The 72089-nt window shown below is 40.2% G+C and overlaps 1 protein-coding gene across 5 annotated transcripts; it reads left to right on the top strand.

The window, feature by feature from the left end:
• The first annotated feature begins 36365 nt into the window (after window positions 1-36365).
• tle3a (TLE family member 3, transcriptional corepressor a) lies at window positions 36366-62706 on the top strand. 5 transcript variants are annotated; one of them, XM_042744090.1, is made up of 22 exons: window positions 36370-36906; window positions 37146-37240; window positions 37370-37528; window positions 38203-38303; window positions 39107-39170; window positions 40644-40688; window positions 46734-46796; window positions 46934-47038; window positions 52885-53086; window positions 53588-53595; window positions 55844-55966; window positions 56059-56109; window positions 56247-56399; window positions 57047-57176; window positions 57465-57628; window positions 58802-58875; window positions 59129-59378; window positions 59553-59800; window positions 59906-60053; window positions 60391-60541; window positions 60776-60852; window positions 61269-62706. In XM_042744090.1, the coding sequence occupies exons 3-22, from the start codon at window positions 37505-37507 to the stop codon at window positions 61374-61376; spliced, it is 2289 nt and encodes a 762-aa protein (XP_042600024.1). In that variant the 5' UTR covers window positions 36370-36906; window positions 37146-37240; window positions 37370-37504; the 3' UTR covers window positions 61377-62706. The 5 variants fall into 5 exon arrangements, with proteins under 5 accessions (XP_042600026.1, XP_042600027.1, XP_042600024.1 ...); XM_042744092.1 differs by lacking the exon at window positions 37146-37240 and having other exon boundaries at window positions 36366-36906; window positions 52888-53086; XM_042744089.1 differs by lacking the exon at window positions 37146-37240.
• Window positions 62707-72089: the final 9383 nt, after the last annotated feature.

Here is a 72089-nt window from a genome sequence, read left to right as displayed (position 1 = left end):
GCAAATGAATGCAGCCTTGATCAGCATAAGATACTTAAAAAACTTAATTATTCCGATCTTTTGAAGAATAGTGTAGTTATTGAGAATTATCAGTAAGGACGCTTGATTTATTGGCCTTTTGTAACATGAAAATAATTATCTGCCTATCATTGGCCAGAATTTTTGTGTTTTGTTGTAAACACACTCACAGTGGGTTTTTCAATAAAGATCCTGAATCATTTACATTTCCTCCCACCAGTCTTGAATATTGGGTTGCATCCTTGCTCATACGTCATTGATTTCTGATAGTTTACGCTAGAGTCAGACACTATAGAGATAATAAAGTCATTTGGAATGATACTGCAAAGGTGAGATTAGTGATATGATGTGTCCTTTGCCATAGTGTGTAATGCCCCTCACCTGGTCCTGTGTGTGGGTCACACCGCTTACCTCCCCATCAGAGGCAGCCTGCTAGCTTTTACAGCCTGCATGCTTTTTCCAGCATGTCGCTCTCTCACTGTCTCTCTCCATTCCTATTGAACGCTTTTACGGTCTCCCCACCGTTTCCTTGTTTGAAACAATATAGCCGGGACTGTTGTTATTGATTCTACCAGGTTGTGCCCTGGGTAAGTGCTCCTTTGAGCCTTGCTGCTAAATTAAGCCATCGTTCCAACAGCGGATGACAGCACTCCTTAGACCCTGGCTGCCTTCTAATGGCTCTGGTATTACTCATATGTTAATTGATTGGGCGGCGGAGGAGGAAGCCGGCAGCAAGGTGGAAATGACTGCTCAGCACAGAAGTCTGATGCAGACCTTTCAGAGAAATAAGTTACCAAGCCGAGTGACAATGAGGTCAATCAACGGCTCAGAGAGAGGGAAAATTACTTTGATGATTAAATTGATCGGAAGTACTGAAGCATCATAATGGACTACCTTCCTCCCGTTACTATTTCAAGATTGGCCCCTCTGTAACATTTACATCTCAGAGCACTGTAGAAAATGATTTTTAGATCAAGTAAGACTGAAAAAGTATTATCGCTTTCTAGTTTACTATTACGAAGCTTTTACTACTCACAGGTACAGAAGACATTCTCATAGCTTTACTATTATGATATACTGTAGTTGTATTATGAACAACTAATTATGTATTATATATTGTATTATGCCAACTAATTATGGTTATTTTATACATGTAGTAACTTATATTTTGTAACATCCATCTGTTCCTCTACTTAAAATCAGTTTACCGATTATTGTCCAATGTTTGTTTAAATGTTGAGATTTAATAGTATTTCTTAAGTAGTATTTATTGTCTCATGAGTGTTTTCTACAGAACAAGACAAAAGACCTTTAGTATTATCATATTTAATTTCTTATAGGAATGAAAACGAGGCTGTGAGGGATTGAAGTACTGTGCGTTCAATAGACCGTACAGTTATTTAACAACATAACGGTCATTCAGTTGACGAGTTGTGAGTTGTAATAATTACGTGATCTTGGATTATCTGCCATTGTAAAAACTAAGTCTATCCTTCAGTCTCGTTTTCATCAATGTTAAATTCAATATGGCATCTAATTAAGATCTAATTAAACCTAATTAAGGTCTGTCAGTACTTTGCTCACCATGATGTGTGCTTTCCTCATAGAAAACACTTAAAAACAGTGATTTTTTAACTTAATCCAGACCTATGTTAATTATTACACTGATGGCATATTTAAAGTCTTGGCAGTATAATTATTTAAAGTTAAAAGTCATGAGTGAATTTCGGGTCAAAAATGTCAACTGAAAAGCCATACAATGGTTGCCTTCATTTTTCTGAACACCTCCTTCCTATCATGTCTTATTTGTCATCACCCTGCAGGTGGGAGAAATGACACAAGGGGGCAATCGACAGGCTTCAGATCGCAGCTCAATGAGCCAAAACAGCCAGAGGAAATGTTTGCAGTTTAGGCGGTTAAATGCCGAAAAAACATCTGGCCTGTCGCTGCATAATCCCAGACATAATCCAATTGGCTGCACTCAGCTGAGGGTGTTTTCAGGGTGTGCGTAGGGAACTGCTAAAGTCAGATATTACTCTTCTGCACATCTGAGAGGCTCGCCAGTGCTACTCCTTGTTAGTAATGTTTTTGCTGCCTTATACATTGGAAGCCGTGCTAAAAAAAATTATAACCCAAGTCACCCGCAGTAAACGCCCTATTTATCCTCCTTCATTCTCCTTGTCTTTCTCTTTTTCTTCCTCCCTCCTTTCCTGCTCTGTCTTAGGCCTCATTTCCTTTCTTGTCCCATGGATGATTAGGAGCAGCCTGCAGCATTTATCATGGGCTGAGAGGAGGAGAATAGGACAGTTTGAGGCTGAAAAGTATAAGAGAATATCATCTTAACCCATCTGATCTCCACACCTACGGATCCGTGATGGATTTTAAGGAATATAGAGAATGTAAAATGAGTATAAAGAAATTGTTCTTTTATATACTTATTTAGAGTAGAATAGAATAGACGGCTTATTTAATATGACATGAAAGAAAATGAGGCTGTGAGGGTCAGAAATACAGCACATTCAAATTTTCTCATCCTATTTAATACAAAAGTTTTTCCTCATATTCTGTTGACATCGACTTTAATGTTTTTCTGTTTTATGTCCCAGAGAACTAACTGATACATGTGCAAAATAATAAGTCAGTTTGGTTAATTAACTCTTATTTTGCCTTAAAATGATTTGAATAGTTCCCCTGAAGTAAATCGAAGCCCAGCAAGCAGATGTCATAATGGACTAAAAATGCCAATATCTCTCTGATTTCTGTTTTTGTCTCTTCGCAAATTATCAACTCTTCTCAGAAATGTGACTGGTTTCCATTTTAGTGACATTGTTTGTGTCTGTGGTCAATTTGACCTGTATCTCTACAGTTTGCATGAAATAATTATTATTATTATTTTTTTTATTCATATCCTGTGTCTACAAAATCCTAAACACTAGCAATGTTATGCTATTTCTTCATTATTGAAAATGTGTAATCAGAGTTTATAATCTCATAGGATTCGGGGGAACTCATGAATTATGAAGCTGATATCAATTTTAAGTGTGTCATTTAGATGTTAAGCCCCTAAACGGAACATTTTTGGTTCTGTCAAATTAAATATGGTATATAGTCTTACCAAAGTCTATTACCTTACTGTTGCTAATGCTGTATTCTCTTTCAGCCAGAGGTGACCATGTGATACTGTGATGGTATTTTGTACATTGAGCTAATTTGCTAATGGAAGGGCCTCTTTTTACTAGTCACTAATGAATATTAATCACTGCTGGTTACACAAGGCATGGTTAATTTGGCTAGCTGTGCAAGGGCACCCTTTTCTGTTTATGTGTCTTTATGTGTGTGTCCAACCTGCTATTCACCAACCTCCACAGACCCCCCCCCCCCCCCCCCACCACCACCACTGGCTCGCTGCCAGGCAGAAGCATTATTATGATCATCAGTCAGAGAGAGGAGCGGCTAAATGTCATTATTGCATGCTGCAAGTGCCTCTCGGGAATCTGAGGCTGCCCGTTTAATTTCTCTAACAGCCTGAGAAAATGTTTCTTTGCATCAGTACTCTGGTCCTTGGCAAAAAAAAAAAACATCTATCAGCCACCACGCAATTAACGACATAGATCATTTACATAGTCACACAGCTAATTTTCATAATGTTCCCTTTATTATCAGAGGAAGAAATTAACCCAGGAATTTATTTACATATCCACTGCAAATGGTAACAGTGCGCTAATTGGCTGTTAGATGATTAATAGGCTTACAGCAGATGCTAATGAATCATGCACTCACTGTTCTGAAGGTGCTCTTGCAGTGTGTTTGTGTTTTTGGCAGCTTAATTAGTCTGATAATTATGTACTTGTTGCGTTTGCTTTCAAGCAAATACAATCAAACATTGAAAAGATTTAAGTGGATTGTATTAGTGAGAGCAAGTGTTAGCTCTAACACTTAACGACCCCGGCTAGACAATCATAGAGTTTTGTTGCTGCTTTAAGTTACTACTTGAAAAACGAGTGATGATTTTTGGACAAGGTAGATTTGTGAACCAAAAATAGACACGCACAAGCTTTCAACGCTTGAATCTAAGGGAATATTGACAAATTGTAGCATGCAACTCAGTTTGACTGACAGATTGAGACTTAATTAGGCAAATGAGACCGTCTGGCATATAATTCAATGAAAACATCTGTTTCCATTTCTTATTCAGTTTCAGGGAATTTATTTGTGCAGAACGGTTTTTAAGAAGATGTTATTTTTTCAATGTCTTGTCAGAATTTTAAGGAATGTTGCTCTATACTTTAAGTGAACTCTAAATGTTTATGCTAGTGTGTGTATATAGTGTGTGTGTATATAGACACAGACACACATACATAAACTCTTTCATTTATCAAAAACAAAGTAGTAATAATGCATATTTTTATCTTTAACAATATGTTGTAATAATCAGTAATGATACTGACCCAGAAGTGTAATAATATCATTGATATAATAGTAGTTTTTATTAATATTTTATATATTAAGTTAGTTTTTTGTTTTTATAAATTCCATTTTAATTTTAGTTTGAACCCTGACTAAGAAGTCGTGTTTGGCTTGATGTCTTTATCAACTTTAAAAAAAATCCATTAAAATATTTTTTACATGTTGAAGTTTTATCTGTCACTCACATTTTAAGTGCACGATCCAAACGTAATTTTTCATAATGCATGGATGAAAACATTTTGTAACATGATATTGATGTACCATTTTCATGATAATGCAACGTCTGATTTTAAAATGGGTTTCAAAGGATGAATTTTGAGATTTTAAGTTTTCAATTGATATATAATTATAATTTCTAATGATTTCTAAAGCGTGGTAGAGAAAAAGACAATGAAGAAGGCTTTTTTTGACAAAGGTCAGAACTCCTGTTATGAGGTAGATTTTTGAGGTGCACTCTTGTCATAAATTAATTTATTACTTTTCCTACATAATTTTTAACAAAAAACATTGGTAAATATCTGTTTAGGAGTCTTAGACCTTTCTAACAATATATAGTTTGTCATGATTAGATTAGGGTTTAATTATAGTGAAGTAAACTTAGGCATCCCACAGAGAGGATGGGTGACAGTTAAGAGGTTTTAAAGTAATGAAAATATTTCTTTGTGCTTCTAACAATAATAACCTTGGATTCATCTCATAAGGGTGACGGCTGGCTGTCGTTCATATGTTTTTTGTTCAATCATTTAAAAGACCTGGCTCATAAGAGTCATTTGTGCGTGAAGCGGACTGCAATGGTTGTGCTGTATGTTTTTGATACACTCATTTGTATGAGAACTGAACTACACACTGACTCAACAGAAAGGTGTTTCTTACCATTTTTCCTGTGACTATGTTTTTGTTTTGTTTTGTTTTGTTTTGATCATATTTTATACAGACTTACAAAATGACTCACCAGTATAAATATATTCTCTAAATGTTATTTTGGTAAAAATTCATAAATAATTTGTTTTTAGATATTGTAACCCAAATGATACAGTTATACTCCTGGTTCAGACATTATTTCAGTGTGATTATACTGTTAATGTTTGGATGAACTCTTCAATTATGTCCATGTAACAGTACCCAACTGCATTCTGCATATTAACAGGCCTTAGATAGAAGCAGATCAAGAGAAACCCCTAGTGAAATCATCTGCAGAGGTGCACTGCCCTGTAATTAAAAGAGTCCAGTAAGTCCATTGCCTCTGCACAATATCCTATAATAAAACCCCAAATCGGCTCTAGCTGGAGAACCATTAGAAAGCATTGCTTATGAATATTTGATGCAAATCCTCCTTTTTGTCTTGGACACAGCTTGAAGCAGGAATCGCATTGATCTGCTGTTATAATCACAGATTAAAAAGAGCTCTCCCCAAACCATTCGCTGATTAAAGGCCTGTTTACATGCCTAGATTGCACAACACTGCTGCCTTTTCATAGGCCTTGAACAGGCCCCCATAGGCTGAACTGTGCAGCTAAAACCGACTGAAACTAATGGGCCCCTCACTGGCTGCTGAGAGCAGGGTGTCTTTTAGATTTGTGTTTCAACTCGTTAGTTTCTAGATTTGGCCGGAGTCTACAAAATGTCCCTTATGAAATATTAAATTCAGCAAATCCTCTAGGAACTCAGCTAAAAAAGGGAGTTATATCACTTTGTCTCTGCAGATCATTTTGTCGCAGTGACTTGTGTGCTCTGACCGCATCATCACCAGAAAATGGTTGTTCGAACCTTAAAGCCTTTATGGAAAATAAGAAACAAGCCGCAGCTATGTGCGGTTTTGTGTGTCTCTAAAGGAGCAAGAGAAACTGGGCTCAGGCACAAGAGTTTCTTAACCTACTTTTCAACAATCATTAAGTATTTCCACTGAAATCTACTTGAATTCATGATGTGTTTTTGACTGCATTAGATGATTCTACCACAAAGACAAACTGGGGAACCTCTTTAGTCTCTGTTCTCTCATTCCCTGGCTTCATGAGAGTGTTTAAAAAAAAATCATAATTTTCATTTCTAACCTTCACTTTGTATTTCAGATACTTTTTGCCAAACATGAAAATTTTAAGTTATCAAATAACATCACATAATGACACAGCAGCTAAACTCATACTTAATCTTTCTGTTGGTAAGCCTGGATTAAGCATTGAATGATTCTTGCTGCCAAAAGCAGTTTCATTCAGGATTGACTCTTGGGTCATTTCTAAATATTAGTTTTTGTGCTGTTATAAATTGATGAATTACACTTTAAATAAATAGTTAATGCATCCCCATGTTGTTTTTTGTTCTGTGGCAAACAAAAGGTGAATTTTCCTGTTTTGTCCTGTTTTCGTTATATTGTGAATGAATGAGGATTGGTACTTTCAATGTCCAAAATAGGGGATTTTACACTGTGCTTAACCCAGATTATTGTCAGTCTAAACCCAACTTTTTTAACCCCGGGGGAGCGTAACGTTTCACACTTATAATGTAGAATCGTAGTTAGCATGAGTTTTACAAAGGGTTATGAAACCCAGCTCCATATTGTTAAATGGATCGTTCATCCAAAAATGAAAATTACCCCATGATTTAATCACCCTCAAGCCACCCTAGGTGTATGTGACTTTCTTCTTTCAGACAAATACAATTGGAGTTGTATCATCTTAACTCTTCCAAGCTTAATAATGGCAGTGAATGGTGGTCGAGATTTTGAAGCCCAAAAATGTGCATCGGCATCCATCCAACATAAAAAGTTCTCCACACAGTTCTGGGGGGTTAATAAAGGCCTTCTGAAGTGAAGTGATGGGTTTGTCCAAGAAAAATATCCATATTTAAAACTGTATAAACCATAATCTCTAGCTTCTTCTAACTGAAACACACGTTCACTAGAGAGTAGTGTTCTAGTGGATGATGTAGGATCATGTAGGTGACGCGTAAGTACAAAATGAGGATTTGTAAAGAAAAATGTCGGAAGATTTCGATATAAGCCAAGAGGACACTGGTTTTCCTTTGCTGTAAACAAAACATGGTTCTCGCGAGACTAGCATATTCACACCAGAGCTTACACTGCGCTTACATCCTTCTGTCATCCACTGGAACGTCACTCTTTCATAAATGTGTATACGACAGTTAGCGGAACTAGAGATTACTGTGTATAAAGTTTTAAATATGGATATTTTTCTTACACAAGCTCATCTCTTCACTTCAGAAGGCCTTTATAAACCACTGGAGCCCTTTTAATGATGGATAGATGCACTTTTTTGGGCTTCAAAATCTTGACCAGTATTCACTGCCATTATAAAGTTTGGAAGAGCCAGGACATTTTTTAATATTACTCTAATTGTACTTGTCTGGAAGAAGAAAGTCACATACAGCTAGGATGGCTTGACGGTGATTATCATTTTGGGTGAACTATCCCTTTAACAGCATTTTTGTCGGATTATCACTGCATTGAGAAATGTGTACCATGTGAAATGATGCGGTGATAAAATGTTATGGCTAGATGCTTGTCAACAGACACCAAATCACATGCTTTGGACAGTCTTGTGCCTAACACATGGAACACACGGTCATGGAAACACCGCATGTTGCCTATAAACAGCAGTTTTTGCATTTGAGTCGGAAAAATGTCAGATGGTTGTTGACAGAAGTTTCATTCCTACCTTTATAGTCCGAAAAGTCGCTTGAAAGTGAAGCTTGATAGCATAGGAGGCAATATATAATATAATGATGCGGAATGCAGTATGTAAACTGGATTCGTCCAATCAATGGCACTGACACTGTAAATATGCAAATAAGAACATTAACCCAGGGTTTAAGAATATACAGTGTGTAATGTTAAAAAATGAATACCCAGGATTAACTGTTAAACCTGAGTAAATTATGAGCAGTGTGAAACATGAAACAAGATAACCCAGGACTTTGTTTAGTCCTTGGTTTAGAATAAGTGTGAAAAGCCCTAATGAGTCACATGAAATATTCAAGTTGTCAATGCATATTTTTCATCAGTGTAGATGTAATTCAGCCATTTGTATTGAAGCTAAAAAGAGAGTGATGTAGATTTATCTGGCTTATCGTTTCACAGTGTTGCTGTCTCCAGAAAGATGGATGGCAGCAGGTTGAGGGGCCCTTAGCAATGTTCAGCATGTCTGCCATCAGATTACAGGCTTCTGGGAGCCCAGTGCTCCCCGTGTTCACGTCAAGAAGGGGCTTGAAGCATAGCAATTATAGAGAAATCACATAACGTATGGTGCGACTCTTACCTTCACTTGTCATCCTGACCGCGTCTCATTTGCACAGCTTCTCGTCTCAAGTGGCAATGAAAAATTGCTATAATATAAAAGATTACATAATAAGCTATTTGCATCTCCCCGGGTGTATTTGTGAGTTTCCCTTAAGCATAGCGTGGTGCAGCCTAGCTCTTGTTCAGCGGAGCTGCTTCATGTCTAGAGCCGAGACAGAATGGGGCTGCAGGTCAGAAGATCAGCAATCAAATCAGTGTAGTGTTGGGTTTTGAAGAGTACTTGAGTGACAGCTGTCACAGGGTGCATCCAAAATCACACATTATAATCTCTTGCCTTCCTGGATGAGCTCTTGTGGTGACGCATGCGATAGTGACCTCAAAATAAGGGCAAGTTGATGAGAGGGTTTGGGACAAGTGAATTAGCATAGCTCAGGATGCGTGTCTGAGGCAGCTCTGTGGAGATTCGTGTACACTTGAGTTGCCTGCTCACACACACTATCCTTCTAACCTTCACTTTGTGGCTATACGATCAGTGCACGTTTAACGCTTGCCTGGGTTTTAAGCCACGCTGAAAGTGCCCGAGAATTAAAGCGCCGCTTTCGTTAGTGCTTGAGCATGTTCTGCCTTTGGGGACGGTCCAGCTTTGTAAGATCTGATTTCCCAGCTTGTCAACATTGCTTATGCACTGTTGTGTTTGAGGAAACACAGTTTTTACCCATTCTTTTTTAAAAGGCTTGTGGGAGCAGATCTGTCTTTGAACCATGAATTCTGAAAGAGTAGGTCAGAACTTGCCTTTCTGATTAATGAATAAATAATGCTAGTAATGAGCTTTTTTCTTAAGCATTTTACTTATTTTAGATTATAGTACTTTAGTTTTTCCTAAAAACTTGAGGAACACAAGTAATGCATCTCAATGCAGCATTTCTACTATAATGCAATATTTTCTGTTGCTGTTATTTTAATCAGGTGAGTCACATTTATGCATTTTTGTGTCTAAATAGGCTTACACTGGAAAAAAGTGGGTTTTTGTTGTTGTGGTTTTGTCCCATTGATCCTCTTCCCAGCATGAATAAGTATTTTTGGATTGTTTGATTGCTGGCTAGTTTTATTTACTCAGTTTTTGTTGATTTTGCTGTCACATTTAGTAACTTGTTGTCTTGTGCTGTCAGGATGAGTTTGCTGATTATTAATCGAGTTGTCATAAATTTACCAAGTATTCAGGTCTGTGTGTAGCAAGTCAAAGGTGTTTAATGTGTTTATTGGTTCATGAGTGTTTTTGCTATGTTGTCATTAGTATAAATGACTAAGCACTTTGCTCACCATGATGATTTCACAAGTACATCATATTGAGCATTGTGAAATGTGAGTATAAAGCGCATTTTAAAAGTGATGCAACATAATGAACAAAAATTGGCAACTGACACAATGAAAGCAAATGGCAAAGTTATGAAAAAACTAATTCCCTCTTCACTTTACTCCTATCTCAGAATACTTAAATTTAATAATTTAATAAATCTGAATGACATTAAATATTAACCTGTTGGTTCTGAAGATGTACAGATGAAAGATGGGAGGCTTGTTGAATAGATAATAATCAGGAGCAGAACCAGCAACAAAAGACTCCTGTTTCTGTATGTTGACAAATGGCTGTGTTGTTTGAGCTGAGAGACCCAGATGATATTTCTTCTTTCTCTTTATATGAAACTGGATGATGAATTGGGTAAGGTATAGTCTTAACTTATCTAGATATATTCTGAAACTTGGTAAGGACAGACAGAATAAGATGAGATTAATCTGATCAATATCAGTAACATCTCCAGGAAGTTTTTAATGGTGTACCCAGAGGGGGATTGTAAAAATCCTGGCCCACGGGATGTCGTGGGGAAGTCGTGGCCTTATGGTTAGAGAGTTTGACTCCTAACCTTAAGGTTGTGGATTCGAGTCTCGGGCCGGCAATACCACGACTGAGGTGCCCTTAAGCAAGGCACCGAACCCCCAACTGCTCCCATAGTGCCGCATCATAAATGACTGCCCACTGCTCCGGGTGTGTGTTCACAGTGTGTGTGTGTGTTCACTGCTGTGTGTGTGCACTTTGGATGGGTTAAATGCAGAGCACGAATTCTGAGTATGGGTCACCATACTTGGTTGTGTCACGTCACTTTAAAACCTAAACTGGGCAGAAGAGGTTATTTCCAGGATCGCTTTGTACCACTTTTGACTCCAAATGCAAGAAACCAGATGTTCCCACATAAAACACATTATTTAGGTTATCTGAGGTTTTTTTTTTTAATGTAACATGAAATGTAAAAATGGTTGAACCCAGTCAAGAGTAAATAGAAAATTATTATTTTTTGATTCAATTAAAAATAAAGCTGATTATGTATGGAACATAGACTTGGCCTAATGACACAAGGAAAAAATGTGTGAAAAAATGCACTCACAATATCTTCACATCTTTAAATAAATGAAATCAAACAATAAACAATAGTTTTCAGTTACAGGTGGCAATGTCAAAATTAGCTATATGCAGTCAGCTGTGATTAATTTATTCTGTGCAGATCCAGAGATATAAATTTCTAAGTCAAATTGGATAAAAGTGATGTGATGTAAATGTACAAATAAAGTAAATATGTAAAAATAAAGACACTTTTAAGGAGGGGGAAAACAGAGTTTGGCTTAAAGGGATAATTCACCTAATAATAATAATAATTCTGTCATCATTTACTCGCACACATGTCATTCCAAATGTGTGTGATTTAATATCTTCTGTGCAACATAAAAATATTTTGAGAAATGTCTCAGTGTTATTTTTATCCAAAAAATTAAAGTCAATTCTTCTTTCAGAAGAATTAAATGCATGTTGGTTTGAAATGTCATGAGGGTCTCAGTGATGACAAAATTTTTAGGTGAATTATACTTTTATAAGCATCCAAACATTTTTGGGGTGATTGTATCCATGTCTTTTGGGATTAAACAAAATAGCCATATACAGTGTAAGATTATAATTGGACGACAGTGATAATGCGTAATGGGTCAGCTTAAACACCTGGATCGAGCTCTGGTGTGATCACAATCATCCTGTTACATTAAGAGTGGTTTCAACACAGGTTGAGGTACCAATCAATGGAGAGAAAGAGAGAGTCAGGGGCCCCTCTTGCACTCTGACTCTGTTGAAAACTGATTGTCTCTCTGTCTGCCCGCCTCTGCCACTGAGCCGTAGAATTGCTCTCTTCTCATTCTCCGGCACTTGTGCCTTCCCTCGCTGACGGACAGCCGATTTATAAGCCGTTCCCACTGAAGAGTAACATTTCTCATTTTGCATCTGATTCCTCCCTAACAAGGCGATTGCACCATTGCATTCAAATGCGGAGATAATGAAAAATGTTATGAATATTTCAACGGCGTGACAAAAGAGAAGTTTGTTCGATGGCTCTGTCCTCTGATCAATCCCCACTGGACCAAACAGGCTTAATATGAGCGAACAAGCGATCCGACTTATCTGTGATGTGAATGTATAATGTTAGGTTTTTTAATAACTGCAGAGTGGCCTTGGGGCCTGTCTGTAAAATGGCTGGTGCACTTTGGTATTTGTGCATTTCATTTCTATTGAATCATTAATGTTTCTCTAGGCTAACAGCTCCTCTGGCAGCAGCAGTGGGATCGAAGACAGGCTGAGCTAAATGCCTGCATTGAGCGGTACTCCATCAAAGGCATCATGCCTTTTTATTTATCACATAAATGCATGTGTTCTATTCTCAGGATGATTTTCTATTTACCTCTTTGTCAAGTCAAGGTCAAGTGAGAGCAGACAGAACAGGCCCGCTGTGACCTTTGACCTCATCCTTGTACTTGTATCCTGTCATAATCGAATAGACAACTCAAGGTTGAGTATTCCAGATGAACAGGCACTTCAATGGATGTGTATAATAAATTCTGTCATGGCCAACAAGATCTGTACTCACTACGATCAAAAATAGTGTTTGTACAAAGGGATTTACTTTACTATAATTAATTTTAAATGGATAATTGGATCAGTGTGCCTGGCAGAGACTGTCAAGGATACTGAGAAAGCTTCTTAATAGCAATCTTTCTTTTACTGTCGAGCTACGCTTTTAAAAGGCAAGGTGCTGGTCTAGAGGTGAAGATAATTAAAGTCCAATTCTCTCTTTCACGTCCAACAATGATAGTAATTAATCTTGCACATCTTCAGACTGAATTGCCAAAGTGGTGTGTAAGAATGCTGAATTACTTTGGTTTTTCAGGTTGCAGTTTAAGATATGGGATAGTTTTTCCAGAAGTGAAAGTGACGAAAGTGACGTGACATTCAGCCAAGTATGGTGACCCATACTCAGAATTCGTGCTCTGCATTTAACACATCCGTAGTGCACACACACAGAGCAGTGAACACACACACACACTGTGAACACACACCCGGAGCAGTGGGCAGCCATTTTATGCTGCGGCGCCCGGGGAGCAGTTGGGGGTTCGATGCCTTGCTCAAGGGCACCTAAGTCATGGTATTGAAGGTGGAGAGAGAACTGTACATGCACTCCCCCCACCCACAATTCCTGCCGGCCCGAGACTCGAACTCACAACTGTCTTTCATGCTGTCATTATTTGTGATCTGAATAAATAAGCTTTCCATAAAGGGATAGTTTTTTCAGAAATGTCTTTCATGCTGTCATTATTTGTGACCCAGGATCTGAATAAATAAGCTTTCCATTGATGTATGGTTAGTTAGGATAGGACAATATTTGGTCGGGATCCACCTATTTGAAAATCTGGAGTCTGAGAGTGCAAAAAAATCTAAATATTGAGAAAATTGCCTTTAAATTTGTCCAAATAAAATTCTTAGCAATGCATATTACTAATCGAAAATTACGTTTTGATATATTTACAGTAGGAAATTTACAAAATATCTTCATGGAACATGATCTTTACTGAATATCAAATGATTTTTGGCATAAAAAAAAAAAAGATAAATTTGACCCATACAATATATTTTTGGCTGTTTTGGAACACAAAAGAAGATATAAAATGTCTAATTTTATTAGTTCCTACGATGAAAGCCAATAGGATCCAATGTTGTTTTGGAGCCAGTTGATTTTCAGTGTGGTTTTGGACCCCATTGACTTTCATTGTATGGGCAAACATTTTTCAAAATATCTTCTTTTGTGTTCTTTTATAAGAAAGAAAACCATGCCCATTTGGAATGAAATGATGACAGAATTTTCATTTTTGGGTGAACTACCACTTTAAGGAATTCAAATCAAGGGCCATTTGTTTGAAAATTGCGGCGAATTCAAGATTATGCATTATTGGCTGTCGAGCACTGCAGGGAGGGCAGTTTATGTGCAAACTATAGAACATTTGAATGTAAACGGCAGTGTACTTTACCCATCTAAAGCCCTGATTTACATTGCATCCTAAGCAGCCTTTGTGAGCCCAGTGAGGTGTGAAGAGATGTAATGAAACAGAGCCTCTGTTTATGAGAGGAACATTCATATTCATTAGCAGTCAGTCATTAGCATACGATGCCTGTGACGAAGCCTGATGCATGTTTTATGAGCACGGTTAATGGTACATTGAAAGCGCAATAAAAACGAAGGGAAAGTGTGTTGAGAGAGAGGTGCTTCCCCTGGAAAGCCACAGGGCGCTGGGCGGGTTATTGATTCTCCCCTGTGTCCTATTGATCTCTGATGTTTTCATCTCACAAAGGCCTGCTAAGCTGCCGTGTATCTGAGAGACACACTGACAGTGCAGCCCATTGACTCTGGCTATCAATAGCCGCGGAGCTGGATATCATTAAATCCTCATCATTGTGTTTTTATCCTCCACACACCACTGACTGCCTCTGGTGACCTCCAAATGAAGCTGCACGTTGCACAGATTGACACCGCCTGGCACAGAGGGCAAGCCGGTGGCACCTCTATTAAAGCAGTCTCTTCTGACATGGTATTCATGGCCGTATGTTTTAGAGCTAAGTTTTCAAGACTTTGCACATAAACTGACTTTTAAATGCTTTAAAAGATTGATTAATCATAATTAATGTTATTATTTATTGTTTATTTTTTTATTATTTGTTTTATTTAAATTTGAATATGTTAGCATTAGCTATTGCATTTTAAGACATAAATTTACCATGAACAATAATATATTTTTATTAATTAAATGCTATAAAAAGTACTGTTCATTTTTAGCTGATAGTACTCAATAACATCACAAATAATTTTTTTTTTACCTTTTATATGAAAGCCTTATAAAATATACTTTGAAATAGTTATTAAAAATACAAATTTTAAAAGTTTTTAGGACAAGCACCAATTTTCTTAAAAGTAGATAAATAAATAAATCTAGCCTTTCTTTACAATAGTGAATATGACAAATGGAAATCTTTTGCTCTTGCTAGCAACATAATTGTTACCATTTTTACTGCAATTTATAAGTCTAGACTGCATGAGTAACTAATAAAGAGTTATTAAAATGCAGAATATTCCATAATTTGAAGTAGATAGGTACATTCCTATTGCATAATGCATGCAGGGAAAGATCAAAGGGAAGTCATGTGTGAGACATGGTGAGATTGTCTCCTGTTGCTAACAGCCCCCGTGTAATGGTTTCTCTCGCTGTTAATGGAGGTTTTGCTCTCCTGCACTCCCCAGACTGAATACCCGGGGGAGGGGGAGAGTTTAGCACCTGATGAGCAAGAAGCCCCTCTTTTTCTCTCTCTCTGGAGACCACGGAGGGACTAGTCATCTTGGAGCAATTCTTACAGGGACAAGAGACATTGCCCCCTCTATCACGCCTCATGGAGAAGGAGGGGTGACAGCAGGGGCAAGGACGGATGTTGCAGGGATCAATAGAGCTGGAGGGGGTGGGAGGAAGTGCTGGGATGGCAAGGACAGGTGTGGGGGGTTGTTCTAATGCCATGCTCCATTAGAGACTGGAGACTCTCGTGGCTCACTAGCAGACAGCCTGATAAACAGCCTGGGCTCTGATAATAGTCTGTCTGATCAATAGCCTGTCCTCCCTCTCTGTTCCCTGGGGGGAGGCATGGGAGAGGGGCAGTTCTGGCTGATGACCCTGGGGTCAGAGGTCGTGGATGCTAAAGGAGTGGAGGTGAGAGGGAGGAGTCAGTCATAAACATCGCTCCAGGCCTGTTTCTCATCACACCGCAGCTCTGATCACATGTTTTCTTAATGTCTCTGCATCTCTCCCATATCCTTTTCCCTCCGCACAATCATCTGTCCTTGTTATTATTGCTTCGCCCCTTTCAGCTTATTGATTATGTGATGAAGAGGAAGAAGAAGAGTCATCGTGGCTCCACTGATCTAATGGTTTTCATTTTGCCGCTGTGGATCTATGGCGCAAGTTATTGATGGATGTTCTCAGCTCCTCAGTCACTCCATCCATTTAGTTTATTTCCAGCACATTTGTTGGTTTGTTGTGTTCTATGGCCATCCACCCGAGCCAAAATTCACAAAGTTTATATATATAATCCACATTAAGACTGCTTTAATTCAGCATGGAGTCCATCCATTAATACAAAGTATTTAATTTTATGCACATTTTTAATCAAATTGTCAGTGGTTTTACTACAAGTAGTTTACTTGTCCTGCAAACATTTTCAGTAGCCCCACCACAAAAGAATAATTGATTTGTATTTAGTAGTGCATTTTGGGATTAAATATTTATAGATTTTATATTAAATGTTGTTTTCTAACGTTTTTGTTTTTTATTTTTATAAATTATTTACCCTAGTGAAAAATAAATATACTAAAATGCATTCAAAATACATTTATTTCATGCTAAGTATACTACAAATACATTTCCTTATATACCTAATAAAAATACCCTGCAATTGTACTTTTAGTATACTAAATTGGTATACTTTATTTGTGCAGAAGTAGTGCTGAGGTCCAACTAAAGAAGTATATTTCAGTATATTTAAAGACCAATATTATTCATAGATCATACAATCCGCATAAAAAGTGACATTAAAACACATTTTAGGCTTACTATTAAGAAATGTGCATTGTGCGCAAGTAGTACTCCCAATAAAGTTTCATTAAAATTTTTATATCAGTAGTCTTGAGTAAGTAAAAATGTTAATAGATTTGAACTATACTAAACAATATGAAATAATATTCTACTGTATAATTATATAGTATATAACTATTTATTTTTATTCTTGACAAAAATAAAATATGCAACAAGAAAATATACAAATAGAATGTAATTCCATAAAGTCATAAATACATTACACAAAAAGGCATACAATGCAAAACATTAAATTTAGTAGTTCGTATTTTTTATTCATTCAGTCTCAAACTGGACCTTATTGTTCAGCACTACACTATGAGTGTTTCAATTAAAGACAAAAGTTTAAAAATGAAATCCTCTGCTTAACATCCATAGATGTGTGAAATTTATTGATTTGTTTACAGAAGTCATGAAGGTCAGATTGTATTTCCTCAAAATAGCCAATTATGTATTCCATGTCAATCTATGTGGGCACTAGTTTCAAAACAAACAAATTCACATAATGCATTGTTTGTTTGTTTTTTAAATAGAGATGTTCTGAACTTTCTGAACTGCTGGTAAACTCCAACAGAGGTTATAATTAGATATTTCTACGTAGGTTTTAGAAAGGTCAGTCTTTGGTGGTTTTCACAATTTAATCAGGCATGCTCAAACACTGTGTACAGTCAAACTAGCAAGCGATTTCAAACCAAAAATATGCACTTTAGTGGTCTTGCTGAGTCTGTGGAAAATTATTTGACTCGTTTAATCGACTTGATGTTTTAGCATGTGTATTCAAAGAGGATGTCATGTGTGGCAGAGCAGTTCTCACCCCGCCGCTTGTTTTACATGGGCCGGATGGAAAAAAGTGAGTCAAAGAAGCCAGCATTTGTATCAAGTCATGTTGCAGTGTGTCAAAGACATGAGTTTATCAGAACTAACGAGGTTAAAAGAACAAGTTCCCTTTCTTGAGGGCAGAGTGTGGGAGGAAGTTAAATCTCCAGAGTGCGAGTTTGAAGCCTTGCACTATAACTCAGAATAGGAGGCGGAAAAAGCGCTAGCTCGCACAAGTACACAAGCTCATGTTGTTGCTGAATGAGTTGCGACCGCGAGACTGTTTTTAAATTCCCCCCCTTTTTCCCTTCAATCGCAATGCGCCACTGTTATCTCTGAATGACAGTTGTGGCTTGAACGGTGGTGATATATCCTGACTGGGAAAGTGAGACACCATATCTTAAGAGAGAGAGAAAAAAACAAGCCCACAGACCATAAACCACATGCGAGCAGCCTCTGTACTGCAGCATGCCTCAACTTCAAACGCTAACAAGTTGGAATAACATTTTGCTTGGGGAGGCTTCTGCTGGCGGTGGTGGCAAACTGATTTGAAAGAAGCCAGATTTATTACATGGCTTGTAGACCTCAGATGCAAGCAAAACCGCATTGCATAAATAGCGGGGGTTGGGGGCGAGGAGAGTCGCTGGTGGAGTTCCTGATTGCTTAACGCAGACCCTCAGTTTTTCACTTCCATTTTCCTGCATCTTTTTTGTTTGCTCTATATTAGGCCGGTCCTCTTGGGAGAAGGTGAACACTTTCATTTCGAGCTGCGTGCAAAAACATAAAGGCGCGCTTTACCAGCGCATCCGACGAGAGAGAAAGAGTTCCAGGCGTGTCTGACTCTTTCTGAATATGCTGACAGGGAGGTAAATTATGCCGAAGGGGGGACTGGATGTGTCAACTCTCTGTGGCTGGGGCGCAACTAGTTCTGTGACAGCATGGGGCAGAGTGCTAGGCTCCTCACTAAATTCCACTTACGCTAACTGGCAGGGCTGTCTGTTGTCATGGCAACAGCCAAAAATGTTCACAACTGACCTCCCAGCATTTCTTGCCAGAGTGTACCGTTTACCACGCTTCACAGATTTCTATCTCTTTATCTCCTTTTATCTATGACTGTCTGTTCCTTAAGCTCACTCTCATTTCTCTCTCTCCACACCTCTTCCACTCGCACGGTTTCTCTGATGTGATAACAGGAAGTCGGAGCCAGTGGGATCCAAACGTCTCCATGCACACACACATCGCAATCGTGCCATTGCACGTAAGAGCTTGCTCTCATCTGCACCCACATAAAAACCGAAGCAGCTAAACAGACAGCAGGGCCTAATGCGATAACTACTCGCACATGTCTGAACAAAGTTGCGGCTTTGCTGGTGGGACATCGACTCATGTGCCATCTGAGATGCCTGCGACGCAGTACGAAGCGAGTGTGAAAAATGTAAGCGAGAACATGCTAGTTTAACCACACCACACTAAAGGAAGTGGCATGGAAAGTATGGTTGAGGGCTCTTGGTTGAGACATATATGCTATTTGTTTTTGTTACAGAATAAGGTCAAGATCTGAGTGTGTTTTCGGTTCCTCTGTAATATGATTCTGATCTATTTATGTTTTTCCATCACACAAGAAAAGAGAGTAATCACACCGCAGAGACGAGTGTAGCTTTACCTTCACCTCGGGCTTTGATAGTAAGGTTAAGACACAGGCTTTCAAAAACACTTCAGTTATTTGGAGATACATCCTTTTAGTGGATTGTGTATGTTACAGTATGTACAATGTGACATTCTTGAGCCTTTGCCAAGTATCTCCGTAGCATATTTAAACTTGAGAACCTGCATGCCAGGGTAGGTCAAAAACGTTATAGACGGCTCTATTTAGATTCTTTTCTAAGGATGAAAAAATAGGTAGTGGCTGGAAAAAGGCAGCGGAGGCAGCTCAGACCACCCACCTTGTAACGGAAGTATAAATCGGGCAGAGTGTGGTCTGGGTGAAATGAAGCCTCTAACCAGATAAGTCTGTGCTTTCATCAACCACATTAGAGGAACCTACATCTGCAGAACATTTCCGCCTTCATACAACTCAACAAAACTCTCCATTTAGACATCACAGAGTTGGAAATTAATGATTTTATTTGATGGTGATAGGAGAATGCTCACATTTAGTTTAATGCCCAAATGAACTCGGCTGATGTTTCCGGGTGTATTCAAGTTTTATGTCAGATAAGCATTTTCATTTATTTCATTTATTCATCTCTACTGAAGATCATGTGGGACATTCTATGAAATACTATGAAACAGTGTATTTTTAAGTTTGGTAAGGTTTGCTACATTTCTGTAAGATTTTAAGTATTCTGTCAGACAAGTAATGGACAAATAACAGAAATAGAGTTTAAAAAAATCTCAAGCTTAAATGACAGCATACAAACAAAACGTTAACTCTGTTATTTCCATATATAAAAACCACAGGGGCAAGAATAGTACAAAAATACATCTTTACGACAACAGTAAGAGAAAAAAAACATGCATACAAATTTATGCTACTGGATTTTTGTTGATTTTCTTTATTAAAGGTAAAGGTTGACATCAGCTATTCACTATTAAAATCAGTTATACGCATATGATAGACACATATTTTCATTTCTGTACTACTAATAACTTTTTTCATGGAGGTTTCCTGAAAGCAGTCTTTCATTGGTTGGACAAACACTGTCTCATGTATATGAGGGACGCATATGGAGAACTTTTTTTGTACAAAAATGCAGGTGCCAACCTAGTTTTGAAATGAACTGTGCAATTTCTGCACCACTAATAACTGTTTCCAAACAGGTTTCCTGAACACCGTCTGCCAGTGTTTGGGCAAACACAAAGTCCCACCCCCCCAAAAAGTTGTTATCGGCCTAGTTGGCATTCTCAAATGATAGCATCAAAAAGCCAAAAAGTTGGGAATGTTTCTGTTGTATTAATACAGGAGAAAAAATTTAAAAGAATTGTTTCCATTTACCCTTTTTTCTTGCTTTCTCGTTTTTGTGAGGACAAAGACTATCTGCTAGGTTTTTCTAAAACTCTCTTGTCATGGGCCATGATTGTAGTGGTTAAGAGCTTCTATGTTGACATGTTGAGAGCTCTCCTATTCTTATTCTTGAGTGGTCACACCACAGTGTTCACTGTATTGCATGAATGGCCAAAGTTCAACCCAAAGTGGGTTGAAGACGGCAGAGAGATGAATTATGGGAGTTTGATGTCTGTGTGGTTTTTATTCTTTTCGTCTTTCATTGATTTACAGCAGCGAGGCAGGCTCATTGTCCCAGCCACTAAAAATAACAGAGAAGGAAAACAACAACAGTGACATGGCAGCGGTATTGATTTTAATGGCCGGCCACAGCCTCCCAGCCGCCCCAGGGTGCTTTTTATCGAGAGCAGTAAAATAACAAAGGAGATGGGCTGGACGTTTTCCATGTATACCAATCAGAGTTTATAAATTGCTCCATTACCTTCATTTCCCTTGGTTACTCTGGGAACATTAGCAATTATTTTCTCGCGGGCTTCGCCCATGAAACTAATAATCTGGTGATTTAGTGCCTTGTGGCATAGTGCACCCTCTCCTGCTTGCCTTAATCCATTCATCTTGCCACCTATCAGTTAGACTTTTGTGGGGACAAATTGCTTTTCTGAGTACATCCAGGAGAAAATAGGTCAATAGGTGTCTTCATGATCAATCTGAAGGTAATTTCACTTATAAAGTAAGCTAGGCCTGGACAGAGGGTGCAGATAGATCATATACGAGCAGAGAGGCTTATACATTGTCTGTTTGTTTGTGTGATTATCTGCGAGCACGCTAGTGTGCAGGGAAGCAGCTTATTTTAGTTCTGTTAGTACAGTAGATGGATAGCAGGCTGCGGGACCGGAGAGGGCAGCTGTGGTGTTGTGGCTGCAGCATGCTGTCCCATTAGCACACCCCTGGGGAGGGACAGACCTAGAGGACAAGGAGACGAGCCTGGATTAGCTCATAAATCACAGCCCGGGGGACCTACGAGAGGCTGTGACATCATCATTTAGAGACAGGTGAATGCTCCCAACAACCCAGCTCACTGCATTATCTATCTATCTATCTATCTATCTATCTATCTATCTATCTATCTATCTATCTATCTATCTATCTATCTATCTATCTATCTATCTATCTATCTATCTGTCTGTATATCTATCTATCTATCTATCTATCTATCTATCTTTCTATCTATCTATCTATCTATCTATCTATCTATCTATCTATCTATCTATCTATCTATCTATCATCTATCCGTCTGTCCATCCATCCGTCTGTTCGTCTGTCCTTTCATTCCATCTATCCATCCTTTCAGTCCATCCATCCATCCTTTCAGTCCATCCATCCAACCATCCTTTCAGTCCATCCATTCATCCATCCATCCTTTCAGTCCATCCATCCATCATTCTTTCAGTCCATAAAGCCTATAAATATCAAGGCATTTCAAGTTACCAAATCGCTGTTCTTGTTTGCTACTTAATTTGAATACAGGAAATTAACTGGAATTTAAAAGGCATACAATTCAATTCTGAATTGCTACACAGTACATACAGAAATCGGTGTAGATTGTAAATATTTATTTTGGAAACTTTGAGGTGGATGTTTCAGTCCATTTTTTTCTTTCTTTGACTAGGGGAGTTTGTCTTTAAAGTTGGTGTGCGGGATGTGTTTGTTTTTATGGAGGCCTCAAATTTGTCCAGTTCTCAGTCTGTAATAAGGCTTGTGGGTCTCCCTCCTTCACACAAACTCACACACATGGATCTGTGGTAAGAAAGCGATCCAGCGTTGGCTGACGGCCCTGACCTCAGCTCTTCCCAGGCTGGGTGGGATGGCGAGTGCTGCCAGGCCGCAGTTTTACCAAAATGGGCCAAGAGCTCAGACACCACAATGTGCGTATGTGTGTGTGTGTCCATAGCACAAGGGGATGTGGTTGTTCCACCAATGACCCTGTTATACCAATGCCACATACCAGGTTAGCCCACCCAGGAGCTCCTGAACACCAGTAACCTAATTACCCGCCCAGCACCTGGCAGCGCCACTGCAGTGGCTTGGTACGTGGCTGTGCATCAAAGGTAAAGGGCTTGAGCAAATGTGGTGCTTTCTGTCCACTGTAATTCATGTCACCTCTGAGGCCTCTGCGCTCACCGTAACAGCAGCACAGTGCTGTGGGATGAAGGCTCTGTGTATAATAGGAGTCGACACCCCGCTCTTATACCCATTGGCTGGAGGGGGGTTTGGGAAGGAAGAGTGTTTCTCTCCTAGGTACCGCAGACCCAGATCTCTCATCGAGCCATCTCAAGGCGCTGGGGGCAGAAACTGTGTGTCACCCAGGCACGACTCGCCACTCTCTCTCTTCCCTCTCCCTACGGGTGCTGCCCTTTGTCCCTGTCATGTTCTGTTGATAGAATCTCTCAGACTAAACTGTACATTTGCACAGGATCTAAGGCTGAGATAAGATTCCTCAAGGGTCTGACTTATCTGGAGGTATCAAAGGGGAAACAGCAGGAGTCAAGCTAACTTATCTTCCCCCTTTGTCCCACCAGGCCTGCTGTTTTGTCTGACCAAAAATGCAGATTTTGTATAAAAACAAGGAAAGAAGAAAAGAAGAGCTTGATATAAATATTAACAGCTGTCACAAGTTTACTGCACTGCACATTCCCACATGTAGGATTGTCTGCGCAGTGTTTTCTGAGTGTTTGCAATGAGTGCAGATGAGAGACAAGAATGTCTGTCTGCCTCTGGGTTTGCAAGAGCTACTTTTTACAGCTTGCTACCATATGAAATATCAAAACAGAGTCTGAGCAGGAATGAAAATAAGACATCAGAGTAAAAGTAGCAACAGCACGCTCATCTGAATATATCCTGTGATCCTGATTCCTGTGGAACCATTATAATAGTCTATGTGTTACAGCCGAATCAATCGCATAGCCATAGACATTACACAACAGACCGCAGGGGCCCAGGCACCACTCAGCACTACCGCAGTCCCAAATACAGGGTAGTCGGCTCCACGCTAAACCCCATGTTAAGCGGCTTCCCGACCTCAGCGCTAGGGGTCAGAAGCAGGGAAAAAACATCACACAAGAGCCACAATTACAGCCCTCAGACATGAAAAGTGTCTCTTTTTATTCCCTGACAGGGCTCCCGTTGTTAATGGCCGGGTCTGCATGCTGCGTAAACAAACAGGCAAGCCGAGGCCCGGCCGCGTCTGTACTGGCTGCCAGCAGCAGCGGCAGTGGTTTCAGCGGTGGGGGCCGATTACAGGATGCAGCATGGGCTGTGGCTGAGATGGCACACAGTTCAGTCCACTTTGGGCTTCCGTCACATTGTAAAATGCTGTCTATCTGTCTCTTTTTTCCTTGACCCTCAGTCTCTCACTTCCCTTTTCTTTATGTCTGTATTTATCAGTGGTTCTTGCTTAGGGAAACATAGCTGCATTTACATGCACCCAAATATTCTGTTTATAATCACACTGATGGCTCAGTCGAACTGAAAAGCCTTCATGTAAATGCCCCAGTCGATCTGATTGAAAGAGGTGGGCTTAAATAATATGATCAACAGGATTTGAAAACGTGATTCTCAATCGAATTCGAAAACGTGCTGACTAAGCATTGTGCATGCACTGAATTTTTGTTGAGAATACATGTAATAAACATCTAAAATGATTGTGTGAATCGGATTGAAATGTTCAGGGCTCATATAAACAGAACTTTCAAAATCTGAAATCATATCAGATTCATTCTGACTGAAAATTAGTGCATGTAAACATGATCACAGTTACTATTGATAATAAAAAAAAAAAACTAAAAAAAAACTATTAAACTTAGTACATTAGTTGTCCTGCAAGGTTTGTGCTTAAGTTATGTTGAGAAGAACTGTGGTATTTTTTTTTTTTAAATAAATGAATTTCAATGAGAAAATCTGGTTGAGGTTTGGATGTTTTTTTTTGTTGTTGTTGTTTGTTTTGTTTTTTTACTTTGAGGCTAGTAAGCATTCACAAAGCAATGCTCTAGCAACCACTCTAAACACTAAAGCATCATAGAGGCAAATTTTGCAAAGCAAACACTACTCATATTTTCTTCAGAAAACTGTTTTTTCTTGATGTTTATCTTTCTCTCCTTGCTGCCATCTAAGTCTATATCATAGTATTTTGGAAGAGCCTTTAGGCTTTCTGCAGATTCAAATCAACTATCTTCTGGTTTAGGAACTGTGCTTTATACATTTGTTATGCAGATATGGTCCCTGAAGGAATAACTGTCGTTAAGCTGATAAAGTTCATGGAGGAATGAATGTGTTACGATCATTTGAAAAATGATACTAATATACAATATCTTTAGTGCCGAGAACATCATACCCAAGAGTTGGGAATTATCCTGCTGAACTTATCTTATCCTTTACATATTCAGCACAAACTAAGCCTTCAAAGCAAGAATATTATTTTATATGAAAGTTTACAAGGTACAAGCGTCCAAAGTCCATGTTGTTGTTTGGTGTTCCTTGTAAAGCTAAACGTTAGTCAACTCTTAAATACTTAAAGAGCCTGCATAATGAATCAAAAATACATTAAAGGAGTAATATTATAACAATTTCAAATAACTGTTTATTATTTTAATACATTTTACAATTTAATTTATTCTTGTGATGGCAGAATTTTTATCAGCTGAATCTTTAGTTATGCTGAAAATAGTTGTGCTGCCTGATATTTTCAAGATTCTTTGAAGAATAGTAAGTTCAGAAAAACAGCATTCACTTGAAATATACTTTTTTTATAACCTTTACTGTCACTTTGGAACAATTTAATGCATACTTGCTGAATGAAAGCATTAAAATCTAACTGACCCCAAAATTGATATAAATATATAATAAATAATATTAGTTCAGAGCCTGTTTATGGTTATAATCCAGTGTACAAATAAAGAATGTGTCCTTTTAACTTTTTAGTACTTTTATGACTTTTATGGCTTAATGACAGCTTAAATAGGCCTCCTCACAGCACTTTTGTAAATGTTTGATGTTAGTTTAGAGTAGACAAAAATGAAAATGAAAACACAGGACAAATTGAATGAAGAAAAAAATACAGCCCTTCCATTAGAAAAGCACACACAAACATCCGTACACTTACACACACACCATTCCCCCAGCGGCCTCTGAAATAAAGAGAGAAGTGCAGCTGGTGCACCTGCCTGTGTTTGTCTCCTCTCCCCTCCTAAGCTCTGCTAATGAGGGGGATTTTAATTACTGATAGCGTGTCCCTATCCCTCCGCTAACTGTACTCGGCTTCATTAACCGCCATCAACAGGAGAGTGCTGAACATAAACACAGCTCATTAATGCTGCCTATCCTCCCGCTCATCTCGCCTCATTTTTCTCTTTCTCTCTCTCACACATTCACCCTCCCTTTCTCTCGCTTTCCTCTCGTTCTCCACAGTGGCATTCCTGTGGGATGTGAGGTCACAGTCCAGGTCAGCCCTCACTTAGATTAAGATGCAGAGTGCTGAGAAAGTGATGTTTTGTGTTTGTGCAAGGACTATTTGAGGGAGTTCTTGGGGTAGGTCAATATTTGTCCCCATAGAGGTCACATGACTGTATAATCTCCACAGGAGGGATTCACCTTGATATAGAAATGCTGGCTGTTGTTGTTGCTGAATTATCTTATGAAATGTCACAGAGCAGTTTGAGAAGCAAGTGAGCAGAGAGCACCCAGCAAGTCCCCGTGGCACGTCAGATAATATGGATTAATCTGCCTTTCACACTCCAGATACAGCAACAGCATGAGTAGGCCCGGTCCCGCTCCCCCTCTCTCCTCGCTCTGGACTGTTCATTGGACCTGAAAATGTATTTTCACATCTCAGCCATACAGAGAGGAAAGGAGAGAGGGAGGGAGAGTGATTGGGCAGACCTCTCGGATACAAGAAGTACACAAGAACTGTGTTTTACTTTCTCCCATCTTCCACTTTATCTGTGTACACACTCACACACAATGCCTTTACACTTTACCAGTCTGACAGATACCCCACACTGAGTGGGTAGCTGCTAAACATCACAATTTCTTTTGTATTCTCACCCAGCAAGTTAGTTTTAGAACTGTGTGACAATGACAGTAACAACAAAATACTAATGACTTATATATGACATACAAAGAAAAAATTACACAACATATACACACACACTATTTAAATGATATGTATATATACTGTATATACACACATATGTGTGTGTATACTATTACATATTACTACTATTTATTATGTATATAAGTACATAGTATATAATATTTACATAGTCATAATATATAACGTATATGTATGTGTTAACTGTGTGAAAATAACAACTTATTAATGACATTTGTGCATGACATAAATTTTCAATAGTGGTTGCTAGTCTTCCTGGGGTCCACAGAACAATAAAAAAACAAAGTAGCACAAATATATGAAGATATGCAAATATGTAATAAATAAATAAATATAATGCTGTTCTATGAAGGTAGCTACACATTTGGTCAAAATTAAAGTATTTTAGATTATGATCTGCCATTTCTAACATGGGTTCACATGAATTATGCTCACATTCAGAGACAGTTCTATCAGGTCAGTTAAACCATGCTTTACTCCTTTGAAGTATGCTTTTACCTTGCTAGTCTTTTTTACTATTTGTATGTGGAATGTGTATTGCGTTGTAATGCATAACAATGTATAAGATTGGGGGGAAAATGAAAACATTTGGCTTGCATAACATAACGCTTGTATTGACTATCTTGGCATCTTTCATGGTCCAAATTTGTAGGTAAACTGATTTAAGGTCAGCAAAGAAATCTCAGTGATAAGCCTTATGGGATATATGGCCTTGCGTGATAGCAGCGCTCCAGTAAAACCAGTTTTGGCTCTGTGATCAATGATTAATGTGGCTACAAAGAGGGAATGCTTATGACATCATTTTCCCCTTTGGAACATGAAATGTGTCAGATGTAAATGCAATCATTTGCCATTCTAATTACTCTCTAACCAATCTCCTTCTCCATCTCACTGGCAGAGTGATACATTGCACCAGCGTTCGCACGGCGGCACAGTCATTAGGCAAAAGTGGCGGTAATATCACAGGCCTGGAATGTCGGCCCACGTTTTTGGAGCTGCATGAAAATGTTTTGGACCACGGCTCCGAATCTTGCCCGCCACACGTCATCAAAGCCTTTAATGTTGGCTGGCTTAGGCGTGCACACTGTAGCAGGTACACTGTGCTCTTTGTTTACCCTCTTCTCTTACCAATCTGGTGCACAGATGGCTAACAATTATTTCTCTGTGTGCTCATTGCTGCTGGCAAACTACCAGCGTGCTCTGAGATTGGTGTAATCTTTTATTATTTATGATTGTCTTAGATTTCTGGATCAGTATTTGAGCACAATCTGTTGAATAGCTGAGAGGCGCGAGTGAACGGGGGAGGCGGAGGAGTAAAATTGAGTGTAAACAGAGCCGAGAGAAGTGGAGGAGCTACCGTAATGAAGCTGTGATATTGGGGCCGTTTAAACGTGAGACACACTCCTGAATTCAGCTGAATTTAATCCCATTACCACATGCTAAATATACAATTTGTTTTAAGCTTGCCGTCGGTTGTGTGTATGTTAATAAGCGGCATGCTGCAGGCACTTTCAGGGAGACTTTTGGAGGGCACAGGCTAATAATTAGATTTCAAAAAGGAAGTCAATTTAAATCCTCATTTGAAGGAAAAATAAGAGGCTTAGTTTTACACTGTAGCACCACATTAATTTGCATGGCTTCTGTTCGCTCTTAAAAGATTCCTAGTGCCGTATGATATCGAAAATTTTAAATTAGCAAACGTAATGACCTCATTCCAGAGATATCAACTCTGCTATGATGAATCATTCTTTATCACATGGCTGTTTTTGTTTGTTAAATGGCAGCCTGGCAAGGGGAGCCATTGCATGAACGTGTTGGTCTCAGACCAGTGATCAGTGTCATTTCCAGCTGATTGTTTTGCAGGCCCACCGGTGAGATCAGAAGTGCTCCGCTTCACGGATCTTCTCGTCCCGGTGAGCGATCTCTCTCACATAGACCAGAGTTCCAGCTAGAGGCTAGCTCTTAACACCAGGCCTCTCCTGTCAGAAATCCCACTCTATCCATCAATCTGTTGTTCCACGTAAAAGACATCTCTCTCCCTTACCCTGCCTTTTTTCCTCACTCTCTCGCTTCTCTATTATTCTTTGACTCTAGTCGTCCTTCTCGTTTTTCTCCTTCTCTCTCACCGTATCACTCTATTACATTCCCTCCCTATCTTTCTCTCTCATTTTCAACTTAATAATGGAATGGAGTCCCCCTCGGAGGCGGCACGGCACCGCAGATGGAGGAGTAATTTTTTTAGGGAGCATGTGTCAGTCAGCAGCTATAGGAGTGCTTGTGCACAGGCAATTTTGCCTGGAGGAGCAGGGCTTTATTGCTTTTGTGGCAGGAAATAAGAAAAGAGACTCTCCATGGTGTGGAAGTCATGAAATTACAGTATCTCGGAAGAAAATGAATAGGGGCCGTGTGAAGTAAGCACCAGCCTTTGTTCTATAAAGCAGCATGCACTGGCTGTCTGAGCCTGTCCGAACGTCACCGTTTTCCTTCCTATCAAACCAAGTACATGGCCACCCCTGATGGAGATCAGGTGTGGGATAGGAACAAATGCTGAATTCAGATTTTACACTGAAAGAGTGGATTTTTTTAAATCAATTTTTTTAATAAAAAAGGATTTGTGTGATTATGAGATGCAAATGTTACTTCCTCTTTTAGTTTTGACTATATATTGATATTATAGCACAGCTTCTTGTCTTATTGATTAATTACAACATTTGTGAGATCTAGGGTTGGAAACCAAGAACCAGATTATAAAAAGAATCAGAACCGAATTATTTTTGATGTATGACCTCAGTAACAGTTTTGGCATGACGGTTCTTCCTCCAGCGCTGCACTAAAATACTCTGTTTCCTTCATTATTATTCAGCAAGAAACACAAAGAGCGACCAGTGAAGTCTGTTTCTCAAATGAATCATGAACGTACAGCACAACCAGCCTGATTCTTCAACAAATGACTCTAACGAGAAAGTTCTTTTTAGTCCAACCAGTGAAGTCTGATTCCCGAACTGATGACACTCATGAGCCAGTTCTTCTTAGTGATTCAAATACATATAACACATCCACTGAAGTCACTGAAGATTTCTAATTACTCATTTCCAAGCGAAAGACTCTTATGACCTTTTGGAGCAGTGTCTTAATTAATCACTCATTCACTGAACTGCAGTTTTGTACTTATCTTGGGACCCCAAAGTCAGTTAACAATGTGTAGTGTTAGTATTTTATATAAATATAGGAATCATTGAAATATTTTACATTTTGTCTTTGTTGTTTACATTTATTATGAAGTGATCTCAGTATTTTACAACAGAATTGCATTTCTGATATCTAATATTTTCCTTCTTAAATTCTAAAGAACTGCCAATAGATTTGTTAAAAAACCAAAGTCGTTAAATTCCTTAGTTCCCACCCCAAGATCCTTCATAACGTTCTTCTGTTCCTTGCGCAAGTGTGGTTTGGCAGATCCTCTACACAGAGGTCCTCTGGTCTCTGGAGCATGGGGTGCAATTTTTATTACTGTCATATCTGCATTCTGTGCTTGTAATACATCTCTATAATCACACAACACCACTGTTGGCCAGATAAGTGATAACTTAATATGCCTTCTTATGCTTCTCAAAGCATTCACTTACGCAGAAAGCCTTTTTTTTTTTTAAATGACCGAATTCCTAAATATTACTTTAATGCTTTACTTTGGATAATTGGTTTTGATGTGTAGTTATCTGTCTGCAGTTGCTGGAAACTTGTTGCATCCAGGGTCAGGTTGACTGGACAGCCATCTTTTCATTTCATTACATGTCAATTGGAAGAATGAACTGCCAGACTGCTTGTCTAGAAATAGCGACCGCATTTTGTAAAATATGAGTCATCGTTTATCATACCAGCGTGCATTGTTGTGTTTCTTTTGCCGTGGATTGCACTTTTCATACTTGTTCCCATGGCAACTATGTACTGCACCTTTACAAAGAGATTATATTTTGACTAAAGCATTTCTAATTCCAGCTTTGAAAATGAATGTAATTTGTTTTTATTAAGTCTTTATGCACAGATGAAATCATAATCGATTTTGATTGAACAGTAGCATCTCAGTGTGAGTGCGCAAGCACAGCGGCGTTCAGTGCATATGACATTCTGGAAGTGAGTAACAAGCACGTAGGAGATAACAACTTGGCATGTAGACAGCGCTCAAAACCTGCTGTGAGTCTCCTGGCATGGAAAAGCATCCAGCAGCAGAGCGGTTATGAGAGCAGACAGCACGCTAAAGCTGTTTGTTGCATGGGGGGAGCAAACAAGCTGCGCCTGCATCTTCGTTCAGCATTAGAAAGCATTTGACGGACACAGGGTCTACAGCCTTCATGCCGCCCCCTAAAGTCTTGAGTCCACCAGGCTGGCACGAGAATATAACAGCCCCGCTGTTCCATGCTTACATATCGAAGCTCCCTGCTATGGTTTCTGGCATATTGATGACATGATGACCCAGTCAACCACCTGCGGCGCGCCTCGAGGGTGGCGTTCTCAGCTGCAGACAGACGACTCCCCCCTTCTATCTGCTCAGACAAGTCTCCCCGTGATTGACCCACAATCCACTGGGCTTTCAGTTCCCATGGCAACAGATCTCCATGCAGTCTTGAAGTGATCTACAAAATAATGCACATCAACGTTCCTGTAATATGCTTCGCTGTCTCTCTTTTCAGCAGCTCGGCGCTCACAGACGTGCACGCATACACTGGAAATCTGTCAGACAATTAGTTTTGCTTAGATTCATCACAGAACTGTCAGGCACGAAGCTTACATCAATCACACTCCATTGATTTTATCTAACTGCTACCGCAAGAAACGTGACCTTCGCAGATGTACAACAGATAGTGTTGATTTGTGTGAAAATACAGGAGAGGCAGAATCTAATTAGAATCGGATTAATCTTTTAGGGGGGTTTATCCCCCCCACCCTCGCATGAGTATAAACTGACAATGATGTTTCCAACTTAACAGGGGAAGTATGTGAAAAACAGCTTTCGCTATCTTTAAGATGCTGATGGCATCATCTTGCAAGGTGTGGTGGGTTTACACCTTGATTATGGCCCATTGTGCTCTTCATCCTTTGGGGACAATTTGAGCTAGGCTTTATGACCTCGTAGAAAAATAGCGAGAATCTGTGGTGGGGTGGTTTTGGGCGTGGACAATGGCGAGCGAGAGGGCCTTGTTGATCAGTGTGGAATAATAATGACACAATACCCCATTAAAATCTCCCTCCCAGTGACTAATCCCTCTCCGCTTTAATGAGAGCGAACGAATCCAGCAGAGACACGGAGCGGTTTGTGCTCTGGGAGTTCAAAGGAAAGGCTCTGGGAACTTTAGCGGCTCATTGTGAAATTGATGTAAATGCCGAAGTAAATGTCGCTAGCAATTATCTAACGGCATTGCTCCGGCCTGGAGTGAGATGTGACTGGAGCGCAGATAACAGAGAGCCCTTTTGCCGTTTCAGCCACGGGTTTTACACTTACAAGAGAGTGGAGGGGGTCGCGCCATGTTTACAACAACAGCTAAATCCCTCCGTAGCAGAAAAAAAATGCATTCTCAAGTGTCATCATCTCGCTGCTTTGCGGTTAACCTAAAGCTACGTGATGCTGTGTATTAATGGATTGCTAATCAACAATGGCACAAGAGAGGCTTTCAGTAGCTTTTTGTAGCTAAGAATGCCTGACAGGAGGTCAGACTTCAAGGGTTTGATATCACACAGTCTGCCAGCCTGAGCGGAATAAATGATGGCCGTTACCATTATGGAGGAGGAGAGGCTTTGTAAATGGGAGCATACAAGCCTCTTGACAGATGAGTCAGTCGCTGTGCACAATAGTCATTAATGCGGCTGTGTTCTCAAAACGGGACTCATTGTAGCATTTTATCGTCACAGGCTGAATAGCATTAACCCTTGCTCTGAGGATATGAATATACTCTCAACTGATCCTCCAAATGAGGAAAAAATGACCATCTGACTAGTAGTGAAATATTAGCAGGCCGGAGGGAGTGTGTGCGTGAGGCGTTTCTGTGGCCGTTAGACCTCTTCTAAAGCCAGTGTAGACAGGGCTATTGATTTTTACGACAACACAGTGAGAAGGTCATTGTGGTTGAGAGGTTTTGGGGGGATCTTTACTGTTCATTCTGCTAGCGTTTTAGCCTTGGCAGTTCCAGAAAATAGCCGAGGCAGCTGTACCTTTCAGACACTAGTGTGTAACGAGATATTGGCTTGAAGTGATATCAAAACACTGAGGAATGAGATGGATTGCATTTATTAGTGACAATTGGATGATGATGATACAAAAATAAGATTACGACTATAGTATAAAATAATTTGAAATCATTTTATATTATTATTTTAAGTATAAATAATCTGAATGCAAGGTGTGGTCATGTTTGCCTTTGCTCAAGCAAAATCCAGACGTTTCAGTAGGAATCTGCGTGATCGTGAGTTTGGCGTGAAGGCGAAATCCTGTGTGGTTTGAAAGTGACTTGTGTGAGAGGTGTTTCATATATCTCTACACTACTGACAGTGTATAAATGGCTTTTTGCAAACAAAATTTAGCGGAAATTTTGCTAAGGTGACCGTACTGTAAGATTGTGTCATTCTCATTTGTGTACAGCGCAATACAGAGACAATGCATTTCCGTTTGCTTGCAGCGCATAGTGTTAATGCCTGTACTTGAGGCTTTAAGATATCAATGAGTGGCTGTTGATGTCAGAGAATTAGAATTTCAGAGTAGTAATTGGCTCTGTTTCCCCACTGCTGGCTGCATTCAGCCTGGACTGGAGCCTCTGCCAACGGCTCCATCTCTTTTTGTTTGGCGACACTGTTCATGTCTGCATTTGTCCTTTTTGATAAGGCCTTTCATCCTGTTTGCATTGATTACAGCCTGACGAGTCACCCTGATACACTGTGGGCTATTCAGTTCCCTTCACCACACACTGGGCCCATTGTGGGCTTGGAATGCTTGTGTATGTGTGTGTGTGTGTGTGTGTGTGTGTGTGATTGCATTCTCTGTTCTCCTGGCTTTTTAGGTACCAGAGCACAAGCATGTCAGTGCCCTGGAGACAGCCCTGCAGCACAATACTCACTCATCACGGAAATAAGCCCCCCATTTTATGCTCCATGAGCGGGAAGCCTCAGATTGAATATGGTGGAGAGTGTGGCACATTACTCATTTATGGGCTGAGAGTTTACATTTCACCCTTGCTTTTTATGTGCATCACATTAATGACCACATACTGAGCAATCTGCATAAGGCACCAATCGGATGGTGATGGATGCTGGTGCAGTTTCAACAATTTATCTGTGCCTCGTTTTCAGCGTACAAACATTAATGGGGCTCACAAGATGTATAGCCTCCTTATGAACTGGTATTATACTGTATGTTTAACAATGGCTGAGCCAGAACAGGAAAGAGCCATCTATAATGGCAAGAAGGAGAAACATCAAAACACACAAGATGACCTGAATAACTGGAATCTGTGCACACATTGTTACTCAAACGTCTGAGTGCGGCAGGCTTGTTTTCAGTCATGTGTTTAGGTTGTGTGTGTACGTGTGGGAACCGGGCAGCAGTTCAGGTTGAGAGCAGGGCAGGCGATCCTTGTTCTGTGAAGAATTAAAAGCACCTCTGCAAATAGTGGCATGTGTAAATTCTGGGGGGTGGGAGTTTCACAGTGGCTGGGGTTTCCATGTAAATAAACAGTGAGGAGGTCTGCGTGGGTGGAGGGGCCCTGGCCTTCTCCCTGGGGTTACTCCTAGTCTTTTGTTGCTCTAAATCCAAGCACTTTCTATTGAGCGGAATGGGGGTTGCCTGGGAGAGATTAGTTTGCCAGTTCTGACACCCACACATATACATTTTGCTTCTTTTTTAGCCAAAAGAACAGCCTTGATAAGCACCTCCTGATTCTTTTTTTTCTTTTTATCAAAAGGATGGACAGAATCAAGAGTATCAGTCACAGGCCAACCACAGAACATGACGTGTGTCTCTATGCATGACACCCCCAAATCAAAACCAAAACCACAGTCCATAAATACTAAAGACTTCACATCACTGAGCTGTAAGTAGTCCCAGACCTGGAATAAACATTAAGAAAATTCATGGTGCATTGCAAATTTTTTTTTCTTTGAAAAAAATCCTAAAAAGACCACCCTGGTCTTTATATGTTGTAGATTGTGGTGTTTTGGTATGCATATTAAAAATCATATAATATGTAAATCCAGGAACAAGTAAACATAAAAAATTTGATTGTTTTTACATATTTATTTAAAAAAAATGATAAATAACTGTATTAACATACAGTATTAAATGTCCTAATCATAAACTAGTAATTACTGTCTGAATACTTACAAGCTTGTTTGTAAACAAACATGTTCAGAAAACATTTTACTTTTTCTTGCTTTATTCCTTTTTTTAAGAAATACAATTTATTCTGTTATTATGATGCTATATTGTCTGGAAGATGCTTTTAAAAGCTATATGTTTGCGTCAGAAATAGATGCACGTTTAATAATTATTAAGATCTCTTAGTTTTAGATGGCATTAATATGACTTTATTGGTATGTGGGTAACATGTAATTATGAGTGAAGGGATTTTTTTTAATGTTATTAAGTGTTTGCATGCTCCTTTGCTCCTTTGTTTTATGTAAGGCTCTCATTACCACGTGGTAGTAACAGATTGTTTGAACTGGAAAGAAAAGCCATTCGAAGCTAATTAAGCAGCCATTCCAGGCACTATTCACGGGCAGAAGAGCGAAAAGCACAGGCATTTGTCAGCGCTTGACCCCGCGTGGTATTGATTGACAACAAACCTTCTTGAATGACAGCCTTAACCTTTACTGTCCAATTGCAGTCGAGAGAATATGAATGCTGCTCTCTGATTGGCTGAGAAGCTGTAAAGCCGCAAAGGGATCCCACGTGGGTGCAACAGAAGAAGTTGCACAGGATTGGGCGCTTCTTCTGAGTTCAGACATGGCCGTTGTTCACGGAGATCAAACCTGAACAATCATCGTATTCCCAACGCTAGCTATCTGTCCATCTTGATGATAGGTCATATTCGTATAGATGTACACGATGGGGTGCAAAATTATGTTATGAACGGGACAATAAGCTTGAGAAAACAGAAAAAAAGTCATTTTTATAATACCGATTTAACCCGCGTTATTTAAATAGGAAAATAATGCAGTTTTACGACTAATTCCAAAATAGATCAAGGGAAATTATGACGTGTTATATATGCCAACTTTAAATTGTTATTTAAAAAAAAAATACAGAAATTACATTAGGAGTAAAGGGTTAGATTTAACGCGTGTGTATGTAGTCGTATCGTCATCATTTCATAGACTGTTGTCTTTTAAAAAAAACTTGAGGCAGAATGCTAACCTTCTTTTTTGTAAACATTTAATGTTTTAACCGACATAAATAATCTTTATTTTTATACAATATGTCGTTTTTCTGCTCAGAACGACGTCTGTGTCTATATTGTGATTGCATTAGATCTCCAAACAAAGACATTCACTGTGACATCGGACCACTTTGTTCAAAAATACCTAGAAATGTTCAATAGCTGCATTACGAGCTACCTGTTCTGATCTAAAATGGCGAGTATGATGTCATGTATCAGGATGCAGTCCCCACGTGGGGACACGGCCCTGCGATTGGCCAGCAGGCCGAAACTGTCGGTTCTCTCATCTGATTGGCTAGCAGAAGGCGCTCTCTCAGTGGCTCAACCCTTGTGTCAGTAGACTGTCTGTGTGTGGCACAGGGTTGCGTTGCTGGACGAAGGGGAAATGCTCGAGAGGCGAAGAAGTACAACGTTACACTTTTAACCGTACCAAACCTCTTCAAAATCGGAAGTACATTTTTGCCAGTGTTTTCCGTGGATTACACGAACATTTTTTTCGCGCCGTGGAGTTTGGCGTCTTTTAATTTCTTTCCCTGGGAGAAGCTGATTCTCACCGAGTCGCTTCTTGTGATAGAGCGAGCGAGCGAGCGCACGAGAGATGTTCGCCACTGTTCGCGTACACCAGGAATGATATCTTTCCCTCAGATATTGAAGTGGTGATTAACATTTTAGAAGTTACTGGAATAGTGGAAGTGATTCGGCGGTTCGGACGCACAAAAGACAGGTACAGTGGGCTAGCAGGTTAGCTACCGACAATAGCTTGTTATCCAACCAAGACTTGAAACGCTTCTCACACTCACACATTGACTGAGCTCCTCACTAATCACTTTGTCGACTCTTTACGGTCTTCTTATTTGGGTTCTTTCAAGTAATGTGAAGTGCTAGATGAGCTCCTGTCAAAGTATCAGTTGCCAAACAAAGAAAAACGCCAAATTACCTCATTTTCGTGTTTTCCTTTTATAGTAACGTTATAGAAGCTGTCGTCTCGCTCGAGCGCTCCGCATGTAGTTTTTTTTTCCTCCCTGACACAATGAACCGAGTTGTTTTTAAAAGTGCAGGTGAAAATGCGTTATTAACGCTTTTATAGAGTTCTTCTCAACCGCAAGTTTAAATTTCCAACCGTCAGTTTGAATGTAACGGTCTCCTCCTCGTCTGTGTTTGTTTATTTTTCATTGTTTGGTTTCCAGCGGCAGAGATCTGAGAGGATTTTTGCCCCCAGCGAGCAGTGGGCTTCGTGTCCGGCTGATTTTTACAGTACAGTGGCGTGCCAGTGGACACCCCCCACCAAATAGACCTCCAATAAATAAAGGATACATTTCAAGATGTATCCACAGGGCCGGCATCCGGTAAGTGCATCTTGAACTGATATGGAACATAATTGCTACATCTGCATTAGTTTAGCTGGAGAGCAAGGGCAGAGCCGCCCGTCCATGACGAACGATATCCTGATGTGCACCTTCATTTGATTTGCTAAGCCCTGGTGCCTGTGATAATGCTTTGAAGTGAAAGAACAAGGCAGTTGGAAGCACAATCAAGTGGGGTAAAAAAAAAAAAAACCCTAACGCCTCTTGTCAATAAAGTATTACACCTAAAATTAAAAAAAAAGCCTTCTTTCTTCTTTTACACTTTCTCGTTTTTCACAAGAACACCTTTTTATAGAGAGAGAGCCAGAAAAAAAACAAAACAGCATTTTTTACAGGCGCAGTTTGGCACGCTCAGACCCATCCAAGCGAGGCGACCCCATTTTTCCCGCCGGTGTTTATGTGAGGCACTAAAACGGCGAACCCAGAACTGAAAAGATTCCCCCCGCCTCTTTTGTCAGAATGCTACTGGTGCTCCAGCTATCTCCCAGATGTCACTGTAGCGTGGATGTCACCCCAGCCCTCATTCAGGCTGAAATATTAGAGCTGCTCTCCCAGGGCCCAGAATGCATTAGAGCCTCGCTCTGCAGTTGGTGGAAAACAAATTTGGTTCTCTGAGGATGTAATTGAGTTTGATTGATGTGATGGCTGTCTTTCAGGCGCCCCACCAGCCTGGTCAGCCAGGCTTCAAATTCACAGTGGCAGAGTCCTGTGACAGGATCAAAGATGAATTTCAGTTCCTGCAAGCCCAGTATCACAGGTAATAATTTAGAGTTATATGCCCGTGAAGTAGCTTGTACAATTACCGCTTCACCTAATTGTGTTTCGCAGGCGAAGGGAGGAGAACTAAACCTAATTCATGTTTAAAAAAATGTGTGTGGGGTAAAAAAAAATAGTTTCGATCATATGAGGTAGGGATGCATGATGTATCGTCACCATATTGGTAATGCCATGGATATTTAATTGTAGATGGTTTTTCTGCTTGTTTTTACATTATTTTAGCAACCACCTAATGTTAATTTTAAATTGATAGTGCTCGATTCCAGTAAATATTTAACCTTTAAAACTACTATTTTTGTTTTCCTGTTACAACAAAGTTTGAGTTTTTATTTGATTCAGGTGTTTTTCCTTTAGTAAATTTCAGTGAAGGCTGCCTCTTATTATGCCTGAATTCACTTTTGCATTACAAAATTTGAATGTTTAGTAATTTGACATTTCACTTAATTGTTATTTAATGTGTATATGATTAATTAAAATTATTGCTTTAGAAAACATAGTTATATTTTTAATATCAGCCATGAAAATGATAGTATTGACTCAAGTATGAAAACAGTAATTGTATTTGATAATATGAAAATAATTAATTTTATCGTCCAGAATTTTAATATTGGTGCACCCCTAATGTAAAGCATTAAGATTGATTTTACTATTTATAACAACCCCCTGTAAAATGTGAATGTATTTGTTTAGCTTCATGTTTGCAGTGTGAATTATTTTTGTGTGTGTGTAAGCAGTGAAAACACATGTCTGTTCAGTAACTGATGTGTTTTGTTTTCCTCCCAGTCTTAAAGTGGAGTACGACAAACTGGCCAATGAGAAAACAGAGATGCAGCGCCATTATGTCATGGTAAGATTAGCCAATATGTAAGCTGCCATTAGCTAGTAGCTGGGGTAAATGTAGATGCCTTGTTGCGTGTTTCTCTGTATGTGTGTGTTTTAGAATGTGTTTGTGAAACCCCCTCTGGTGCTTTTAGTTCAGCCTCCTGCTTTATTAAAGGGCCCTGACTGACTGCTCTTAGCCTCGGGCCCTTTAATACACCAACCCTTAACCGTAGGGGTCAATGACCACAGCATTGTCCCCTCTTCTCTCTCCCCCTTTGTTCTCCCCTTCTCTCTACCTCCCTCTGTGTGTGGATCTGATTATTCTCCAAGGAGACGCTGCTCTCAGACAAATGCATGTCCGTAAATTGGGTGAGGGGTGATGGAGGAGTGCCAGAGTTGTCTGAAGGGAAAATACTCGATCGCAGCAGAAATCCAAAGACTTTGCAGCATTCTGTCTTTGATGACTAGATTTTGCGCACAAACAAACAGCTATATAAATGCATTGTTAATCTCAATCACAGGCTTAATCATTTACACAACACCAAAGCCCTAAATTCAAGAGATCAAAACAGCCTCATGTTAGGATTCATGATGGGGAGAGGAAAAACAAAGCTTTTCGTGGTGTAACTAAACAAGGTTAAACTGTGGAAGTGTATTCTCTTATCTTGCGTAAACACGCAAGCAATGACTTAAACCAATACCCAGGGACGCTAGTTAAACATTCCATTCACAGGAAAAAGCATGTCAGTCAGAAAGGAGGAGGAGAGGTTAGGTAAACACCATGTACAATCCCTACGCTGACTGTTTGAGTTGATAGTGTCAGAATCTAGACTTGCAGGACTGCACTGAGATCATGGTGTTTTAAATCTTCTTTTTTATTCTCATTACAATTGTTAAAAAATGTATTAAGCATGAATATATATATATATATATATATATATATATGTATATGTATGTATATGTATGGGTTAAGCTTTGATTATGCAAACAGGATTCCCAGAGTCATGGAATTTTTTAGCCTTTTAGTCCTGGAAAAAGTCATGGAATTTGATAAAATGTTTGTGGAAAACTTTTCTCTTTTACTTTTCTTACACTTCTGTTTCTCCGTATGTTTTTTTATTTTTCTGGATGCATAATTTTTTGGCTAGAAATAGCTCTTTTTCATAAATCATCATCATTATTATTATTTTAAACGACTAAGATTTATCAAATTTTAATGGTCAAAACGTGTGGGATCTCTGACCTACAATCCAAGTGGGATTTCCATTGTGTGCTTTCATCGGTATCATACAAAGAAGGAGAAGCTGTGCAGATATGAGACACTGTTATGGGACATGATTTTGAAGTGCGCATCAAAAGCCTGTTCTCCTCTTTTCCCCTCATGTTTCACTAGAATCTGACTTTCTTTTCCCTACTCTGTGATGTGAGGTGAAAATGTTTGATGTGGCTCAGATTGAATGAAAAAAACCTGAGTATTTTTCATTTCTCTTTCTTTCAGTACTATGAGATGTCCTATGGGCTGAACATTGAAATGCACAAACAGGTATGTAGCCCTTTGATCCCTGTTCACACAATCTCTGAGTCACAGAGGATCCGTGCGCAGTGTGTGTAGATGTCAGTCAATGCAGTCACACTGGTGTGTTAGGAGACAAGTGAAGTGCACTCTGTAGAGATGATGAGAGACTGTGGACTGTGTTGTTTTGAGCAGCAGTTAGAATCAGCCTAGAAGTCAGGACATTACAAGTACACACACACACAAGTCTCTTTACCTGCTTGTGCTGAGTAGAGTGTGGTCAGACAGCTTAGATAAGATTAAAGTCAGGACTTTGGCAGGAGGGGCCGTGTGATTTAATAACTAAAGGGAGCAGAGTCTGAGGAGTCCCTATTATGTCAGCACATTTAAGACAGCCTTTATAAATTAACACTAAGGGACAAATAGACCGCTATAAATAAATCCCTTCCAATCAATTTTTACCCTACATTTTCTCTAGGGCTGCACCTAACATACATTTTTGATAATCAATTAATTGGTTGTTTATCACTTTGATTTAATTGGATATTCCATGTCTTTTCCAGTAAGTGCCTAAAGTCAGCAACATTGCCACATGAAACTATTTGACCTATTATGACCTTCTTTGAAGCACTGGGCAAATTGCGTTGTGACCTTTTTTCCACCTCTGCAATTTTGCGGTTTTCCCCCTCAGGAATATTTTTTTTCTTCTACTACTTGAAAGTGACATCACTGTTAAATATCTGTTAGTGTAAGAACTGACTAATTGACTATTTTTATATTATTATCTACTAATACACTACTCTGCATCGTAGTTGCTGAGAAAAATCCAATATTTGTTTTTTTACTAATTTCGGAGTGCTGATTACAAAAATAGTTCTGCTGTTTTACTTTAGCACGTCACATTCTCACAAAATATGGTGTGCATTTCAAAATGTTTGATTTTTGGCAGCCATTGTAAGGTGAAGAAGTCTTTTATTATCCCTTAAGCACAGAAAAACCGCCACAAAGTCATGATTCGGTCTTCTGGGATGGAACCATTTGTTTAATTCTCAGCCCATTTTTTCATGTATAAATGACTCTGAAGATGTTGTTTTATGCTTAATCTTGAATCCAAGGTTAGAAATATGGTCAGCGACAGAAGAAAATGCAAACATGACATGACAATGTTTTCTTCTACATCTGTGGATGTTACAAAATCAAAAAATTACATATTTTACAGATTGTCTATTTATAAACTAAGGTTTCTATAACTTTCTTGAACATTAAATTAAAGAGTATTTAAAACATATTTTTCCAAATTTTTTCAGATTATAAGTTCAATTATACATTTAAATACTTCAACTTATTTGACTTTATTTGCTAAGTGCATTGAAAAACTTATTTGTGAAAAAATACATGATGGAAAGTTTTTATCGGTATTTTTTTAAATTAGCTTAAGGTAAAATTAGGCAAATAGTATCTTGTAAATAAGCTTTTTTTTTACGCTGGAATGCGTTACTGATTTTATTGATTTTTTTTTTTCATTCTAATTTTTGTCCACCTTATGTTTTTGTAATTGTCCTTAAAATTTAGGGTTCTCTTCCACCGTATTTACAAACACTAATCCAATATATCCTGACAATATTGTGACGCATCGCATATTTCCTGTCCCCCAGATAATAATGAGATTGCTCTGTGCACCAGATGTAGTTAGGCAACCTCAGAGACAACCCAGCTCCCTCAGCCTGGTCCCCTTCTCCACCTTATGAAGGTTAATGGCATCAGGGAGGAGCTGGTGGGTGGCGATCCATCAGTGTCCACAGTGTAAGCCTCTGCACTCCCCTGTCTGTCAGGCCCCTTGCCCCTGCGATGCCTCCTGTTAACCACTTATCTCCCAACTGGCAGGTGAGGGACAGAGGAGTTAGAGAATAGGAGTAAAAGGGTAGAGGGTGGGAGGGCTGACCTTGTGTAAACAGGGTAATCGACTGATCCATTTTAGCGCCTTGACTTTTATCAGGAACCGCCACAGAGCCCGTGGATGCACTGTTGAATAATTCATCCGACGTTGCCTCTAACCTGTTAAAGAGGAGGGAGGTAATGTTGTTCGTAAGCAGACGCACAGATCCCACCCTTTTATCCAGGTCTGTTGATCCGGGTTAAACTGAACCCAGGAGCGGATGCCAGGTGGGGAGTGGTTGACCAACCAAGTTAGTGAAGATTGCCGGATCCGCACCCCATTATTCTCAGCGCTGAGGGTTTAATTCCAACTGTCAGGCAATCCGTTTCTTCTTCCATTCGGTTGTCACTGGGTGCTCTGTATTTTAAACAGTTGTAGCGTAATGCGGATTTCAGGATGCACGCTTGCATCTGATGCCTGCAGACAGCCATCGCAAAGGGGAGGAAATGCAGCTGTAATGGCAGCTGCTCCGCATCAATGAGCCGCTGTGATGACTGAGGCGCACTCGCGGCGTGGCTTATTTTGTGAGTTTTTCTCACCTGTTGTGAGACTCCGAGGGAATCTCCTCCCCTCTCCTCACTGTCAGACCCAGATTGAGCCAGTCAGGCCCGGCTAGACACAGGGTTGCTGATAAATGATTTATAAGGGGTGCCCTAGGAAGTGCTTGCTAACTGCTGGATTGCCCTTCTCTATGTGAGCCAAAGCAAACTGACTGGCTCAGTGAGGTGAGTACACAAAGCCTCTGTTAAAGAGGAGGGAGGATTGGGAAACACAGGCTCGCTCCCGTCACACTGTTTATGGTGGTTAGGTCATGAAACCAGGTGAACCTGTACAATGACACTCCAAACATATGCATAATAAAGCAGGGCTTTTGTAACAGGGCTATTTGGAGAGACTGAGTATATGAGAGACGAAAAAACAACAATAGAAAACAGAGGCTAGCCACCCGTGCAGCTCTACTAATGCCGATCAATTCAGGTAAATTTTAATGCCAGTTCTCAACAGTGCTGCAAGTTAACAACCCTGTTAAGCTTGTGCGCTCACCTCCGGCATGCACATATATAGACCTTATTTTACCTTTACTACAGAGCGCGAGGCTGTCAGAGAGCATTACCACCCTTTCACCCCAGCGGAATACAGGGGCCATCAACCCGGCTAGGTCAAGTATTGTTTGTGATGGAGACACATGCCTGGAAGGGCCAGTTGTTTTCCTCTATATTCAATGCTCATCAGCGTCTCACTCCATTCCACTGGCACTGATGGCAACAGACAAATAGCTTTCAGCATGCCATTGACAAGCCTGGCCCTGGAGTGCTCTTGAAATGGTGCTAGACAGGTCCGAGTACCTGTAATTGTGTACCAGAGCGTGAAGCTCACCACTTAAGAGGCAGGCTTTCATCTGCTTAAAGTGACATCCTATTTTTAATCCGCAGTTGTAGCTAAAAGCTCTGCTTGTCCAGCTCAATGCACAGCACAGCTTTCATCATAGATTCATACATTACGTGCAGCGTATGCTGGCTTTTTGCGTACGTCACCGCCGTCGGACATGTTTTCCCCCGACAGCGGGATTGTTTTTGCAAGATAAAGCATGAAGCTTTAGAGTGAGTGTCAGATAAGGCAACCCTTGACCTCACTCGGCCAGCTGTCAACGTCGCGTTAAGCCCTTAAGGAATGTGTTCGATGCTCTCCAGGCCTCTCAGCAAATCCTGTCAAATGTTAGGCTGCTATTGATGCGGTTTATCTTGGCAAATAAGGATTATACACTGAGCTGGCTTTTCAACCAGCATTTTTGTTGATGCATTCTTCTAGTAGTTTTTTCCGGAGTGTAGTTGGGTGTGTGAAAGCTAAACTGGTACCCGGCTTTGATCCCGTTGCTTTGGTGAAACCCAGTAACCCATTCTTGTCACAACAAGTTTGACTATAGCTTTCAAGAATGTGTAATGATGATTTGGGATGCAATGCTATAGATAGATTCTTTTTTTTTTTTTTTTTTTTTTTTTTATTACAATGACTTTTTTCATTATTAATTTTCATACATTTTATTCATATTTGGTATAGGGAACATTTCTCACTATTAACTAGTTGCCTATTAACATGCCTATTATTAACATATTGGCAGTTTATTAGTAAAGCACGTGCTCTGCATGACCATATTCTACATCCCTACTCCTACCCAATACCTAAACTTAACAACATCATTGCTAACTATTAATAAGCAGCAAATTAGGAGTTTATTGAGGTAAAAGTCATAGTTAATAGCTTGTTAATAGCGAGAATTAAAATAAAGTGTGACCTCATATTTTTGTTTTATTTATTGTTATTGTTATATGGTCCGCTATAGCATTTTATGGTCTGCCAGGCTTTACTCAACTATAGCTTGACCCGGCACACGTCTGTATTCCTTTGATGGGAAGGAGCGAAACTTTCTCGGGTGTTACAGCGTATCTTGTAAAAAAAATATTGTGTCTGGCTCCTGCAACCGCTTGGCATTTTCGGCAATATGTTATAAATAATTTCCTGGTCGGTGCAGCGCTACGTGTTTGCCATTGAAATGAAAAATAGAGCCGAAATCCCTGTGATGTGTTTGTGCTCCGTTCTGGCCCTGTGTTGAACTGAGCCTCATAAATTCTATAGATGATGTATCTGTAGCAGAGTTATTTTTCAGAGGCTTTCCTCCCCCCTCTCCTTTGGTCTCAGTCAAAGCCAGTGCCAGACCTGTGATGTGAGCTCCTTTCATCACTGGAAGAGTCTGTGATGTCGGCCGTGCTGTGTTCCTGCTGGCGTCTGATGATGGAAAGGAAGAGGGATGGAGTACATCCTACTGTAGCTGCGTGTAGCCTTTGGGTGGAGAGCCCTGGCTTTGCCCCCAACCCTCCTTTTACTGTCATGTGTTCTCACAAGGACCCCACATCATCCTGCTATTGCTCGCCTTTTTATCCACCGTTCGTGTGCGGTACTCATCTGATCGACAGGCCGAAAATTCAATTTAATGACCTGCCTGTGTGCACGTAATATGATTTTACAGGCTGTTACGGTCAAGCTGAGGTACCATTTGCATAATGATCGGCGCGCGATAGGAGATGGGGCCTGTTCGGCTACAGTTGCCATGGCAACGGTCAGGCGGGTGGAGAGAGAATGAAGGTCGGGTCCCTGTGGTGGGCTAGATGAAGGGGGGACTTGGGGGTGGGTTGCTGAGAAAATGAAAAAGGTGGGGTCTGGAGAAGGCAAAATAGGCCTCCTCGGCTTCTGGACGTAATCCACCTTTGTTCATTAGTCAGAAGTGACACATTTTTGTGATGTGAACATTATCTGTGCCGTTGTACAGGCTTGTCGGAGTTAAGGTGTCATTATTCCTACAGACATCTGTGCCCAATTTTTAAATAATTTGTGCATTGTTTAACTTTAATTTCATTTGATGTGATTAAATGTGTTTTTTTCCTCTACCCTTTTTTAAATTATTATAAAAGCACTAAAGCTCAAAGATGCTGAATATCCTTTGGCTCTGACTGTTATTTAGAACATGTGTGTACAATTTTTGGATGGTGGAAATTCATAAATTTGGGATTTATAAAACAGCTTTTTTGTGGTCAATCCTAAAGTCTTTTATCACATTTGTCTGCTTCCAACATGTCCTCAGGGATTGTCTGCATTATTTAACATTTGCTAAACAACAGGAGTTGGCAGTCATTTTGTTGTAGAGACATGTGAAAAAATCTACTTCTGCAGCTTTTTCTTTTTACTGCAATTACATATCAGCGGCGATAATGGTTGAGGTGTTAATGTGAAGTTGAGAGTGCAAAAGAAAGTCTTGTGTGCTTGTAGACTGTACCTGTGGGCTGATGGCAGCTGAAGTGCAGCACTGCTCTTAACACAGCTCCAGTGTATCTGGCTAGTTCTTCGTGTGGTTTGGAGTATACACTCATCGCAGCTGTGCTCTCTCTCTCCCCTGGGCTTTCATAATGTTTTAAATATTTCACATGTCAATATCACGCAGTTTGGAGTGTGCCGAGTCAAGCGGTTCTGATTGCTGTGGTAATTGGCTTAATCGTTGGGAAACGCTAAAAAAGGCTTAGTGGTGCACTTTAACAGAAATAAATTAACCCTTTTTTAACATTTACCTCTTTCTTTTCCTCTTCCAGACCGAGATTGCCAAAAGGCTCAATGCGATCCTAGCCCAGATTATGCCTTTTCTGTCACAAGAGGTAAGCTTTATGTGAATTTTCAAAGCTTCATTTTAGTTTTAGATGCAGTACTGTTTATTATTATCATTTAAGAACTTTTAGGTTTTTGAATTTGCATTGACTCTGAAATTTAACCACATTTTCTGTCCCTGTTGCAGCACCAACAGCAAGTAGCACAAGCTGTTGAACGTGCAAAGCAAGTGACAATGACTGAACTGAATGCTATCATCGGGGTACGTGGACTTCCCAGTCTGCCTCTCACCGTGTGTATACCCCTTTAATTACTTTATTTGACCCTAATAACGGGGCAAACCGGCATTGTTGTAGATGCAAAATAACCCTATTAACTGATTTAACAATTAATTTTAAAATGAGTAGCTTATTTCAATCATGTGCAGGTTTGCCCCTACAGTGAATGCCTTTTTAAATGTTGTAATGCTTTGTGCATGTATCATGTGTGCTTAGTAAATGTATTTGTGGCTTGAGTGAGGAAGTGTATGTGTTTATAGTGGTTTTAAGGTCAGACGTGCCGTTGACCGCAAACGTTGTCATTTAACAAATTTGCAGTATTTCACAAACCAATTCAAAAAGAGAATGGCTAACAACCTATTCCATTAAAGTGATGGATAATGATTATTTGTGAAAGAGTCTCTTAGTATTTCATTGCTTTCGTTTACCTCTTGGCCCATAGCCACATTATTGTTTATCTAATATGCAGGCAGATGCTGTTGACCAAGCTTTATTTAGTCTCTTCTATATGTGGCATGAGTGTGCTTAGCATCCTCAGTCCCCTGAGTCTGCATCTAGAAGCTGCTCAGTGCTCTCTTTAGAGCCTGGATACCTTTAATTAGATCAGGTTTTACAGGAGAGGCTCATTCCTCTTTGCTGACCTGGATTGCGCTGGGAATTAAAGACAAATAGGATCTTGCACACACACCCCTGAGCTACTACAGCTATTCCTTTCCTAAAAATAACCACATCTCCCTTCTAACAGTCACTTATTGATCAGGGGCAAATGACCTGGATCCTTATCAATATGTAGGGAAAAACAAATCTGCGTTTGGGCATCCAGTAGTAAGGTTAGCTCTGATCTGATTACAGACACTGAGCCTGCTTTGATTCATCTTAAGAATTGCTCCACAGCTAAAGAATCTGATAATGGTGAGGTGAAGGTTCAAGGGTTGGTTTGAGTTGTCTGATATCGAAATTCAATTAGATCCTAAGCTTTGACACTCACTCAGAGATAATTCCTGGAATCAGGTCTGAATGGGGCAGTCATGCGGTCGCTCTTAAATGCCACGTTATCTTCAGGAAGGATCACCGTCTGATAGGTCTGATGTTATGTTACAGCAGACCAACTTTAATGACTCTTATTCTTTTAGGAGCCATTTGCAAGTTGAAAGGCAGAAAAGATACTTGCTTGTCTGAGAGTTTTTCTTTTTCTTTCTTCGAGTAGGTGGACATTTGTAATTCACACAGTAGGCAGTGTGTGCACTCACGCAGGTGCCAGAGTCCTCATAAATAGTATAAGGCATAGGTGAGATGTGAGCTACACAGACACACACACACTCTTAGAGCAGAAACCACCAGCATCTCTTATTGATGAACCTCAGGGCCAGTAATAGGATGCATCTAGGGCAGCAGCTTTTTCTTTTCTGCTGTGCTATGACTTTGATCAGAGGTCTTAAGATGGCCTCCTCCAGCAGCTTAGAATTTCTGCCCTCAACAGTTTGTTTATCAACCCTAGCCCTATTTATTTTAGAAAAGCATAAGCATTTCTATCCACATTTTATACTGTTTTCAGTTCTTTCTCCACATACTGTTCTGGTTATCACAAGTTTATAGGCTGTGTTTGGGTTTGAAGCTTTTAGTGGTGTTGAATATTTATTTGCTGGCTCTATCCACCTTTTTCCTCAATGCGGAAGTAAGCCTATGGGTGAGACTTCTGTTTCATTAGCCGCTATAGGTAAATAACGAGGAGAATAACAACGTGCAGTAAACGGTAAAACTGTTTGCAGTACAAACCAGTGTTCTTAATTAAGATAACAGATTAAAATAATGTGATAGGACACATCAATTGTCAATATCAAGCAGTAAAACGAACTGTTTTGTACATCTAAAAATAGCTGGATGCAAATGAGACCGGAAGCTAGACCCATAGAATTTACGAATCTCAGGAAAAAGGTGAATAAATCTAAGCCTCAGTGAATATCTTTTTGATTTTAATGTGCGTTTTATTTCTTCATTAAGTTTCCTGTAGAGCATGTCATTGGACTAATTTGTGATCCCTCCTTGTCTTGTGACTTTTAATGGCGTCTTTGATTGACTGTTTAATATATATGGCATTAGCATTGGTGGTAAATTTGATTTTACTTACAATATATTGTATTTGTTCAGAACAGAAATATACAAATATATACACGTGTGTGTATATATATATATACACACACAAATTAGGGGCTGCCAATCGATTAATAAATTTTTTTTTTAATTAATTACATGGTGTTTTGATTAATCTAATTAATCGCAATGTAGTTTGACTGTGAAAATACCCACAAAAGATCATTTAAAGCTATTTTTGTGATAAATGAGAAAGTATCAATTCGACATTGCAAATTGTAGCTTTAGAAAGAGATCTTTTTTTTATTTAACAAAATTTACTACATTGAGCTTTTAGCAATGTAAACTATGGAACATAAAAGAAGATAATTTGAGAAACATCTGAGTATTTTTTTTGTTTATACAATGAAAGTCATTGGTATTCAAAACAGCTTTGTTACCAACAGTCTTCAAAATACCTTCTTTTATGTTCCACAAAAGAAAGGTTCTAAACAACGTGAGTAAATAATGACAGCATTTTGGGTGAACTGTCACTTTAATATTTTTATTTTTATTATCTTTTTTTTTATGAAATGATACTCTAAATAAGAAACTAAATCTGCCAGCAGGTGGCAGTAAATGGTTTGAGTCATTCATTCATTAACTTGATTCAAACAGCTGATTCACTCAGGAATTAAGTAAATTCTCTCTTTATGAATGGATCTTTGAATCAGTAATTCACACGATTCGTTCAGAACATGGATTCATTCTGAAACTAAACACTGCTGTGTTGCTCAGAGATGTGCAACAGTTCTGCAGCTATGGCTTTAAAGGTAATGTGTTCTCTGCAAAATTGTGCAAAACAATATTGTGGTTAAAGTATAACACAATATCAACTTCTTATTTACTGAACTGTTGTGTAAAATCACATTTGCACTCGTGGTATTCGGGACAAAATCAGCATTCGTGTGATATAACCTAGCTCTCGCTGCTCGTGTGATATCACTTATCATTTAATAGAAATATGAGACAAAAACACATTCAGGGGAATTTTTCGCACAAATATCTTGAATTTTAGGGCATAACTGCATTTATCGAGTTGTTGTGCTGCATCGTATTTGTCAAGAGTTAACTGTATGAAATGTAAGATGACGTACAGGTCTGGGGGTGGGGCCAGTGCATTAACTGTGTTAAATATTTTAATCGCGTTATTTTTCATAATTAAGTTAACCGGTTATACTGACAGCCCTAATATATATATATATACATGTTTTTGTTATTTTTTGCCTGTGGGCAAAATTTTATTTATTTATATATATATATAAATAAATAAAATTTTGCCCACAGGCAAAAAATAACAAAAACATGTAGATATAATTGTTTTATATTGCCAAGCCTTTTGCAGTGGGCAGCTTGTTTTACTGTAAGTCATCTGCAGTGGATGTATTGATAGATCTCTATTAAGACTGCCCCTGCTTGTGCTGTGGGCCCAATTAAGTGTGTTTGTGGCTAAGAGGGCGAATCATGGGGCTTTATGTTTTTGAAATCCCTCAGGCCTGCATGTTGCATGGTTACAGCACTAAACTCAGGATGGGGTTGCTTAACATACACACCTGAGACTAGAAGCAGGAACTTGTCTGATTGAGCCACTTATCTTTTTTTTATATGTCCATTGTTAATTTTGCACACAAGACCTACGTTCACTATTTTGCTGTAAGAGGGAGAGATTAGCACCAGTTGAGACGGTCTTTATGCAGGAATATTAAATTACTGGAGACATTTTATTTCTTTATTTTCTTGTCTTCATGGCCAGGTCTCTAATGAGGGTTCTCTTATTGTCCATGCATATTACACATCAGTGGCTCATTAGCTGGAATGAGCAGGGAGGTTTCTCCCCCATGAATCAACGGCTTCTTTAATTTCCCATGTGGTCAGTCGTCATCTCTGAAACCACACACACTAACCCCCTCTTCTCTCTCTCCCTTTTTTTTTTTTAACTAGCGGTTCATTTCACTTCCTGACACATCCACATGAACACCCTAGCACCAACACTGTTTCTGTGTTACAATCACTCACTTCCACTCTTGTCTCACTATCTCTCTCCTTTTCTCTTGCCCTTTCACTCTCTCTTCAAGAACATGCGCCCACCACCCACGCTCAGTGCCTCAGTACACACACACACCTCACTCACACACTCCCTTATCACATCTCCTCACAGATCCACACTCTGAGGCACAGCTCATAATTGGCTTGGCAGCTCTGTTGTGTTGGGGAGGGTAAGGTTGTAGGTTCAAATCCCAAGCGGAGCTCTTCTATATACCATTCACTCTCCTGCCAATCTCAAAAGCCCGGAGTCTCAATATACAGCCAGCTGTGCAAATAATCTGCAAAGCTGTTAGCAATTATACTCACCCCAAATAAGGGCCTGTGATGGACATCTTAATTATGATTTACCCACTGGAAAGGGCAAGCTTTTGGAGCATTCCAGACTTATAAATAAGCCTTTAGTATTGATATTTACTTATGGCATGGCATTGATGACCTGCTGATAATTCTGAAAGGTTGTACCACCGTGATCACCGCACATAGCCAATAACACCTACCCTTTCCACGTCAAGCGTGAAGAAAACATGACATGATTCTGGAAGAATGATCGTAAAGGGTCATTGATCGACTGGTGAGCTCTGTGAAAAGTTAGGCAGTGTGTGCTCTAACAGCAATTTGAATAATTCATTCTTCCTGTGAACACTAATAAATTGTGGAGGCTTTACTGGTTCTTTACTGGTCAGGGCTCACAAAATCGCTAGCACCGACTAAAACGGACCAAAGTTTATCCCATTCACGCTACAAAAATGTATCAGTGATATAAAATTCCTTCCTTGATTTGCATTGTTCACTAGCTTGTAGGGGTAAAACAGATCATAGTTGATCGTTTGCACGTGTTTCTAAGTTTTGCTGATTTAAACAAATTTAAGTGTTTCAAACCATTCACGTGCATTTGGGCTACCAGCGATTTTGAAATTTTGCGAGCCCTGATGGTGGCTCTGCTAAGTATTATTTAACCTTGCTTTAAGCTGCTTGTTTCCCATGCTGAGTGGTTTTTAACTCTCATCAGTTTCCTCCAAGCTTTTCAAATATTGATGGAGGTATTGGAGGCTTGAACGCATGCCAAAACAGGACCCCTTGCTTTTGGCCGCCGCCGCAGCTCTACAAGCTCGCGCACACACAAAAGCTGAGCCCAGCTGCTGTTGGAGTGGTGTTTAAAGTTTGGTTTTCTCGAGTGACTCATACTTTGTGTAATAACCAGACCCAAATGTGAGGGGAGTAAATATAGCTGTCCAGAGTTTTGATGGGGCTAAGGAGCAGGTGGTGTTAAGCCTATGAGCTGACAGCATTCCAGCGCCTGCTGTCTTTTAACTGTATCTTAAATACGGCTTGACGACTCTCTTTTGGAGAGTGTGTGAGTTTTATTACGTAATGAGTGAATTTACATGCTTTTTGTATGATATTCCACAGAGTTTGTTACAGTTGAGCAGGAAACCTGAAATGTAAACTGACCAGATCTACAACACTCCAAGATTTTATATTTTCAGGTTAAGATCCAAGCAACATAAAGACTGTTTCATTTGCAGGATCCTCAAATAAGACTTGCATGTGCGTTAGGATATAAATATCCCCTTGCCCCCACCTGTGCTTCTGAATTGGATGCCCAGAAGCCGCATGTTTAGTTTGTGGCATGGATTTCTCTACTTTTTTCCCTCTGGCCCACTTGCTGTATGTCTCTCCACAGCAGCAGCAGCTCCAGGCCCAGCACCTCTCTCACGCTGCCCATGGCCCCGTGGCTTTACCTCCCCACCCTTCTGGCCTTCAGCCACCAGGAATCCCGCCGGTCACCGGCTCTGGCTCGGGCCTGCTGGCTCTGGGAGCACTGGGAAGTCAGCCACACTTGCCAATGAAGGATGAAAAAAACCACCATGACCTAGAGCACCGAGGTAAGGAGCAGACACACACACTGCTCTCATTTAAAGCCAAGAGAGTGGAACATTAGTCGCTCAGCCATATAGACCTCTTGTGTGAATCAAACACTTGTTTCTTAACACCCAAAGCCCCCCACCCTCTTCATTATTATTACAGCTCTCATAGACTGATGACATTATTGACCTTCATAGGTTTGCATTATAAGCGTATGCTACTCTCGTGGCTTGCCATTTAAGGATATAGCCTATTTTCAGAAAAGAACTGAGAGTGTATAAAGTAATTGAACATAGACATGACGCCCTCTGTGGCTTGCATAAATTGGCAAGGTTAATAAAGGACACGTGCTAATGGTTTGCTAGCTGTATTGTGTACATTACAGACATATTCTACCTGCTGATGAAATCTACTTTTAACGCTGATTGTCAGTCGGTCAGGGTAACTGACTTTTGTTTATCTCTGTTTTGTCTTGCCGTTCTGCCTGTCTTTCAACACCAACCTGGGTCTGCTGACTACAGAGAGCACTGTGAGTATCAGGTTTCCTGTTGTCTCGGTTTTCCTCTTCCTCTTAATAGTTCAGTTCCAAAACCTAGTTAGCTGCCTACATAGACAGCAACTCTGCATAGGAGATTTGATTCCGTTGTTTGGTGTAAGCATGTTGCTAAACATTGGTTAATGTAATGATAATACTTTTCTGCATTGAATAAGATATGACTGTACATTTAATACATGTTTTCTCAGTCTGTCCACCATTTTGGTTTTATTTAGTATTTGGCTTAAAATGAAATGTCTAAGGAAGCGACGTAATTAAGTTGCATAGTGTTTTGAACAGCCTTCATTTCAGGAGCGCACCTTAAATGATGCCTTAATGTTGCCTCTGTAGGCAGCTCACTAGGTTTTGAAACGGCACAAATATGTCTTAGTTTTACTGGGTGAAAAGCACCTCTTGGCCCATTTCATGCCTAAGAAAATTTCCATTAATGTAAATGTCAAGTAAGATCCTTCATCCTGAAGCACACGCAACTCGTGCACGAAAAGGTAATCTGCGTTCATTAAAATGACTAATAGAGAAACAAGCTTTTTATGAAATAAGCACTCACATCTCTCCGCAGATGGGAAATGACTCGTATTACAGTGTGCAGATTAGCGCGGCTCTATAATTTCATCACAATTAAAGACGACGTCGACTGCCTCCCTCCTTTGTGGGATTTATTTTATCCCTCTCTCGTCCTACCCACCCCTCCGCTATCTCCACTTGTTTACCGCCCCTCTCTGCTCCCTTTTGCTAGTGCGATAAATATGTATGAGCACAGGCGCTGGAATTGTTTTCCTCCCTCTCATCTCCGTGCCCTTGTAAGAGGCATTTATTCGACGGGGCTTAAATCTCTCTGATGGCTGATTGTGGTTGTGAGATTGGGTTTCTGCTGGCCTGGCGAGGCCTGAATGGGTGCAGTCATGTCTGAAGGAAGGGGAGCTCCTCTGGTGGTTAGCAGTCCAGGCGCTGTTGTGTATTCGCTGCTGCCATTGTCTAAGGTCATCTGATAGCACGCTGGTGACTCTCCTTAATGAGTCACACTAAGCATCTCTTTAGAAGGTCAGACATCATGCCACGGGAGCGAGAGAGACAGAGACTATTGGGCGTTCGGCCCAGTCTGCTACTTCATCTTCTCAGCTTAGTTTCCTTTTAAGCTTCCAGTGATCTGGCCGCATTTTCCCTCTGTGAATCTTGTTGCTTCACACTGAGTGAAGGCTCTTGGGACGTGATGAGTAAAGCTCTAGGAGCAGGATTGTTTTGAGAGAGTGCCCAGAGAGCACTCAAAGTCCTGTTGCATATGGAGCATGCTTGCTAAATACTATGAATTCATCAAATATTCTTACAAAGTGTTATTGTGAGTATGGACAGTGGCCACAAACAGAGTCGCCCACCATTTCCTGTGGATATAAGTCCCTTTTTCCATTCGTCTGCCCTGTAGTCATCGTCTGGGGACCGCAGACCCGCAGAGTGTTGAGGGAAGGGGACTGGGTGATGTCCAAACATGCTACATGAATCAATGACTATTACATGCTCCCACACACACAGCCCGAGTTGGACTTCTCACAGATAATGGGCGGTTGTTTGACACTAAAGTGCTGCTCATGTCTTCCTGAAGCTGTTTGTTGTCTTTTTTAGAAGATGAAGGGAATGATTTGGGGGAATGAAGGGAGAGTGGTGGGGCAGTGAAAACAAGCCCCTCTTTGGTCTGGTTAACTGTGTGTACTCTGTAGTGCAGCCAGCACATTTTTCTGTGTTTAGTCTACTGTGGGTTGTTAGATACGGCTTGGCGAGTCTCACTGTATTATGTTAGGCCTGTTTTGGGTTTTCGAGTCGGATAGCTAGAATGGATAAATCGCTTTTGGCTTTTTAAGTGTGTGGTTTTGGAGTGATAAGAGGTACTCTGTCCTTTTTTTTTTCTCCTTGCTGTTGACTTCTCAGCTTGGCTCTCCTTCAGATCCGACAGCTGTGAAGTACCTGTCATTGTAATGGTAATTGTTTTTGACTCTGAACTCAAATAATTCATTTGTCACCAGAAATAAACTGGAATCAGGTTTGGATATAAATATCTTGTGCTGAAAGGAGTTGGAGCCTACAGGATATTTTCAGAGCAATTTGGAGGTCTTGTGAAACAAAACACAGTTAAAACCACCCATCGATCTGCTTGTAAAGATGAATGAGTTGGGTTAAAGTCTGCAGTCTGTTGGCACACTTTAATATTTCCCTTCTTTCTCCTCCTCAGAACAACTCTATTTCTCCATCAGACAGTCTGCGTACAACCAGCGAGAAACACCGCGGCTCCTCTGATTATAGCTTGGACTCCAAGAAACGCAAAGTGGAAGACAAGGACAGCATGAGCCGATATGTGAGTAATGTGACATGAACTTGTGATGTAAGATTCCTCTGTAACAAAATCCCAAAATGGGATACTAACTAGTAGGCTTGTTGCGTTTTCAGGACAGTGATGGAGACAAAAGTGATGATCTGGTGGTTGATGTTTCCAACGAGGTGAGAAACACATTTTATGTTGCATCTAAATCACTAGAAATTGTGCTTTTATTAATTCAACTGTAATGTTATCAGTTATAGCTTACATATTTTATTTTTGACATTTAACTCATTCCTATTATATTTTTGTGATCTAGGACCCTGCCACGCCCAGAGGCAGCCCTGCCCACTCCCCTCCTGAGAATGGCATAGATAAACCTCGCCCAGCAAAGAAGGATACGCCCAACAGCCCCGCCTCTGTGGCCTCCTCCGGCAGCACCCCCTCCTCTAAAAACAAGGAGCACGGCCATGTACGGCTCTCTCTCACTCTCTCACACACACTGGCTACATTTAATACAGAATTTACGTGTATTAGCTCTATTTATCTGGATTTTACTACTGTAATAACTCGGAAGCACTGCATATAAGATTTGATGGAATCTGGGTCTGTGCCATTGAAGCAGAATTATAGGATATGTTTGAGGAAAAGGTTTTGATGGGAGGGGGCAGCTAGGGAAGCTTGAACGCCCTGTGATCTTCCACTCTCTCTAATGGCTCAGGAGTGAATGTCTGTTTCCCAGCCTCGGCTTTAAATACATCTGTAAATGTCAGGGATAATGCATTCCCATAGCTGGATCAGTCATGTCTTCCCTGCTAATAACTCAATGCGTTTAACCATTCTAGGCCTCTGCATCAAAAAAAAAAAAAAAAGATTAGAGGGAGAAGCGAGGGAAGGATAAAACGAGCCTCATCTCCATTGTAGCAGTAATGGGTTTGGGGATAAATAGCAGGGTTTATAGTTTCGTAGGAGTAGTGAGTTTGTCAGAATTGGATTGGATTAGGTTCTGCCGGCACTTAAATCTTCTGCCTGGATGCTGCCTCGTTTGGGGGGATTTTAACTCTGTTTTCTCTATCTCTCTTTCTCTCTTCTCCTCCTCCTCTTCTGTTCCATCTACAGAATGACAAATCCTCCACGCCTGGCCTCAAGTCCAACACCCCCACGCCTCGTAATGATGCCCCCACCCCGGGTACCAGCACCACCCCTGGGCTGCGGCCCATCCTAGGCAAGCCTCCAATGGAAGCTCTTGGTGAGTTCATAATCAGCGTCCACAGAGATCACCTCCTGCAAGCATATAGCGCAAATATTGTAAGCAAAAGAGAGCTCTTTGCATATGGAAATTATCCAAAGCTTCTGCAAATTTTAAGGCTTGCCTTTTTTTACGGAGCTTAAAGCAGCTTTCATAAAATTCATCTTTGAAGCAGCGCAGTGTAGGCAGGTCTTTGATTGAGATTTATCTCCCTGCTCCCGAGTTCAGCTCCTTTCCCCGTGGTTGACTGATGCTGATTTATGATTGGCTGTGTGTCTCTGTCTGCAGCCGCCCCTGCTCTGCGCACCCCCCTCTCTTACCCAAGTCCCTTTGCCATGATGAGCCACCATGAGATGAATGGTTCTCTGACCAGCCCTGGAGTCTATGCCGGCCTTCACATCTCTCCTCAGATGAGTGCGGCTGCTGTTGCTGCCTACGGACGCTCGCCCATGGTGAGTATTTGTGTTTATGTATGTAAAAAGCACCTTCAATGTAGGGGTGCAGAAAAAAACATTTACAGATGCATCATGATCCTGGATTTTTCTAGAAGCATTCACAGTTGGATTTTTGAATTGATTGTCTTTAATTTTAAAAGTCTTTAAAAACATTTCTGATTGCTTTAATATGGAATTAATGCACAAAACACAAGCTGAACTAGTTATTGTATCTGTTTATTTTGCTCGATTGGCGAGTCAGAGCACTCATATTTTTTTATACGTGATTTTTGGCAATGGGTCACCTTAACTCCCCAAAGATTTATGCCTCTGTGCTGCAGTTGAAAAATTGAGATGTATTGAGAATTTTTTGGAATCAGATTGTGACTCCCTGAAGCAAAATTGAATCAAATACTGAGGTGCCTAAAGATTCCTAACCTCTACTACAAAGTAGGCCCCACCTTACCTTTCTCTCCAAATTTCTTCCTCTCTTTTCTTTTTATTTTCGTGCTTGATTTCAATCTGTCTCTTTCACCCAAAGCTCCCAACCTGAGAGTGGAGGGAGAGTGTGGGGTGATGTAGTGTGTGTGACTGGGTGTGAAATGAGCGTTACATTGACTGGGCTCTCAGGCTTCCTGACTACCTGCCGTCTGATTGCTTCATCCTTTCGGCTAAATGAAGGAACAGGGCACGAATCATTCCTCTGTGGCTGAATGTTCGGTTTTGCAGTATACATTGATCTAGTCAAGTTAAAGGAATAGTTCACCCTACAAAAATCTAAATAGTCATTTACTTAACCGTATGATGTTCCGAACCTGTGAAAGGCCAAGGTAAAAAAAAGTTTTGGATGTTTTGTTTTTTCTGTTTATGAACAATGAGTGCGCAATGAGGCTTTCAAGCTTCAAAAAATGCAACAGTTAATAAAAAAATGATCAAAAAGGCACATTCGGCTTCTGAAGCCAGATATAGCACTTTGAACTAGATTCAAAAGTGCATCACACTCACTGGCCCTGTAAACCTAATCAAATTAATTGAAAAACAATAAATTTTTCCACACACAGCTATTGTATGGTTTACATAGGGTTAATCAATGCACAGGTTATAATGTGTAATTTATGCTCGTGGTGTTTGTAATGTGTGTTTTAATACAGATCATTGCTCTATGCTGCATGTTTTGTTTTGTTTCTGTAGGCGGGTTTTGAGCATCCTCATATGAGAGCTCCCGGCCTCCCTGCCAGCCTCAACCCAATCTCTGGAGGAAAACCGTAAGTGTCCAACAAAGATTAAATGATCATGACTAACTCATAGCCGCACTAGACCGGTCTCTTTCCCCACACTATTTATGTAACAGTTCCGTGAGAGTGCTTAAGAGCACAACCTTTTCCACCTCTTAATACCTCATTTCAGACTACTTACTCATATTGCTGTAATTGATTTAATTAACCCACTTCAATCAGTGCGCTGTTGACTACTAGATTACTAAAGAGGTCTCTCTCTCTCTATCTGTTGCTCTCTCAGAGCCTACTCTTTTCACGTCAGCGCTGATGGACAGATGCAGCCGGTGCCCTTCCCTCCAGACGCGCTCATTGGTCCGGGGATCCCACGCCATGCCCGTCAGATTAACACACTCAGTCATGGAGAGGTGGTGTGTGCTGTGACTATAAGCAATCCCACTCGCCATGTATACACTGGTGGCAAGGGCTGTGTTAAGATCTGGGACATCAGTCAGCCTGGAAGCAAGAGTCCAGTGTCTCAGCTAGACTGCCTGGTAAGGGCCAAAGACATACTTAATATAACTATTGTGTTTATTATAGTAATAATACTCTACATACTACTAGCCCCTTTTAAGTTGCTTCTGAAAAGTAACAATTTGTTAGAATAATGTTGGAAGTCCAGATGTTTGGAATATCTTCTCACATGTTTTTTTTGTTTCAATCTACAGAACAGGGACAACTATATTCGGTCTTGTAAGCTGTTGCCTGATGGCCGCACTCTTATCGTTGGAGGGGAGGCTAGCACTCTGACCATTTGGGATCTTGCCTCCCAGACACCCCGCATCAAAGCCGAGCTGACCTCCTCCGCACCAGCCTGCTATGCGCTAGCCATCAGCCCTGACGCCAAGGTGTGCTTCTCCTGCTGTAGCGATGGAAACATCGCCGTTTGGGACCTCCACAACCAGACCCTTGTCAGGTGGACCTTTTTCAAGATTTTCTCTTATGAACTGCATTTTCTTGTGTATCTTTAAGATTTAAAACAGGGCCATTGTCTAAACCCTTAATTTTTTGTGATTTGCAGGCAATTCCAAGGCCACACAGATGGTGCAAGCTGCATTGACATCTCCCATGATGGCACCAAGCTCTGGACAGGTGGCCTTGACAACACAGTCCGCTCCTGGGACCTGAGAGAGGGACGGCAACTCCAACAGCATGACTTCACATCTCAGGTTAGGCCACAGCACAAGGACTTTCCATGATGGAGCTTTAGGCAGTGGAAGTAGCGACTGATCTCTTCTTCTTCTGAGTTATCAGATTATTAAATAAAAAATGTAGGGGCTTGGTTAGGTGCATGCTTGGTTGACTGGAGTTTAAGATTTGGCCATTGCATTCCAAAATGGAGCACCATAGATCAATATATCAGTTTCACAACTTATATACATGGATGAATTGTTCACAATAAGATATGTAAACATGCATTAAGAAAACAAATGGTGAATTTTCATTTCATACTGACTTGAGTGCAAAGCAGTAGTGCTTAACTTGTGTCTGTTCCCCCAAACGCAGATCTTCTCTCTGGGCTACTGTCCTACAGGCGAGTGGCTGGCTGTCGGCATGGAAAGCAGCAATGTGGAGGTGCTCCACCACACCAAACCTGACAAGTACCAGCTGCACCTTCACGAGAGTTGCGTTCTCTCTCTCAAGTTTGCCTACTGTGGTAAGTGACTGATTCAGGCTTCACGCATTTAATGTAGGCACTCTATACATATCTCCACTAGAGCTTTTGCACTCTCTTGAAGTTAAACGCCGACACTTCTATACAGAACAATGAACACAACATCTGACAGAACCTTGACTGTCCTTTTCTGCTAGGCTGTCTTGTATTTGGCTTTCTGTGCATATCTCCTGTACTCTAAACGGAGCTCTAATTACATTTGATTTCCCTTGACAGGTAAATGGTTCGTGAGCACTGGGAAGGACAATCTGTTGAATGCATGGAGGACTCCCTACGGCGCCAGCATATTCCAGGTACAGAGATCAATACAGACTGTCTGCAGGAAATGTGTGGGCTGCCTGAGTCAGTAGAAAGGGCACAGTGACCGCTGGCTGACAGGCCATGCCTCGATCAGCGGAAATGGGCTGGAGTATGTCATTAACGCTGGGTCTTGACCACTTAGTGCGGATGTGGGTCCGCGCGTGTAGCTTGCATCTACCAGCTTAAGAGTAAATAATGATAACCCTTCAAGTGTTTATGGCTGAAGGGGCTCGGCATGGACGCTAATGCATCGTTTGGTGGGGGGGGGGGGGGTGCTTATGTATACAGCTGTCAGCATTTTCTTTGAGTAATAGACGATGTTGGAAGAGTTTTATGCAGGCCCTTTTGAAGTTAAAATTCAAATCTTATATTTCGCCAGATTTGTTGACTTTTTTTTTTCTCCTTGCAGTCAAAGGAATCATCCTCAGTCCTGAGCTGTGACATATCAGCTGATGACAAGTACATTGTTACAGGCTCTGGTGACAAGAAGGCCACGGTGTATGAAGTGATCTACTAGAATGAGAGGTAACAGACTGGAGCAGCTCAGGCCTCTGGAGGAGGAAGGGGGGACACACAACTTCTCACTCCAGTGACTCTCCTAGTCAAACAGACAGGAACAGCCCTTGTCTGTCTGTCTGACTGTCTGTCTCACACTCACTGACTTTTAACTGACTGACCACAGATGTGGAAGAGTGGACGCTGGGGTGACCTGGACTAGGACACAAATGTGCAACCCTACAGACCCCACACACTCGGCCCAGTTCATATGGCACTAGAGAACACTCAATGTTTCCTTCCTTGTTGTTTTAATTTTTTCTTCAAATCTTTCTTTGTTGGATTTTGGTTCTATTTTTTTCCTCACTATGCAGTGAGAGCGTTCCATAATGCATCGTGAAGCCGCGCTTCGTTCTGAAACTTCATCTGTGTGGAGGGTATGTGAAAAGTGTACATAATGGAGTATTAAAATGCCTTTTATAGATTTATATTTTGGTGTCCTGTTACACTTGTGATGGTTCTCTTTCTCTCTCTCGCTCTCATTCTCTCCTTGATGCCTCGTTTCCCCTTCGAGGTTTGGAAATTAGATTAAGTTTTTTTTTTTCTGTGAGGATATTCTATTGTTCCCCCCCTGAGAAGTTCATTTTCCAAGCTGACCTTTTATGGAAATCTAATTTACTTTTTTTTTTTTTTTTTTTTCTTCTCCCTCCTGAAAAACAATTTTGAGCTAAATCGCATTACAGAGGCGTTTTTGTAAAATGTCCTGTGGATTTTTTTTGAGTGGCTTATACCCCATGCAAGGCACCTGAGACTGCATTCGAGGCTTCGCGGGGAAGGGCGGATCAGTTCCAAAACAAACTCTCTGACTGGCCGCTCCACCTTCCTGCGAGAACAGAGACCTCAATGGGGCACACAGACCTGGATTTTGATATTTACCGATTAGTAGAGGACTACTCTTGAACCTGTGACTTAATAGTGCTGTTGTATGACCAGGACATGACATCTCGTCTTGTAGTGGAAGAATTGGAATTTGGATCAATTGGTTACCCCCCCGTCCTGAGTCCCAAGTGACATACACTGTGTTTTGTGTGCATAGTGTTCCATATACAGCACAGAGTAAAATGTCTGCCGGACTGTAACACTCTAGCCTAACACACAGGCATTTACTTACTGTCCAGTTTGTTTATAGCATCACACTGTTAGTATTTTCCTTCCCAAAAATAATGAGAAAAGCGCTGCAAGAAATGGACACGTCTCAAAAACACACACCAAAGTATGTAGCAAACTGTGTTGTCACTGAAGATATGTACAGTTGTTGATAATTCAATAAACTGTTTTTGTAAAAAATGAAATATAAGAATGTCTCAGTGTTGTATACTAGTCTCTGACATTGGCCTGTTCAGTGGGTATTGTAATGGTGCATCAATGGAGAGCTGAACTTCAAGGCACTTGAAGGGAAGCATGACGCAAACCCTGCTCTTCGGCCTCTCTCTGAATGTTCTGTTGGTAGTGGAGCACTCTTATTAGGCGGTCAGCTGAGATGAATGCCCTCTCCAGCCCTTATTTTCTGTCTGTTTCTCTGTATAGCGAGGGGCTCTCTTTGAGAACTCCATCCCCTCGCCTCTTTAGTGATGTTTTTGTAAGACTATAAAAGCGGAGACGGATGGTTTTGGCTCTGAAACGCTCTCTCTCCACTTTCCTCTGTTCTGTTCCCTCTGTAATGCCCCCCCACATAGGCACAAGTGTTCATTTCCTGAGTGCATCTATATAGCAACCCCCGTGCTCTTCTGGAACTTTCTTCCTCTCAATCAAGAGGTTGAGGGACCGTACAGGGATGAAAGCTTTTGCTCCCTCTGAGTGCCTGACACTGGACGAGTGGATGGGCTGTCAGTCGTTTCCGTCCCTTTTCATGTTTTCAACAGATCTGCTGGAGATGGAGACGGCTTTTCATTTACATCTTGTATTTCTTATTGACAACGAAATCAGGTAAGGCTTCAGAGATCTGTGATCTTGGTTTCAGGAGAGGCTTGATCTTTGTAGCAGCGGCTTTCATCTGATTGGTGCATGAGAGAGAACATCCGTTTTCAATACTTTGCCCCTGTTTAAATCAAGTTCTGTTTCGAAAACAAGTAAGCTGCTTCTGTAGGCAGAGTTTCAAGGTGAATGGTCAGTTTATATCTGTTTAACTATTTAAAATTTGTGTCCTATAGTTTATATTTATATAGTGGTCAAAAAAACATTTAATGATAACTGCTGCTTCATATATTTGTGGGAACTATAAGGTTTTTTTTTTTTTTTTATGGTCACTTTTGATCAATTTAATGCATTTTACTGTATAAAATTATTCATAGCTTTAAAAAAAATAATAATAATAATTCTTACTGACCCAAAACTTTTAAATGGTAGAGTGTTTCCAATCAGTCACTTCAGGTTCCACTCTAGTTAAGATGCTGCCGATGTAGTCAGCAAGCCACCTCGCCTGGTTATTAGACAAAGTTTCAGTTTCTAATTGACAAAACTCTTATTTGGGAATTAATCTCGTTTTGAATGAAGTAGGCTTCTTCTTTTCTAGCCTCACTAGTAACATGATTGCCAATGCCTAACTGGTTTTGTCATTTTGAAGCCTTTGCTCCTCATACCTTGTTTTTGAGCTTATCGTTTCAGCATTTATGGATATGGATCGTCTGCAACGTACTTCTGCTGGCGTGAAGTTACCTTCTCTTGTAGCCATTGGAGACGGACGATGTTTCGACTGGCAAGGTTCTGGCATTGGGCTGAAAGACTGTAATAATGGCCTAATCACCTGAGCATTGCCAGGCTTTGGCTTTATCGGGCGTGGATGCGAAAGCCCCCTCGGTGCTGTGATTACAGCTTTTGATCTGGGTAATAATGTCTTTGCTGTGGCCCTGCGGGCACTGCTCTGCACTAATCCACGCAGTGCATTCTAGTGGAATCATGTTACACAAAGACCACCAGAGTTCTCTGCAGTGAGTGGGAAAAAGGGTGGGGGGGACGATGAATGTGGTTGCCATGGAGACAGATCCCTTTTCTCTGCTTTTCAATCTCCCCTCCTCCTTTTCTCTCCCCTTTGCCACCTCTTCGCTCTTTCCCCCCCCTCCATCCCTCTCTCTCTTTCCCGGGACAGATAAGCATGAGGACAGGTTTCTGTGTTTACTCGACACAGTAGGGTCCTCCAATCCCCAAGCAGGGCTGACCCTGATAACACTGCCTGTTACAGCAGCAAACCACTGACAGTTGATAAGCTGTGGTGCAGGCATCTCCCTTCCCTTTTCTCCGTGCCCGGGATAACCACAGCTACGCACGCTGTGTTCATTTGGATTAGTGTGGATTCAATTGGATTATTCCTCCTGTGTTCAGAATGTTGATGTCCGAAAGCACAGCACTGTTGCTTCCTCTTTTGGAAAGCTGGAAGGATGAGCTAAATGTCATAGTCGAGAATCTGCGGTAAAGTTATCGGCCGACTTTTCCTCGTTCCTTTTCCTGGATCGTGTGGTCTAGAAAAGACATTCCACAGACACCTTGATGTTCTCATGAATAGCCTGCATTCCTGAATGTTTATCTTTTTAACTGCTGGCCTGTGACTGTAGTCATATGACAGTCCTTTCTGTCCTTTTGACATGGGGCTAATATGCCTTGATCAGAGTCACACAGTGTGGCTGTAATACATGAGGTATTGTGAGGCTGGGCTGTCAGACTCCGGCTTTGTATTCCTTCCAAGTAAGCATTAAATTACAGGCAGTAATTAGATGTTGTCTGTAATGAGATTTGTGTGATACGTTTGCTGTGAGAAGGTACTGGCACTCACTCACTTTGATGTTGAGATTAAGACTTTTATGGTGCATATTAAGCCTACATGGTAATTACATTCTCACACAAATGTTGATGTTTTAGGCCCAGCTGGGGGTTTAAAAAAGAACATGCTTAATTATTGAAGCGTGAAACAGATTATTTCATGAAACAAATGCTCTGTTTATATATATATATATATATATATATATATATATATATATATATATATATATATATATATATATATATATATATATATATATATATATAAACACCTAGCTTTCTGGTGTATGAGTAGACTGATTTGATTTGTGAAATAATTGCTTGTATTTATCTAGATGAGTGTACAAATGAAATGTGGAACTCTACTGTCTTTGCAATTCTTTGCATTTACATGCTTTTGAGGATACCTTAATATTATTCAATGTTTTTCTTTTTTTTTCTTTTTTGTAAAAATGTTCTGCCTTATTTGTTCTTAAGTGAATTTTTATTTTCATCTTAAGGTGGTAAATTGTCAGACATTATAAAATGGCACTGATGGTACCCATAAATAGTTTAAACATTAGAATTCTTTCAAAATTGTAAAACAGATTCCAGATTGTTTGTTTAAGCTCATTCCATTTTAAGCACAAAGTTCATGGACTCTGAACTACCAGCAATATGGAAATACTTAGGGGAACAGAAAATGTTCAGTTCAGGTCATAATTATCTCTAATGAGATTCTAAGAGAGGTCAATCCAAGCTGCACACTGGCTAATTTCAAGTAATTATAGATACGCTCATACTAACCCCCCCTTTTGCATTCTTTGTGCTTTAACATCAGGTGACATTATTATTGCCATGAAGTTTTAGAGATCAGGATGGCAGTCCAAAACCACTTGGATTTGAGAGGCAAATTTTGGCCACCATTCGGTGTTCATTTTTTATAAGCAGGCAAACGTTCTATAACGGGTAAATAGTAACTTCCCTCTGCATCTGGACATTGTTACATAAGAAGTTCTGGTCAGATTTGATTATTCTGTATGAATTATGAGATTCATGCTGAGTTATGCAAATGTACAGTGGCAAAACAGCAATTTGACTTCTCAAAGATAGCTATAGTCAATGAACCATCCAGACACACAACTTACATTCAAAGACAAATGCATTTAGTCAGAAATATGTATATATTGGTGAAAGGAATGCAAGGTTAAATGCGAAGGGTCTTATATATTTATTGATATTGGATTTTTGCCTAACAAGCAGAAGCTGGCCTTGGTTTAAGTCAAGGTTTTAATTTGCATCATACAGGGAATTATAGGGCCTCATTTGAGCTGGTATAACAAGTTTTTTTTTTTTTTTTTTTTTTTTTTGGTGTGTGAGCTAATGCAAAATTGCAAAAGTCTCTTTTAGAGTGGCTGGAATTTATTTTAGGTCCAAATACTAGAATATTTGTTTTGAATGCTCCACTATTATTTAAATGCCAGCTTTTCTTTGCTAATGGTATCTGTACCCTGAGGCTATTTCCCAGAAACTAATGCATTTATTCTTCTAATTGAGCCATAGTGCATTTAGGTATTCCCTATCAGTGGTTTGGCAATTAAACTGTGGTGTCAACACCTTAATGCAACTGCTTTTTGTTTTGTGTCCTCTTGCCAGGATTGCAATTACAGCCGCTGGTAATGGACACATACTCTTTGCCTATGGGTCAGTAAAATGACTCCATAGACTTAAATGCTCAAATCCAAGTTGGTGTTTATGATTAATGTCTTTGGGCTATTTTAATGTTTAACAGTTTAATGGATGAACCCTGTATGGACAGTTGCTTTAATAGGCAACGGGTTCTTTAGCATTAGCCATGTCAGCTCACTTGCACAACCTACTGTAACTTTGACTCATCCCCATCAACCATGATGCAGCTTTTAATTGGCTTAGACATGGTTTTGATGGCTTGTACTAGTACACAGTCTAATACTTTTATTCCATGCAAGCCCACATGGGTTTCTAAAACAACACATGATATTTAGAAGAATATGTAACTGTTTTATATTAGATTCAGCATAGTTGATGTTTACAGTAACCCCTCTGTTTGCTCAAATAAATGGACATTTATTTTATGGAGACAAATGTTGTCGCTCTCAAATGAGCTAAGTGGCAATATTACAGATTTTTGTTGCGGTTAAGGCCAACAGGCGAATTGGTATTTATGAAGATGAAATATAAACTAGTTAAAGGTAATACGGTGGTAATGTGTTATTTTTCTTTCATAACATAGAAGGTCTGTTCAAACAAGCAATATATATATTTTTTTCTTTTTTAAAAATGTATTCATAATTGTAAGGATACTTCTCTTAAGTGGATCTTTTCAGTCAGTCTCTGATGAGAGTATTGACATGGCTAAATGCCTCAACACTAGGAGCTTTCTGATATATTGTTAAATAGAACAATACCAAGATATTATTCATCTGCATAGTGTAGCCAAAATTTGCCCATCAAATGCGAGTGAATATGAGACTGACACTTTGTAAAACACTAATGGAATGTCACAATTTTTTTAGAATAATTCTTGCCACTGTTGATTTCCCTTTCCATGTAGGGTCACTTTAACTGACCTCGGCGGGACTGCAGTTCACGCTGTGTGGAAAACGCATCTACCGCTGCGGTGATGTATTTGTGGCTGTGGTAAAACCTCTCCAGGTGCCCTGTTTGATTCATTGGCGCATCTGTCATCCCCTGCCTCTCCTGCTGAACCAGACAAAAGCAGAGCCACGCTAGATTGAAAAGGCAGAGGAGCAATCTTTTAAATGGATCTCTTTTCGAAAATATATTATGACATAATCATGTTTTTCTTCTCAAAGCCCAAGGGAAGGCTGCCTGTCAGACTCTGGCCTTCTCTTCACTCGCCTTCCCCTGAACAAAAAGCAGCAAAAAAAAAAAAAAAAAGGAAAAAAAAAAAGAAAGCGAGAGGGAGGGAAAGAACGTGGTTGTGTGCTAATAGAACCCAGAGGCACTCGGAAACCTTAGACATTCTGCTTTTCTGCTCTCAGTCGGGAGATTAAAGCTGGGGAAACGTTACAGGAGGCTGGATAATTGCCCCTGTGTCTCCAGCAGACAAAAGCCAACGCTTCGACAATTCCCCGCGGTAAGTCGTCAAGAGAGGCTCAAGGATCCTTCAAGGCTGCAGCAAATTGTATAGTCCTGTCTAACAAACTACCAATCTCTGGATATTATGAGGCACCCATACAATCCCGGGCGTAATGACAGCTTGCACTGCCATAATGGAGTGGAGGCACAAAATGTTTTTTCCTTTTCCTTTTTTCGTGAGCGCACTTCAAATGGAAAAAAAGCTACACTGGCTACTGTGTTTTTCTCCTCTTTTTGTGTTCCCATTTGTTTTTTGATTTGCACACATCTGTTTTTTTTTTTGTCATTCTCTCTTTTAAATATTCATTATCACTAGCTGCCACCACCAACAGGTGATTGCAACCTTTTCCCCAAAGGACAACTTGATCCTTTGCCTGAGAGAAATATGCAAGTGGCTAATGAGTTGCCTAGCATTGGGGAGGTTATATATTAACAAGGTTTTTTGCTGCAATTTTTTTTTCTTCTTTTTTTTTTTTCTCCCTCCCTTCTCCCGCTCTCACGTTTTTCGATTTGCTCCCTCTCTCTACCTGCTTCACGCCTCATTGCCGGCAACAGCAGCGGCGGCGGTGTTGTCTGGCTCGGAGCAACCCTTTTTTGTCGGTTCGGTTCATTTTTAGAATTAGCCATTTGACAAGAACAAAAGAAATTAATTGGTGGTTTAAGCCCTAATGAGACGGCTTTGAAATTAACAGGGCTCATCAATGGAAACAAACAAAATCCTTCAGGGCCGTTGTTGAGGGAGCATTACTCTGACAGAGCTTTTGACACAATGATGAATAGCAGGTCAGGAGAGACCATCTGTGCTTATTTAAACCCCTGCAGGAGAGGGGAGGGTTGCGGCCTGGCTGGAAGAGATGGCGATAAAAAGAGGGAGAAAAGAGAGAGGGGGCCGAAAAATAAGCCGAGAAAAGCCTCAAATTCACCAGCTTTATTCATCGCCCTTCAGCATGACACCACTGCCCAACTAGGGCTACAAAGGAAATAAAAAGCACTCACATTTGCATGTGAAAGGTTCAGGGACTCTGACTATGCATCCAGAAAGCCAAAGAGCTCTGATTTCAAGGGATATTTAACCTCCATTCAGACTGCAACAAAGGCTTGGCTGTCGGGCTGAGAGCCCCGGCTCGGGCTGATTGGGGAAGGGGGAGGGTGGTGTGGGGTTGGTTCGGGATCACAGACCTCATTTGTTCTCCCTCTTTACACTGACCCATCTCTGTATCCACTGAAGAGCCCTAACCGCTCCCTCCCATTTGTCTCCACGGGCACTGGGCCCTCCTCGTTTTGTAAAGGCATCATTTTGTGGCTTGACACATTAATAATCAGTCGGCCGCACAAGGGATTGTTCTACGGCAACACAAGTGGGTGTTGTGCCACGTGATTTCGAGGCGGTTGCGGAAACGGTGAAGACTGTTATCTTCCAGCACAGCTCAGACTCAATGGCCCGGCCCCTGATCTCCGGGACTGTCCTCCCAGCATGCCTTGGCTCTCCCCTGCCAGCTTGTTTATGGATCACAGGGGAGTGGTGATAAATAAACAGCCCGTGTGGTTGGGGGGGAGGGCAGAGTGAGTGCTGCGGTGTCTGGGCAATGTTTAGCTCTTCCTCTGTTAGATAAGGAAATGTTTGATGAGGTAAGAAGGAACGAGAACGATTTAGGTCATCTAATCTGATTCTCAGAGAATTGGTTGAGCCTCAGTGGGGAGCAGTAATTACATAGTAGGATTAGCGGGTAGGCCTCCCCCTTTCTGTCCAAAAAGCGCTCATTCCCTGTAGGGGTGGCCTTTTGGGGGGGAGAGGCTCAAGGGGAAGTTCAACATGTCAGTCAGAGTGCAGTCTGGGTAAAGCTGGGGAGTGGTGAACTAATATTATAAATAGGTAAATCCTTTGCTTGCTAAGGCAGGGATTGTGCTGTAGCCTAACAAGGATTAGCCCAAAATATAACATCTGATGCTTTTTTTGGTTGGTCAAGTAGTTGGTATTAATCAAGTGCAAACTGATACCTGCTTAGTTTCTTAAATTATCTGGTTAGGAGGAGTTATCCAATAAAGATTCAGAGGACACTCCATTTTAGTTACTTGAATTGTACAACCAGGGACTTCTAATTGTATTCATCTGTTTTTGTCTGTCTGGTTTACCAATGTTTTCAATTAACAGGTTAGTAAAAATAACTGGAAGCCTGTTGGTGTCTCATAGTAAAATTACAAAACTGGTAATTGTCAGAATTTAAAGAATAAGAAATAGGCTCATTGTGTAGTCTCAGCCTCAGACGTCACGCCCACGGACCGTTGGCTAAACGTCTAATGCATACGGCACACAAAAGTGGAAACACTTCAGGAGTGTCAAAGTCGTCATCGGATTGGTTGAATTCTACAGGATTTCCACGAGACGTGTGTGTGTCGCGTTCTTTAACGTTCCACCTGGAAACAAAGACACCGTGGGGCCAAACTCCCTCATGAAAGAAGAAAGCCTAGTGTTTACAACCGTGATTACGAGCGATTATCAGGATCCACTAAATGCTGGATTTTCAAAAGTATGTGAAATATTTAATATTCGCAACATAGAATATTTAAAATATGTCAGAGTTTTACACACCTGTCTGTTATTGTGGCGACATTTCCACGCCTCGAAACGTGACAATGAACGAAACTAACTGTGATTGGTTGTTTGACATGTCGGTCAAACGGCCTCATGGGTGGGCCTTGGCCAATGAAAGCTGCCATAGATTCCAGACATTCAGTCTGAAGGTCTGGCTGTGCGAGAGTACTCATTGTGAAATGTGAAGTTAAAATTATTGGAAATATTTAGTTAGGCTGTTTATTTTACTTATTTTATAATTCCATAAATAACAGCTAATAAGGTATATAGTTATAATTATAATATTGATAAGTAAAAGTTTAGAATTGGACATTAGTTAATGCAGTAGCTAATAATTTTAAAATTTTTTACATTTATTTTGTTAGTTTCAAAATACAAATTCAGGTAAGTAATGTATGACCAATAGTGTATTTATTAGGGATGCATACTATTTTGGCCATTGAGTTATCTGCTGTTATTATACTCTGTTATTATAGTACTATATACTTTTTTTTTTTTTTTAAGCCCTAATGTTTGAAATTAGATATTTATTTGTGCATGTTAATTATGCTATTTTTACATTAAGATTACCATCACACTAATTTATGCCATTAAATGTAGTCTTGAGAAAATATCAAAATGAATTTACATTTTCAGTAATTGACATGATGCATTTGTAACAATTACAAGTATTTTTTGTTTTTGTTTAGAGAAAAAATATATTGATTTTGCATATTTGTTATTTTATTGTTTATCAGCCCTATCATTTATTAATAGAAACCTGGAAAATGATGTATTATTATTTCCTGGTACCCAATGGTTCAACTAATGTCAACGATTTGAACCTTACTGTAAACAAAATTGTACTTTTTTGGTTAAAAAGGCTGTGGTTTGCCAGTTTAGTTAAAATAACTTGGCTAATTTATGTCTATGAATGCAAGTATCCAGTATAATGTATGTACATGTATCTACATATATTACATGTAACATTGTAAGGCCCCATCTTTAGGCTCACCATTGGTTCTGTAGTCTCACGGGACTGTTTGACAGAGCATTTTAGCATACAGAGACATACACGGGCATTGCCCTTCTGCTTACCTTCTGTCTGCACCAGAAACACAGTCATCAAATTGCCTTTTGCATAATTCCCAACTGTCAGTCCATTGCGGCTAAGGTCAACTGGGAGTTAACTTGCCCCCAAGGAACATTATTTACTGATGGATACACACA

The sequence above is a fragment of the Cyprinus carpio genome, chromosome B18, assembly GCF_018340385.1.
Source record: "Cyprinus carpio isolate SPL01 chromosome B18, ASM1834038v1, whole genome shotgun sequence".
Classification (NCBI taxonomy): domain Eukaryota; kingdom Metazoa; phylum Chordata; class Actinopteri; order Cypriniformes; family Cyprinidae; genus Cyprinus; species Cyprinus carpio.
Note: the sequence above shows the minus strand (reverse complement) of the source record. Positions and strands in the feature narration are given on the sequence as shown.

Coding starts and splice junctions, on each gene's coding strand:
- tle3a (XM_042744089.1), top strand. CDS start 37,505: ATGTATCCACAGGGCCGGCATCCG. Junction 57,177..57,464: donor GCCTCCAATGGAAGCTCTTG/GTGAGTTCATAA, acceptor CTCTGTCTGCAG/CCGCCCCTGCTCTGCGCACC. Junction 58,876..59,128: donor CCAATCTCTGGAGGAAAACC/GTAAGTGTCCAA, acceptor TTGCTCTCTCAG/AGCCTACTCTTTTCACGTCA.